At 34.1% G+C, this 72089-nt stretch overlaps 6 protein-coding genes and 2 pseudogenes across 12 annotated transcripts in view; 3 read left to right on the top strand and 5 right to left on the bottom strand.

The window, feature by feature from the left end:
* Positions 1 to 12392: 12392 nt before the first annotated feature.
* Positions 12393 to 15273, bottom strand: LOC102666524 (solute carrier family 40 member 1-like; annotated as a pseudogene).
* Positions 15274 to 18950: 3677 nt separating this feature from the next.
* LOC100802561 (solute carrier family 40 member 2) lies at positions 18951 to 23914 on the bottom strand. The gene is made up of 8 exons (XM_003521972.5): positions 23708 to 23914; positions 23025 to 23175; positions 22300 to 22496; positions 21489 to 21968; positions 20897 to 21068; positions 20569 to 20706; positions 20296 to 20406; positions 18951 to 19284 (listed from the first exon to the last, which is right to left on the bottom strand). Exons 1-8 carry the CDS (start codon positions 23821 to 23823, stop codon positions 19141 to 19143), a joined length of 1509 nt encoding a protein of 502 aa, XP_003522020.1. The 5' UTR covers positions 23824 to 23914; the 3' UTR covers positions 18951 to 19140.
* A 1329-nt stretch (positions 23915 to 25243) lies between these two features.
* LOC102670363 (uncharacterized) lies at positions 25244 to 27654 on the bottom strand. The gene is made up of 2 exons (XM_006577372.2): positions 27327 to 27654; positions 25244 to 25662 (listed from the first exon to the last, which is right to left on the bottom strand). The coding sequence occupies exons 1-2, from the start codon at positions 27652 to 27654 to the stop codon at positions 25244 to 25246; spliced, it is 747 nt and encodes a 248-aa protein (XP_006577435.2).
* A 1422-nt stretch (positions 27655 to 29076) lies between these two features.
* On the top strand, positions 29077 to 31870 carry LOC100802033 (probable jasmonic acid carboxyl methyltransferase 1). Its single transcript, XM_003521971.3, has 4 exons — positions 29077 to 29177; positions 29989 to 30399; positions 30561 to 30818; positions 31505 to 31870. Exons 1-4 carry the CDS (start codon positions 29085 to 29087, stop codon positions 31868 to 31870), a joined length of 1128 nt encoding a protein of 375 aa, XP_003522019.3. The 5' UTR covers positions 29077 to 29084.
* A 5088-nt stretch (positions 31871 to 36958) lies between these two features.
* Positions 36959 to 38095, top strand: LOC102670087 (NAP1-related protein 2). Its single transcript, XM_014774277.3, has 6 exons — positions 36959 to 37006; positions 37203 to 37274; positions 37500 to 37613; positions 37713 to 37776; positions 37895 to 37995; positions 38072 to 38095. Exons 1-6 carry the CDS (start codon positions 36959 to 36961, stop codon positions 38093 to 38095), a joined length of 423 nt encoding a protein of 140 aa, XP_014629763.2.
* A 4577-nt stretch (positions 38096 to 42672) lies between these two features.
* LOC100801499 (phosphoglucomutase, cytoplasmic) lies at positions 42673 to 44771 on the bottom strand. Its single transcript, XM_041013891.1, has 7 exons — positions 44682 to 44771; positions 44205 to 44463; positions 43978 to 44135; positions 43356 to 43419; positions 43181 to 43262; positions 42901 to 43073; positions 42673 to 42816 (listed from the first exon to the last, which is right to left on the bottom strand). The coding sequence occupies exons 3-7, from the start codon at positions 44070 to 44072 to the stop codon at positions 42673 to 42675; spliced, it is 558 nt and encodes a 185-aa protein (XP_040869825.1). The 5' UTR covers positions 44073 to 44135; positions 44205 to 44463; positions 44682 to 44771.
* Positions 44772 to 65479: 20708 nt separating this feature from the next.
* LOC100800960 (probable caffeine synthase MTL3) lies at positions 65480 to 69177 on the top strand (annotated as a pseudogene).
* A 1511-nt stretch (positions 69178 to 70688) lies between these two features.
* The window catches only part of LOC100794599 (uncharacterized), a 4306-nt gene continuing 2905 nt past the window's right edge, over positions 70689 to 72089 (bottom strand). For all 7 annotated transcript variants that reach the window (XM_006576397.4, XM_006576400.4, XM_006576398.4 and 4 more), the window contains one exon: positions 70689 to 70900. The gene's annotated coding sequence lies outside the window, so the exon portion shown is untranslated. The remainder of the gene's footprint in view (positions 70901 to 72089) is intronic.

Raw genomic sequence — 72089 nt, 5'->3', positions numbered from 1 at the left:
TTTTGAGGGTCTCCTTGTTGTTGAGAAGTGATTAGTCGTATCCCGATGCATGATGTTAGTAATTTGGCCAACCATTCTCTAATTAAGTTCAAATCAAGTGAGATTTCTATAAAAATAAATAGAAAAAGATAGATGGTTACATTATCTAATAAGGGTATGCTTATGATTTTTAAAGTAAGAGAAAGTTATTTAAGATCAAACACAAAGAATAACATTAATTCAAGTGTTTGAGGTTCATTCAGTTCAATTTGATTATGATAGTCTAATGGAAAAATATATTTGGACACTCCTTAAGGGTGTAAACACCTTGAGAGATATAAGAAGAAAAGAAAAATAAGTGATAGATAATATGATGTAACAAGAAGAGAGAAAAAAAAATAAAAAGTGTCAATGAGAGGTTTTTTTTACCGTACTACACACTCTCTCTCCAAAATATGCCTGATATACACTAGTTTGAAATTTTTTTCCCAAACTACACCTTTCAAGCTTTTCCCGGAAGCCGGGTTCTGGCACCCGACTTCCCTTCTTCCTTTTTTTTTTTATAAATAAGTTTATATATTATTAAAATTAAATATTATATTATATAAAATTATTTTTAATTGATTTTAAAATTATTTATTTATTAAATTAATTTATGTAATATTATTTTATAATTTTTTTAAAGAGAAATATACATATAAAGAAAAATATAAAAATTGGATAAAATTAGAGTATAATTTTTTTTATGTTATATGTAATTGTGTAGTTAAATTTATGTTTTGTTAATTTTTGTATGTTCTTGTAATTAAAAATAATAAAATTAGTTAGTAGTATTAAAATACAGTAAAAAAAACACCGCAAAAAAATATATGACAAATCTGTCATAGACAAAATACTCAAATTACAGTAACTGAAATGATACTCGACAATAATGAAACATATTAAAAATTACAATTACAACGCAAACATAACAAAACTAATGAGGATCTGAAATATGTTGTGCAGAATACATGTCTTCTTCTATTTAGATTACTGGTTTGCTAAAAATAGCCAAAATTTCTATTGTGCAGAATCGTTTTCAATAGTTGGATTGTGCTAACACCTTTAGCACGTCTTCATCATTTTTCAATTCTGTTATGTCATATTCAATCAAATTTTCGGAATACTTAGAATGACCTGGTTGTCGAAGAACAATCGTCTAACCAATTGTGATCCGTGAATTCCATTAGGGGGAACCCTGTAGGTGCAACTTGCTTGATTAAATCCTTGAGTTTCTCCATGCACATCCCGAAGGAATGCCAAATCTTATTGGATTAGTTCCAGTAAAGGAGTAACCAAAACCACCTTGACGTGTATGTTCCACTTCCCGTTGTAATACATAATTGCATCATGAGTAGGAGTGATGGTTGATTGAAGCAGGTTGAGTATAGCATCCGGTGTTCTAATAATGGTACATAATAATTCTATAGGGCCAACACACGAGTATTGTTCATTGCACATTAATATTGTGTAAACATCATCATCATTTTTCAATTGTAAAGATTGAAAAAAATATTGTTGACCTGCATCTATGAATGGTTGTCGGTAGTAGATTTCATCCAGTAATTGATCGTTGGTTAGTTGAAGGGTGTTGTGCATTCTACGCTTGAGTGTATCAAAAGAACAGTTGTTAGGAACTCGCATTGGTGTTGGAATGAGACTTTGAAAATAAACACCAGTTTGGTTGTAACTGATTGATCCATTTGGAAAAATGAAGCTAATCTGAGTTAGAATGGTCTGACTGCTTGTTTCTCCCAAAAATGACATAGTAATAAGATTGAATTTGGTTTGTGAAATTATGTTGTGTGAGATTGTGTGTTGTATTGTGTCTGTGTTGTGTTATTTATAGTTGTATGAGTATTCTGCCACGTTGATGTGTATTGGAATCCAATGTTTCTTTTTCCCTAGTAAGTGATGTAGCAGACGTCCATTATAATTTCAGAGTGAACAAAGAGATTATGAGTTGTCCATCTCATGTCAGTTTTGCACACGTCTCTAAAAATTAAATGTCTCACCTGTAAAACTGACATGAAATGGACAGCTCATAATGCAGAGTGTTGTAATTTGGACTGTGATTTTTCCATGTAATTAAAGCAGCAGACGTTCATGATGATTTTCAGAGTGAATAAAGAGATTATGAGTTGTCCATTTCATGGCAGTTTTGCAGGTGAGACATTTAATTTTTAGAGACGTATGCAAATTGCAGAGTATTGTCAATTTGGATTGTGATTTTTCCCTTGTAATTAAAGCAAAAAACGTCCATAATTATTTCAGAGTGAATAAAGAGATTATGAGTTGTCCATTTCATGTCAGTTTTATCGATGAGACATTTAATTTTTAAAAACAGTGTAGTGTAAATGACAAAGTATTGTGAATTTTGACAGTTATGTTACCATGTCAACTACTGCAGTAAAAGTGGGTAAACTGAAAATTGCTAATTTAAATTTAAAGGAAAAATTATTTCAATACGTAAAGTGATAACTGAAGACGACATAAGACATTACATGAAAATCTCAAAGAAGAAATAACTTAGACATGAATGATCCGTAGATTACCAATCCCGTTTGAATATAGGTTCGTGGGATGGAGACAGGTTACTTCCTTCGGGCCGGAAGAGGAGTCCGTATCACTATCATGGTTTTTGAGCCAACAAGTCTCGTATTCACCTGATAAGTCCTCAAGATTAGAGGTTGAGCCATGTTGGTTGCCTGGTGGGTTATTATTGTGACAGATTATGGCAAATAACTCCACAAATGGTAGTGATGGGTTGTTGTAAAAAATGTTGAACATTTGTCGAACATCAGCATCATCTCGCAGAATAAAAGATGTGTACATATAACGTTGTCCTGACTCAAATATAGGGCACCGAAAATGGAGATGTTGGATATGTTGTTCTGGGTCAATGTTTAGTTTTTGGTGAACAAGTTCAAGCAATTGTGTAAAGGTTATGACCTTGTCGACCATGAAAGTTTTTGTGTTGTTACTAACAAGGTGGTGCCCTCATTAGTATTGCAAATTTGGCCGTCGTAGTAAACACAAACATATGCAGTTAGGTGACACATTGTGGTAGGGATTGAGATGAAAATTTGAAATTGTTACGAATGTCTTTAGTTGTAGTGGTATTTATAGAATTTGGTTATAGTTGAGTGAGTCACTAGTTAACTGTGCATTTAGATGAACGGGTAAATGAACACTTAAGCATATTTACAAGGGTCCATAATGTGCAAATTGTGAGTGAAAAAAACAACTGAGTGAAAAAAACTGAGTTGTCCACGTCATGTCAGTTTTACTGGTGCGACATTAATTTTTTTAGAGATGTGTGAAATTGCCGAGTGTTGTCAATTTCAACTGTGATTTATCCCTGGTAATTGATGGAGCAAAGTCATTATAATTATCAGAGTGAAAAAAATTGAGTTGTCCATGTCATGTCAGTTTTACTGGTGCGACATTTATTTTTTTAGAGACGTGTGTAAATTGTTGAGTGTTGTCAATTTTGACTGTGATTTATCTCTGGTAATTGATGGAGTATAAGTCCATTATAATTATCAGAGTGAAAAAATTTTTAGTAGTCCATGTCATGTCAGTTTTACTGGTGAGATATTTATTTTTTTAGAGACCTATGCAAATTGCGAGTGTTGTCAATTTCGACTGTGATTTATCCCTGATAATTGATGCAGCAGAAGTCCATTATAATTTCAGAGTAAAAAAAATTGATTTGTGAAAATTGCAGTGTGTCACGAATATTTTTTTTTGGATTTTTGACGTTATTACCATGGAAAAAGTGTCCAAATCATATTTTTTTTGATTTTGTACTTGTATTTTGAGGTGTTATTCCATGGAACTGGTGCACGAAATAATTTTTTTTTGGATTCTTTGACGTTCAAACATAGAAAAATGAGTCACAATATCATTAATGTGTTCGACATAATTTGAAAAAAATGCAGAACATGGGTACTTAACCATAGTTGCAAGGGTCCAAATCATAGTTTTTTTGATTTTGTACTTGTATTTTGAGGTGTTATTCCATGGAACTGGTGCACGAAATAATTTTTTTTGGATTCTTTACGTTCAAAATATAGAAAAATGAGTCACAAATATCATTAATGTGTTCGACATAATTTTAAAAAATGCAGAACATGGGTACTTAAGCATAGTTGCAAGGTCCAAATCATAGTTTTTTTTATTTGTACTTGTATTTTGAGGTGTTATTCCATGGAACTGGTGCACGAAATAATTTTTTTTGGATTCTTTGACGTTCAAACTATAGAAAAAATGAGTCACAAATATCATTAATGTGTTCGACATAATTTTAAAAAAATGCAAAACATGGGCTCTTAAGCATAGTTGCAAGGGCCAAATCATAGTTTTTTTGATTTTGTACTTGTATTTTGAGGTGTAAGTCCATGGAACTAGTGCACGAAATATTTTTTTTTAGATTCTTTGACGTTCAAACTATAGAAAAGATGAGTCACAAATATCATTAATGTGTTCGACATAATTTTAAAGAAATGCAGAACATGGGTACTTAAGCATAGTTGCAAGGGTCCAAATCATAGTTTTTTTGATTTTGTACTTGTATTTTGAGGTGTTATTCCATGGAACTGGTGCACAAAATAATTTTTTTTTGGATTCTTTGACGTTTAAGCTATAGAAAAAATGAGTCACAAATATCATTAATGTGTTCGACATAATTTTAAGAAAATGCAGAACATGGGTACTTAACCATAGTTGCAAGGGTCCAAATCATATTTGATGATGCCGTTACAGGGATACTTAAACATATTTGATCCCATTATCACAACATTTTATACTTCAATGACCAAGGCGATGACCAGTCCCACAAGGTGGTGGACGCCGATTACGTTGCGGATTTCTTCTTTCCAGTATGACTGGTTCTTCCACGTCATGATCATGTTGTTGTTCTATGTTAGTATTTTCAATGTTGATTGTTGCAGCTGAAGAACTTTGACCTTGTTCTCCAAACGAATGCGGTGCATCGAATTGTTGTAAAGTAGCTAAATATGATGCCGCTGAATTTGGTGTATTGAAATCGACGCCAGATAAATCGTTCATCCATTCATGGGTGGTTGTGGTGACTGACTCGCCAGTGTCGCCAAAAGTTTGATAAACAGGTGAAGGAGTAGAATACATTGACTGAGGATGTGGAATTTCAAAATGTGTTTGTTCAACACCTGACCCTGCAATATTTTGTGTAATTGTTGTGCGTGGATCATGTAGTTATTGTTCAACAGACAAAAACAAAGTAGTGTTTTTCCTATACCATTCCATGTACGCTGGTGTATGTGTCATTATTCCTTCAACCCATTGCCCAGCTAAAATATCGTTGTGTTTGTTTTTCCAGGTATTAATCCACTCCGTATGATATTCCATCCAATCAGTGTAATGATTGCCTCGCATGTCAATTTGATGAAGTAGATCAAGATTCATGGGATCAACAGGGATATCTTGTTGTAGTCCAAACTGTAGCTTCACCCGATTTGTTTGATGCCGTTCGACAATCGAGAAACAAATAATTTGCAGTACATGCAGACCAAATCTCCATGTCTCTATATGCATGTCTGGGTAGGTGTTCTTCAAATCCTCTATATGGGACCCAAGAAAACTGAAATATATGCCAACAAGGCAACATGTTAGTATGTATGTTTATATTTAAGGTGTAGATCATGATAGTATTATACCTCATGGCTCTCCATATGATTTATACAAGACCTATATCTGACTAAGTCACCATGCGGTGTGGCTCTATATTCTAATCTACCACCACTCCATCTAAAATGTAAAACATACAAAATTAGTATTCATTGTAATGTTATAATACACGTCATTGAAATAAAAAAATTTACATTTCGCTATATGTAAATAACCTTTTAGCCAGTGGAAAAGTTGTTTCGGGTCGTGGGACTCTTGGTGCAATAAAAGGCATGCGGTACCAAGCCCATGACTACAATAGTATGACACAACCACCCATAGATTTACCAACCTCCAATGATGCTCGACATAGTTCTCTATACAGGTTTGCTAAACAAGCCGAACCCCAACTATATTTTTTGTGTTGTTGAAATCACGTAATAGGTTCAAATACATTAAATGAACTCTATTTCCAGATTTATCAGGAATTAAAGCACCGCCAATCATGTACATTATGTAAGCTCTACACCTGCATTGTAGTTGGTGCGTTGTTGGTTCTTCAGGCAATGATGCACGCAACATGTTTAGCAACCATGTCAGCTTCAGTGCGGCTCCTTTATGTGCATTTTCGGGAGGGACTTCCCCTAGTAATTCGTGGCATAACTCATCCCAATGTAAGAAGCTAGGTCCAGCCACAACACGACCATAAACTCTAATGCCTAGATGAAGTGCAACATCTTCGAGTGTGATGGTGCACTCTCCCCATGGCAGGTGAAAGGTATGTGTTTCAGACCTCCATTGTTCAACCAATGCAGTGATCAATGCAGGATCAATTTTACACTATTTGATTAGGGCAATATGTTGGAACCCGGTAGACGATAATAATGGTATAATTTGTGGTTCTGGTTCAGGTATTGTATGGTAATAGGAAGTGATTAACTCATTAATCGAAGTATGTGAACGATGAACGTGTTGATGACGCAATAGAGGTTTATCATCCATGAGAATGATGTCAAATGGTAAACCGAATACAAATGATATAAAATTTGAAGTTGGGTGATGCAAATGTGTATTGACATGCACCTTTCATCTATTTATCATTTACACTATGTTCGGTTTTGCAAGCACAAATACACTTAAGATAACTGTAATGCCTCGAGATTCCAAAGCACATTTATAGTTTGTCTCGTTCTAAGGCCTCAGATTCCAAAGCACGTTAACATGACTTGGTACTGTGATGCATCGAGATTCTAATTCACGTGAATCAATAAATTTCGTGCATACTATTCACCCGCATGCGTACGTTAACCACATTAACTTGGTTCTCAATAATTCGATGTCTTTAACATTACACTTAAGGTAATTGTAATGTCTCGAGAATCCAAAGCACATTTATAAATTGTCTCGTTGCAAGGCCTCAGATTCCAAAGCACGTTAACATCAACTGTGGTACTGTCACGCATCGAGATTTAATGCACGTGAACCAATGACATTTTGTGCACACTATTCACCCGCATGCGTACGATAACCGCATTAGCTTTGTTCTCAACATTTGCATGGCCTCAACATTACACTTAATGTAATTGTAATGCCTCGAGATTCCAAACCACATTTATATTTTGTCTCGTTGTAAGACCTCAAGATTCCAAAGCACATTAACACGACTGTGGTACTGTGATGCATCGAGATTCTAATTCACGTGAACCATGGACCCGTGATTGATTGCACATATAAACCTACCATGTCACCTAATACTTTGCACGGTTGCATCTAATCAAATTGTGAGAGAAAACAAAGAGGGCTAGCAATGAGGTCAGAGCCTATTTGTGTGTACGTTTATATCAATGGTGAAATCATTCAAAGTTCAAGTGCTAATGCAATTTTCAGAGATGACAACACAAAGTCGTTACTCTTTAATCCAACAATGATGCTGCCAAATATAATCACTGCAATACAGTCATCAATTACAGATAATGGTGTTACGCCTATAATTAATGCCCTTTGGTATCGTTGTCCTGTATATCAATTAAATGGTGAAGTTCAATATAGGGCAATTCGAATTATTGACGAAGAAGGTGTCTCATGCATGTTTCATACATTTCTCAATATGAGAAGTGTAATATGTATGGAACTTAAAGTTGATGTTCATAATTCATTATCACCTACTCAAGTTAATGATAAGTTGGGCCGACATGGAGCAAAAGCTGGAGAATACCATGAAATTAGAATGAATAATTTAACATATTTTGTTGTTGTGTTGCATTGAAGTTTTTCTCCGTCTTTATTATCTAGTTGAAGTTGTTGCATGCTTTGAAGTTGTTATTTTTAATTTACTTCAGTAATAATAGTCTACATATGCATCATTTCAGAGATGCAGAGCAATGTCAGACCTAACCTCACATGCACTGACACCCCATTAAAGTGTGGTGTTGCACACTGTTCACTCACATGCGTATGTTTATCCCATTAACATGTTTCTGAACAATCCATGCGACCTTGGCATGCGATACGGAACACTGCGGTCAACAATCATGATTAAACGAACAGTCTGTCATGTATATTAATGTGTGAGGTTGCATACTGTTCACTCACATGTGTACACTAATTTACTCACATGCACTTAATGTCCTACCTAACCTCCTAACCGTCATAACTAACTTTGCTGCCTAACCCTCCCACCTAACCTTCCGATCTAACTATCTAACCTAACCTTCCAATCTAACACTCCACCTAACCCTCCCACTAACCCTCGTAACTAACTCTCCCACTTAACCTTCCAATCTAACTATCCATCTAACCTTCCAATCTAACACTCCACTAACCCTCGTAACTACTCTCCCACCTAACCTTCCAATCTAACTCCCATCTAACCTCAACTCCTCCCACCTAACCTCCCATCTAACCCTCGTAACTAACTCTCCCAACCTAACCTTCCAATCTAACTCTCCCACCTAACATTCAATCTAACTCTGGTACTAAACTTTCTCAGCCTATATATAATATCACCATTTGACAACATATCACACACAACAATTTCTCACAAAACAAAACTCGATTTGTAACTCTCACACCATTTCCACTCATATCCATAAGCACCACCATGACTCCACCTAAAGAAATTTCGACCCTCATTTACCACAATGGTCACGTTGTAGACAATCCAGTTCAAGGATCGACGTACCATGTACGACCCCAATATTTTTTTACGCTATCGTTCTATTACGTTTACACAATTCATTCGAAAAATTAACAATCGTCTCCCTACTCGAGCAACTGAACAAGTTGCTCAATTGTTATTTGTGTCCTATTTCACTTCATCTCAGTCAGACACGTTTTATTTCAGCTCAACTATTCGACAATGATGATCTTAGAGGCGCGATGCAAACAATTATCCAGAATCCACAATTGAATTCTGCCGAATTCTATGTTGTTACTAAGCTTATTCCTCAACCACAACCATCGTCTCCACAACCCTCATGTCCACAACTACAATTACCGCCTCCACAACAGCTACCGTACAACAACATAGACCTCAATAATCCAGTATTTTCATACAACAACCTTGAATCACAAGACCCCTTTGACATTTATACTTCATACACACAAATATTATCTGAGAACGATTCCTTTTTCCATGGCCAACAAAACTCCTTTAACCAACAAAACCATCCTTCATCCCCCTTTACGCCACCTTCACAGCTACCATAAACGCAAACATCAAACCGAGATGAACATTCTATTGCTAATGAGGATCAACAGTTCTTTGATCACATCAATCACCAAAGCGATGACCAAAGTGATGACCAAACCGATGATGAGGGTGTTGGCAGACCAACGACACCTCCGTTGCAATATCAGCAACCTAGGTGTCCAGTAGACTTGAACTTTGACCACCTACCACACTACATTGATCGACACCATTTTGTTCATCAGCAACACAATGTACAACCACCAATCGATGTACTCGAGGTTGGCACGACCTTCGATGACAAAACACAATGTATTCGAGCAATCAAAGAATACAACATCAGAAATCATTTTGATTGTAGAACAATTTACTCTGACTAAAGAAGGCTAAACTTCGTCTGCAAGTTACATGAAAATGGTTGTACATGGAGCTTGGGTGCATGCAATTCAAAGAGGCACAACAAATGGATTATCAAGAGTATCAGAGGTCATCACACTTGTCTCGTGCCGATGCTCAGACAAGATCATCGCCAACTCGACAAACATGTCATAGCCCAAATCATCCAACCAATTGTCAAAACAAACCCAACTGTCTCCATCAAGACGTTGATTGCAGAGATCAAAACGTTCATGAATTATACCCCATCCTACAAGAAGACATGGTTAGCAAAGTAAAAAGCATTGGAGATGATTCATGGAAACTGGGAAGAATCAGATGCCAAACTGTCAAAACTTTTCGGAGCTTTGCAATCTTGTGTTCCCGGGACTGTGGTCGTTGCTCAAACAGAATCCTTGTATGAAGGGGGAGAAATAGTACCGGGCAAAAGATTGTTTAAGCGTGTCTTTTGGTCATTTGGTCCATGCATTAATGGTTTTGCATATTGCAAACCCATAGTACAAGTAGATGATACATGACTTTACGGAAAGTATACTAGCACACTGTTGATAGCTACCGCACAAGATAGAGCTAACCATATCTTCCCAATTGCTTATGCCATTGTAGAAGGGGAGACAACTTCAACTTAGGGATTTTTTCTAAAGAATTTAAGAAGACATGTTACTCCTCAAATTAACATTTCTCTTATTTCAGACCGACACCCCTCAATTATAAGTGCCTACAACAACTCAAGTAACTTATGGGTCCAGGACACATCCCATTTCTTTTGCCTGCGCCACATTGCACAAAATTTCTTCGTGGTAACTCAAACTGCAAACATTTAAAGAAACCACTTATGTTGGCTGGTGAGAATCTATTTTATTTATTCATTATAATTTTCTTTCAATCAAATTTTATAACATAATACATTGATTAAATATTTACAGGATTACACATACACGGAGAAGATGCATTGGCGACATCTTGGGGATATCGTGCGAATAAGCCAAGTGCAGCTGAATGACTTGATCAATTACCCAAACAAAAATGGGTACAATGCTTGATGAGGGGAAACGTTGGGGACATATGACTACCAATTTGTCGGAGTCTGTTAATTCCATGTTCAAAAACACAAGACACTTGCCGGTGTCATCGTTGGTTGAGGAGACGTATTTCAAGACCGCACAACTCTTTGCTAATAGAGGTCGACAAACTCAGCAATGATCAACTCGGCTCACAGTATTCTGAAGTCGTCTTCGATGCAATGAATAGTGGTCAACAAGAATCTAATAACACATTGTAAATGAATTCGACAGACACAATCACACTTTTATTATAACAGAGACTCAATCCCCACTTCGAAACACCCAGACCACCTGGAAGGTTTAGAGTAATGTTACAATCCCAAAAGTGTGATTGTGGTGAATATCAGGCTAAACATTACCGTGTTCTCACGTCATGGCTGCCTGTAAATCTGTCAATGTTGATCCCATGACCTATGTGCGATGATATTCACTTTACAACACATTTTGCACATCTACGACAACTCCTTTGGTTTACTGCCACACGAATCAATGTGGCAAGAATATGAAGGAGATCAATGGGGTCCTGATCCAAGAGAAAGAGGACTGCAAAGGGTCTCCCGTTTCAACTCGCATTCCTACTGAGATGGACGAAGACGAAAATGAACGAGCAAGTAGAAAAAAATGTGGACTTTGCCGGCAACATGGTCATAGCAGAAACAATTGTCCTATATATCCTCATCTTAAGTTTTTCCTTAGAAAAATGTCATTGTTTAAATATTTTATTGATGACGTAGTATAATGTTCTTATATAAATAAATTGTTAAAAACTTTAGTTTTATCATTTCTAATTAAATCTAATAACATAAACAAACTAATTATATTTAGTAAAATAATTAAATTAAAAATTTTAAAATTCAGATTATTATACAAAATAAATATTTACTAAAATAAATATATTATTATACAAAATTCATATTTTAAAACATATATTCACCCAAAAAATATCTTAAATAATTTAAATAATATAACAAAAATACTTAAATTTAATAATATCATTTTCTTAATAACAAAATTAAATTATAAAATAATATTACATAAATTAATTTAATAAATAAATAATTTTAAAATCAATTAAAAATAATTTTATATAATATAATATTTAATTTTAATAATATATAAACTTAGTTATAAAAAAAAAGGAAGAAGGGAAGTCGGGGTGCCGGAACCCGACTTTCGTGAAAAGCTTGAAACAGGTGTAGTTTGGAAAAATATTCCCAAACTAGTGTATATGACATATTTTGGAGAGAGAGGGTGTAGTATGTTAAAAAAAACCTCAATGCAATGTTTATATTGTTGGTGTGTCCAAATATCAATGCCCTAATCTTTATCTTTGGATTGTTTTTGTTTGACCTCTCACTTGGGTCATGTCAATAGTCTTAAAAGCATCACTCACGTTGCACTTGGCACAGATCAACTTAAAATGTCAACCAAATGAAGTAAGATGATGAAGACGATCTAATGCCATTAAGTAAAAGTCTGATACTAACCACCATGATTTTTGGTTGTTAAAGAGTATGAAAACCCTTTACACAGCTAGTGTATAGAAATCAAACTCTTTCTTCAAATGGTATGAAAAGTGAATACAAAAATTGTACCTAAAAAAAGATTGAACCTCACAGCTTAAGATGATCTTACAAAACATTTACCCCACAATACTTGGTCTAAGTGGCAGAGGTGCTTTCGTACATGGTATGCGTGGATACAGTAGAGGAATGCAGCTAATGTGACTGCTAGAAGATATTGAAGTCAACTTCCAGAAGTCCTGAATCGACAAATAACAAGAAACATGTTTAACACAATTGCAATTCTGTCAAGCATTAGATTCAATGCAATAACTATCTTTTGACAGTAGATGAAATATTTTCATCAATTATAAACTATTAAGGTACTTTTATGAAATAAACTATAGACCAAAGTTATTGGTGGTGCAAATAATATGGCACTGTTGTCTGGAGATATGAATTTTGTTTGGAAGATGGAAAAGTGCTACTACATCAATGCATGAATTGAGAAGGAAAATTTTATTGCTTTTAAAGTAAAAGTACTTTTGAGCTCTCCCAACTTTAATCGGAACATGTACTTAGACCTAGACATGCATTTACTTATGGAACAATGATCAATTATTAAAAAAAAATTCACACAGGATTGAATGTTGTAGGGGGACTCTCAAAATGTGAAATTCTGTGTTTTGGGTTGGACATAAATCCATATATTTTTAAAACTCACCCGTGGATCAGATATTATGATTCCCATTACATAGGCCAATAAACCCATCAAAGACTGAAGCGAACTTTGAACGCCTCCAACAATCAAACGATCGGATTCAGAAACAAGATCCTATTTGAAAAATTGAAAAGAAAAATCAGGCCAAGATGATTGAAAAGAAAAGAACTCTAGTGATTCATCAAAGACATTAAAAGCTAGACATCAAACAAATTAAATAACTTCAGATAATTAAGGTTATTTCTTGCCTGCATTTGTTGAAGCACAGACAAATGAAACATCCACAATCCAAGCCGAGAAATGGCTACACTTCCCATCAGAATATATGATGATAGAAAGCCACTTTGGATCCATATTGCAGCCACACATGGAAGGAGGCAACTCCACTGCATGAACAACATACATCAACAAGGACAACAAAGATTATATATATGCTAAATATTATCAGAAACATGTCTTGCATACTTGTTCAGAAAAGAAGGAAAATAAAACTTGATTATAGCTCATAACATGTCATTCATACCTGAGACCATATAGACCAAAGTCCAGTTCTAATGGTCGATATATGAGACTGTAGCACAGGATATACAGCTGTTGCAGCTATTCCAATCACAACACTTATTCCTCTTGCTATTCCAATAACATATGCAGGTATTCCTTCCCATTTTAAGGTAGCTGTCATCAAAGTTCCAAAGCTGAGGCAAGTAATTGGAATTTCATCAGTGACTCTTCATACCCAACTGACAACAAAGAACTACAAGGCATGTTTCTTAAGGTGTGTTTAGAATGAAATTTTATGAGTGACTTTGTCCAACGACTGCAATATAATCGACAGTCGACAGACATTGGTAACTTGGACTTTATTTTATCATTAATAAAACAGCAATTTCGCAAAACATGGATGCACAGCAGCAACAAATGCTCAGGTTGATGAATCTTAGAAAGCATGAATACAATAATAAGTAGCACAGATATGATAGAAGTTAAAAATTGTAGAGCATGATATCATTATAAAACCACATACAAAGTGAATACAGAATTAACATTTTCACATAAAAAAATTATAAAATGTAGTTAGGACTGAGGAGTTTTTGAAATGTCTATGAAGTACTTGATAAAGAATTAAAGATACATCTACTATTTTGAAATGTTTTTACTTCCTTGGTTGAGTTTGAATTTTAAAGAAGACAAATAAAAATAAAAAGATAAGCTGGTCCTAGAGTACGGCCTCATGGATGAAAATTTTCTCTAGTTAATATGATAACTAATTGCAAAAGGAGAGCATGGTCTTATGGATGAAAAAATTGACCAAGTTTGGATAAACAATACTTGGGGCTCACCTTCACACAAGACAACTTATCAACCCATCTTCCAATTATGGAGCCAAACACTGCAATGGAGGCAGATTCAACTGCACCATATATTGCTGCATACAGCAATGATTCTGACCAAATATTGATCATGTATAAACCAACAGAGAATTTCCACATTCTGCAAACAAAGATCCTCAATGAATTTAATTTAAAAAAAATAAAAATCAAAGCAGCAAAAAAGTGCAACACATTCACTGATGCACCAACGATTTTGAATATCACAAGCCAAATAAATCACATCTATCAAGGGGTCTAATTGAGTTAAACAGGATCCAAGAATCATTGTAAATACCTTTTTATGTCTTCAATTTCCACCAATAAAAAAAAATCACATCTAATGTGGTGTATATTTCATGTCACACTCATAATTTTCTCACGTCATAGTCATTTTAACTCACAATAATGTATAAATTAATCCATTATCTCCTATTTTTGTGACATTGAAATCAAAAGTTTAAACCAACGTTGGGAAGTAAAAGAAGAACCTGGCACCCCATCTTGCTAAGAAGTGGCCAATGTACAAATAAGTGATTAGTTCAGATGGCTTTCCTTGTTGTCCGGTGAACGGAGACTCCTTCAATTTCACGTTTTCTTCCATTTCAGATTCTTAACCCTCACTCAGTCCTTTTGACCATTTCCTTCACGATTGCTATCTTAATCTGCTACGTGCAAATTGCAATTTCTCTCATCAATAATACTGCAACATCAAAAGTCTCGTGTATTAAATGAGGTTACATGAATTACACAATTAATGTTATTCAATTCGGTTTAAAGCTAAATTAAGAATAAGATTTAAATAAATTTTTAAATTCCTAAAAATATGCAATTTTTATTTATTTATATTTAATCCTTAAAAGTGATATCTTTCAGAATCAAGAAAATTCTGATACAAACAGTCTTACTCAAAGTCAAAGCTATATAATAACAGTTTCTGAATCGCAGCTGGAATCTCAGCTAAAATGTGGCGAGTAACGAGTCTACGTGTTGTTGTGTACTGTAGCCACGTGAAAAATGCCAACACGTAACATAATATCAAGCAAAAAGAATTTAATGAATAAATTTTGAATGTAAACATTGATTTATTAAACAACTGTGTCATATCTAATCTCTTTTATTCTTTTATTTTTTTTCTTACTATAGCCGTGTCATATCTAATCTATCTAGCGGATTGAGTGAGCATTATTATTTTTTTTTTGGGTGAATAACATTAGTTTATTTTTAAAAAAAAATAATAAACAGAGAATGAATGAAGTAAAATTTTATGAAAAAAAATATATTTAAAAGTTAAGTGAGTTATAAAATTGACTTGATGATTAAAATAATGGGAAAAAAAGATTAGTTTTAAAATTTCTTTCACTAACAACAGCTAATAAATTAATAACTAATTATTCTTTTAAAAAAAGTTAAGAGACATTATACTCACGTTAAACATGCAAATTGAATGGTTTCGCATGCCTCAATGTGTTAGTTACTTATTAATGCGTTAAATTGTTCATCTTTAGTGAAGCTTCCGCGGATGATTTTGTCTAGAGTAAAATCTTCATTTTATTTATCATGTCGTGGGGATCGAGGGAAAAACGCTCAGAAACTAATGCCCACTACCACTAGGAAATGAAGTACATGCTTTATCAGCATTAATATATTGTTGGTGTTCATTACAAAAAACTAAATAATAAAAGGGAAATTAATTTTAATCATATCTCAACCAAAAGAGAATCAAATAGGAATTTAGGAGATAATATAATAAAGGTGGTTTAGGTCAAATGCTTTAGATTTCTATAAAATAATTTTTTTATATATTGTTAAATAAAAGATATTTCTGAAATATTAAATAAATCTGAATCCAATATAATATTTATTTAAAAAATGTTTTATGTTGATTATTTTATTTACTTTTAAGATTTCTAACTCGTCGCAACTCATAAATCCTAATAATAAAATTAAGACTAAAATATAATTTTTGTCTTTTTATTTTTCTAAATCTTTAATTTTAGTCTCTTAATTTTTAATTGAGATATTTTATCTCCTATTTTTAAAAGATTTATGATTTTAATTTTCTTGATCAATTCCAGCTGACTTGTTAACAGTGTATTTCTTTAGTTTTTTTAATAAATTAAGCTTGTTAGCAGTTAAATAAACACATAATAAACAAACATATGTCACTTGATCAGCATTTTCATAATAAATAGATCAACGTTTGATATTGATTACAAAGATTAAAATTGTTGATTTTTTAAAGGTGAGAGACAAATTGTTTCAAATGAATGAAGGACTAAAATTATAATTTTTTTAAAAATAAAAAATAAAATATTTCAATTAAAATATGGAGGACTAAAAATACAGATTTTAAAAAATAAGAAAACAAAAATTATATTTTAACCTAAAATTTATAAAAGTGTCATATCAATCTTAACAAATTATACTTGTACTTTTCCTTTTATCTCAGTTTTTTTTTTAGTTATCGAGAAAATGAATCAACTAATAACTGATACGAGATGTTTGAGATTTTTCTGACTTATAAGAAGTTTCAAATTCAAGCCGGTAAACACGTAATTGTATTGTGTTAAATACTTGAACATATAATTTTGTCAATTCCAGTAGAATTATTTGGTGTAAAAGATACATGTGATTTGTAGTAAGTAAGAAGAGAAGATTTTCAATACATCTAGGTGTAATAACTAATAACTTGTGCCCCAAGGGATGGAGGAGGAGAGGGGGCACTGTTGTGGGCGGCCAGGGATGACAAGCTATAGAAGAGACGGAGAAGCCGCCCACTCTTGTGGCGGCCGTGGACAGCGCGATGCGGCAGCAACCAATGGAGTACGGTGGTTTGCAGCAAGGGGAGAGAGTAAAAGACCGATGAGGAAAGAATGAGAAGAAGAAGAAGAAAAAAGAGCTACAGCGCCATGCTTGATGCTTGTGTGCCTTTTGGTCACTTAATTTCTATTCAAGACTCTGATGTATATGTTCTATACATTTATGTGCTCAATGTGTTGCTGTCAAGAATGGTTTAGTGCCAGCCAGAATAGAGGCATTTATAACATAACATCACAATGAGAGAGAACAAACAAGGAAAAAGAATTCTTACAAGATTTTTTCAACTGACCTCTTACTCCACCTTCAATGATTGTCACTCTTTTGATTTGTTCTTTCTGATTTGATCTTTTTAATGCACTCTTTTTTTCCCACGTCCTGAATCCAATTTTGTGTGGTATTTAACTATTTAATTATATGCCAATAATTTGTCTGCAACACCCAGTGTCCAGTAAATTGGCTGATGGAATAGCAAAAGTTGTTAACACAAATGATTCAATACTGAAGTTCCTTAATTAAAATTTTGGATTTGATCTTCAACTTGAGCATTTAGTCATAACTAGATGTATCACATTACTCTAAAAATGGGCTGATTTGGTGGGAGAAAATTAGTTGAGCCTAAAATAAAAATCCATATACCTCTTTGTTAAAAATAGTGGTTTTTGGCTTTTTTCTAGCCTGTCAGAATTGCCGTTGATGATGTGGTGCAATAGAGAGTTACCACTGTTGATGGAGAAATTAATTTATTGATAAAGAACCAAAACTTAGCTAGCTCTCGATTGCTCACCATTCATTAAGGTATCCAACCACATCATTCTACTACTTTTTAATAGAATTAGAACAGTTCACTCGTGCTTTTGAACGGTCATTCCATAGGTGAAAAAGTGACCCAATTTTATAGAAAATAAAGATGTACATAGAGAAAGAGTGTAAGGTGGAGAAATCTGACACAAAATGTTGATATATGTCCAACCTATGGATAGCTTTAATATAACTAGACAAGATATGATGATTGATGACATCTCCATACTTTTAATTATACTTAAGTTACTTCTTTCAGAGTGGTTACCTTTTGAAACGATTGTGACAACAATATATTTTTGTGCATGAATCAGTTTAGCTGTATTGTTTCACGACAAGTATGTTTATTTATTAATTCCTTAATTGTTAGGGGATCGCTTGCAATTCAATGTGATTGGATTACCGCTAGGGAAGTTTTCTATTAACATTGGCAGAAAATAGTTTGTTATTTACTGGTCGGCATGTGGTAATACATATGCATTTTACATCATCATAGTTGAGTTTAACGTAAGAGGTTAATCTTTTAATGATCTATGGTTCGAATCCTAAAAATGGTGCTCATATTTAGTACGTGATGCAGAACTTGGTCCAAGTATGGCCTACAAGGCTACCTAAGAAGGCAAGTCAAAGTTCTATAGTTTTGAAAATGCTTCCTAGAACTCAACTCATAGACTTCCATAAATACCTCAGTTTCAACATGATAGGTACATAATCATTTCAATTTTTACCTTTTGACACTACCTTTCTGCTGACTTGAAGAGCTGAGTCCTTGCAGTTGACACTACCTGCCATTTTTCTAAGCATATATCAAAGGAAGCATTTGATTGTAGCATTGTTCATAATAGATCCAAGAGCCACTATGTCAATTATGTCGCACTTGAGATGAGATTCGCTTAAAAAAGGAAGCAACTGAAGTAATTGAGATGATGGCAATGACAATGATCTTATTCCATTAAGTGCAAATATCTTAAAGACATTAGTTACCAACAGAGAAGTCTGTTTCTTTAGATTTAAAACCTTCAATTATGTGATAAAATCTTGTGTCTCATTTATGTTCATATCTTCCAACGGTACAAAACTTTTTCCAAGCAGATAGACCCTCGCATGTTGCTACTTAAGATGCTCCTAGAAAACATTTGCTCCACATAACACGATCGAAGTGAAAGATGTGTTTTCGCACACGGTATACATGGATGCAGTAGAGGAATGCAGCTAATGTGACTGCTAGAAATGATAACAAAGTCAACTTCCAGAAGTCCTGAACAGCAAAAAGATAAAAAGAAATATTATCAACACAATTGTGTATATTTTGTTTTAGCATCAGATTCAAAGTAAGAGCCATCTTTTGACGACAACAACAACGAAAACCTTATCTCACTAGGTGAAGTTTGCTGCATGGATCCCACAATGCTATTTTGTTGGGTCAAAGACCAAATCTTCAAATGTACTATTCAGAGGTTGGCTACAATAGCCATCTTTTGACAATAGATGGATTTTTTTTCATTAAGTATACACCATGGATGTACTATAAAGAAATAAATTATAGCCAAAGTAATATATTCTGAACAGTTTTTGTAATATTGGGGGAGATAATGTTGCTGGAAGCTGGGAAATGATAGAAATGTGCTACTACTTGGCATGAATTTTCAACCAAAAGCATTGATGTGAATGAACTTGACATCTGTCTGTTGTTTTAGCCTTGCCGTAGCTAAGCATGCATTTATCTATGGATCAGTGAGCGATTATTAAATAATTCACTGACGATTGAATGTTGTAAGGGGGAAACTCAGGAGAGAAGAGATCATGTGTGTTGGGTTGTGGTTTCTCCATCAGAAAAAGGAATGTATTCTTCTGCATTTTATGTGGTGCAAAGGAAACTTAAGAGTAGTCAAATGGAGATGCAACTGACAAATTTGTAGTCTAAAGGGTAAATTTTCAACTGTAATAATTAGATTTATTTTTAACAGCCAATGTTTAGTTGTTAGTTTGTTAGTGGGAGGGATTCAAACCCACAACCTCTCTCTCCTCCCTCTCCTCCTATCTCTCTTCAACCACCAAGCCAACTTTATAACTCTAGTGGTAATAATTAGATTAACAAGGGATGCCTTTGTTAGGTCTAATTTGATGGCTGTGAAATTAGAGATTTCTCTCTCAGAAGTTGAAAACTGAAGTATTTATAAAAAACTAAAGGAAGACTTATAAGTAGCAGGAATTAAAAAGAAAAATACATATTTGGGTTGGATATGAATGTTATAGTTTTAAAACTCACCCCTGGATCAGATAATATGATTCCCATAACATAGGCCAATAAGTCCATCAATGACTGAAGTGAGTTCTGAACACCTCCAACAATCAAACGATCAGATTCAGGAACAAGATCCTATTTCAGAAAATAAAATAAAAGTCAGACCAAGATGATTATTAAGAAAGAGAACTTCAGTGATTGATCATAGACATCAAAATCTAGATTTTACATTTGTTAAAAGAATTATTTAGGAAAAAATAAAATAACTTCAGATAATAAGGGTTATATATTTCTTGCCTGCATTTGTTGAAGCACAGACAAATCAAACATCCACAATCCAAGCCGAGATATGGCTACACTTCCCATCAGAATATATGATGATAGAAAGCCATTTTGGATCCAAATTGCAGCTATACATGGAAGAAGGCAAGTCCACTACGTGCACAACATACATAAATAAGGACAACAACAAAGATTAGGATGATATGGGAATAAAGTGTAAAGAAACACTACCTATATGCTATAACAATAATACATCTGTTACAGTTTACAAAGAAAAATGAATATTTGAATAGCAATCATGTCATTTATACAGAAAACTTTAGATCAATTACTAATTTTATACCTGAGACCATATAGACCACAGTCCAGTTCTAATACTTGATATATGAGACTGTAGCAGAGGATATACAATTGTTGCAGCTATTCCAATCAGAGCGCTTATTCCTCTTGCTAATCCAATAACGTATGCAGGTATCCCTTCCCATTCTAAGGTGGCTGTCATCAAAGTTCCAAAGCTGAGACAAGTAATTGGAATTCATCAATTGACTCTTCATGCCCAATTGACAGCAAAAAAAGAAAAGAAAATGCAAGACATGTTTCTTAACGTGTGTTCAGAATAAAATTTTCTGAATGACTTTGTCCAACTACAATTTAATCCACTGACATTGCTAATTTTAATCCTTTTTTTTGGGTTTTGTTCGGGAATAAATCATTAGTTTCACAAAACTTGTATGTGCAAAGAATAGTACTGATTAATGAACCAGCTTCTAAAGATATAAAAATGAAAATTTCAAGGAATATCCTCTATAAATATGCCATGTCTTGGCCTTCTTATTTGTTCATGAATAGACTGAATATATTTTAAACATTAGTGGAAAAGGCTAATTCAGATTTCATCCAATATTTAGTTTCTATAGTTGTTTGTAAGTTTTAACCTGAGTACAGTAAAAAATAGCAAAGCCAGAGCTAGTCCAGGAAGGACAACTTCTTGCTGTAAATATACTCTCCATGCAGCAATATAAGGAATCTCTGAAATCTTCTCATAAAGTTTTTTACTGCATTTTCTATCTACCAATTCTGAGCTACCATCAGTAACAGGAAGCAATCTATCTCCCTCCAATGTTGGATTGCTCCTTTCTTGATCACTTTCTAAAAGTCTTGCCATTCTCCTCTGGCTACTTTGACCCAAAGCTGGAATCCCTTTATATACAGATGTGAAAAGCCAATACTCCACCCAAACAGACACAGTATTCCATAGTGCTAAAGTTATAGCAGATGCTTTCAGTGATACAAAGCTTATTATGAACCCAGTAACAACAGGAGCAAGAAGCTTGCAGGTTAGATCAATGCGTCTCGTTACTGAATTCATCTTTGTAAGAAATTCTGGGGGTTGACCTTCAGATATAACTAACAACCTGTATAATAGAAACTAGAATTAAAACATATTTTTTACAAAATATTCTTCTATGATTAACTAAACTTTCAAATAATTCAGTTTCCTTTAAGACGTGATGTTATGAAATTTCAGCATAGATATTACATTCTGGAGCAAATAGAAGTAATAATCATAATTTGAAATACCATTTTTGCTTTTCTGTCCATAATTAAACTACTAGAAAACCAAGCTAAACTTAGTACAATTAACATTTATTGAAGTTATAAACCTTGAGTGATTTTAAAGACAACATGATGAAAGCACACCAATCAAATATAGATCTATCCTCATTAAAACCTCAAGAATATTACCACTCTCTTTCAATCAATATTGTACCAGCAAGAGTTGAAAGTACACCAATGCCACCACAGATATTGATTGTCAACACCATCAATATGAAAGCTGAGAAATTTGTCAACTTCAAAGATGAGTTGAGTAGTAAAGCAACTACAGTGGCCCCAGCAACAACAAAAGAGAGATTCTGTGTCACCAACCACAACTGCAAAACCTGCCATAAAAGAAAGCAGACACAGTTACTTCTGGAAAGACACCTTGAACTTTGTAATCAAGGAATTATGAATCTCTTAGAGTTCAAGCGTAAAGATGAAGTTCCACATTGGATAGACATGGACAAGTTGAGTAACATATAAGTGAGAAAGACACACAAACCTAATGCCTTATGATTTTAGGTTGAAGTGTGATATCAAGTTCACTTGTGTGACTTAGTCGTGATTCATTGGTGAAAATGTTTCTGGAGTTTTATTCCCCTTATTTCATTGTCACTGTTTGAGGAACTTTTTACTTCAGTTAAAATATGAAAGATCTATTTTGACCTACACTGGTGTAAGCTGATTGAGTCAAGAAATATTTCTGTATTATCCTATTATCTTATATAAAATTTACTGTGTTGTTCCCAAGTGAGAGATAATATGATAACTAATAGCAAAAGGATTGCATAGCTTTAGAGGTCATCAAATTGAAGTACTAGTAGTCCTTGCATAAAAAAACTGATATAGTAATAATAATTGAGGCTCACCTTCACATAACACAACTTGTCAACCCATCTTCCAATTATGGAACCAAACAGTGCAATGGAGGCAGATTCTACAGCACCATATATTGCTGCATACAGCAATGAGTCTGGCCAAATGTTGATCATATATAAACCAACAGAGAATTCCCACATCCTGCAAACAAAAATGTTAAGTGAATTTAACTAGTAAAAAAACAAACCAAATCGAACAAGATAGTGCACCATTCACTGATAGAACAGTAATTTTGAAAATCTCAATTCTCAAGCTAAGACAATTTGAACCTAAGTCCGAATTCCAAACCACCTTTCCGTGCAAGTATATCATTCATATCTAAGGTGAATTATTTTTCTGCTTGGTATAGTTCAGTGTAATAATTGATTGATACATTTTAAGGGGTCATAGACTTATAGTAACATATTGAGAGATTTTATATTCCACTCATAAATTTCTGATTTCATAGGACAAGCAATCATTTTAACTCATCTGTTTTGGTAATATGGCATAAACCCTTTTCCTATTCAAGGAGACTTTTAAAAATTATAAAAGAAAGGGTAAAGTTTTTTAAAATTTTGTAAAAATGAAATCAATTAAGAACCAGAACCAATAGTGATTAGTGACATATCAATAATATTTACGAGTTTAAATAATTAAATCAATGGTGATAAGTGAGAAGTGAAAGAAGAACCTGGCACCCCATCTAGCTAAGAAGTGACCAATATACAAATGATTGATTAAAGAAGATGGGGTTTCTTGATGTTGGGCAAGAAGAGGCTCTCTCCTCAATATGAAGGTTTCTTCCATATCAGATTCTTCCCCTCACTCACTCCTTTTGACCATTAATTAGTTTTACAAAGATTATCTAAAGCAAGCAACATGCAGTTTCTGTCCTTTGTCCATATATACGATGATGAGTCAATGATACAAACAAATTAAACAAATAAAATAATAATAATTGGAGGCCGAAACAGACAGTTTTCCTCTTATCAAAGCTATAGAATAATATACTTTCGTTGAATAGCACCTGGAATCTAAGTTGTGTTACCTAACCAAGTTATAACTGAGTAATGCTAACAAGAAATGCACAAAAGATCATGGATCGTTCCACAAACATCACGTCGCGGTACAATTTTTAAATGAAAATCTATTGAATATCAATAGTTCATGATTTGTTGTTTGTACATTTTTTTTATATATAAGATGAGCCTAGAAAGTTTACCGGCAACAAGGATATGAATTTAATTAATTTTAATATGTATATAATAGATTTTTTTATCTTATTAATCCATCAAAATTAATCCTAATTTTTTAAAATAATTATTATAAAAGTGAACAATCTTATTATCAATAAAAATGAAAATTAAAATGAGACAATAATGTAAATATATTTAATTATTAAATATTTCAAAATTCATAGAATTCTTACAAAGTATCACCCAGTTAATAAAGTCTTTACATGGATATCCTAAAAAAAGTCTCTACATTGATAATAAAATTTAGAAAAATATATATCAATGAACACTCATGTCCTCTTTAACACCTAAAAAGAGAGGGAAAAAAAGAAATATAAGCATAATAAATATTATAATGTGATAGAAAGACAAAAGAATGAGTGTTATTGATTGTGTTTATTAAATAGTGATATTTATATATCACTACTATAAATTTAAAAAATACAGAGAAAAAGAGAGAGAAATGGCTGGTATCATATTTACTATGAGATGCAATTCATGATAATTAATTATTATTTGTGAGAATATACTTGTTGAAGATGCTTTTGGCTTGCTTGCATTCAATACACTCTTTGCACACCTCTGTGGGACTAAGACCTGAAGTAGTCCTTCAACCATTTTGTGTCAGGTAAGAAGATGTAGGTCCTTGAAGTTGAGATGACCAAATCTATGATGCCATAACCACTCCATCTTGTTTTCTGAGGTTGCAAGACACTTATGTTTCAAAATATTCATCCCAATCCTAAAGGTCTTGTTTTGAGACAAGTCTGCCTTAATCACAAGTTTCTGGACTTTATCAAACACTTTGAGACAATTGTCATTCATCCTCATAACAAACCCCTTTTCAAGTAGTTGGCCTAGGCTTAACAGATTAGTCTTCATGCCAGGTACAAACAACACCTCCTCAATGACAGTGTCTTTTCCATTCTTCTTCTGAATGCTACTTTTTCAATACCTTCAGCAATCAATGTACTATCATCTGCAAAGCAAACTCAGCTCTTGGATGATTTATTTAGATTGATGAACCAATCCCTCTTCCTTGTCATATGAGTGGAGCAACCAGAATCTAAGTACCATGAGAAGTCGCTTGATGATTCACTGCTAATGGTAGCCATAAGCAATACAAGTTCAGAATCTGAGCCTTCATCTTGAGCCAGATTTGCATGATTTTTGAGTTTGTTCTTGGCACCTTCTCCTTGCCAAAATTCTTTTGCATAATGACCAAGTTTTTGACAGTTGTAGCATTTCACCTTTCTTTTGTCGAGCTTCCACTCCTTGTTGTTGTTGCAGTTTGATTTCTGAGAAGTTTGGCATGTTGTTTTTCCTTTGGAGGATTCACTACCTTCAACTATCACTTGTTCCTGGTTCTTTGTGGTGGTGTTTGACTTGTTTCCCTTCCATGGTTCTTTCCCTTTGTAATTGGAATGTACATGAAGTACTTGTTCTTGATGGGATCTTCACTTATTGATTGTCATCTCAAGTGCCTCAAGAGAATGTTGTAATTCTTCAATCTGCATTGTGTCTAAGTCTTTTGACTTCTCAAATGCAACAACTACATGATCAAACCGTGGTGCAAAGTTCTCAATATTATTTCTACCACTTGTTGATATGAGATTATCTCCTTGCAAGCCCTCATTGCAATGACCATTTCTTGAATTCTATCAAAGTAATTTGCTATGGATTCTTTGTCCTCCCACAATGAGAAGTTGATATTGTCTTCTCAATGTTTGTAGCTTAATCTTCTTATTCTCCTTTCCATCTCCGTATGTTTTCTCTAGAATATCCCATGCTTCCTTTGATGTGGAGGCTTTGGAGATTTTATTGAATATCTTTGAATTCACACATTGGTAAATGAGAAAATGTGCCTTGCTATCAAGTTTCCACTACTGTTTGAAGGTCAATTTTTTGCTTCTCAGTGGCATTCTTGTTTAGTTTTGTAAAACCAATTGTCACTACTTATGCCACATCTTGGCAGCCAAAAATCGCCAACATTTTGATTCACCAATTATCAAATAACTAGCCATCAAAGTCTCTGTAAAACCAACTGTCACCATCTTCTTTCTTCAATCACAATGCGAGTACACGATTGGTTCTTCGTTAGTTATTCTTCTAACCAAGAACTCTCACTCAACCACCACACCTCACGAAAAAATGGTGCAGAAGAAGACTCAATACACAAAACTTGCAAGAAAACAGAAAGAATCTCACAGGAAGAAGACACACTTCATTGAAAACAATCAAGACTCTCTAACTAACATTCCTCACAGGTGTAGGATCTCACAACTCTTGATACCATGTTAAACTCACTCAAATGCATCAAAAAAATAAAACACACAATTAAATGAATGAAAACTGTATCGATAGAAAACTTCAGAATACACTACATACAATATTATGAAACTTGCTTATGCAGCAGGTAACAAACATTGGTTGGGAGTAACTAACTTAACTAACTCCCTGAATAGGTAACTAACTAAAGATTTGTTATTTAACTAACTTTGAATCTTTGAATTATTATGATAGAACTGGAATAGAAATAGAGGAAGAGAATGTATATTATTATTATTTTGCTGCCTTCAACACCCAAGACAGAATACAGATAAGTTTCGAGGTCTCACCACCCTCCTCTTCCTAATCCCTCATTCTAACTTCCCTATAATTGACTCTTTATAGTTTCTTAACTAACTAATAGTTTATCCTAGTTATCCTAACTAACTGACAACTAACATACACCTTTCCCCATCTATCAATACCCCCCTTTCAAGATAGACCTTGTCCTCAAGGTCAAGTGTAGGAAAACAACCAGCATTTCATAAGCAAGGGTCTTTTTCATCCTCTCCTTCCATAATCATCAATCTGAACTAATTATTCTTACACACATGAGCAAGATTATACTTTTCTTCATAGGTGAAACATTATTCTTTCCTCATCTTCTTTCCTCATCTACCTTACTATTTGTTGGTTGTCATTCTCTTACAAATCTCTGACCCAAATAACTGGGTTTCTAAAAATTATACCCCTTAGTATTACTCACGGGTAATTTTCCTAAGACCTAATTCTTATCTTCTACCTTACAAGCCTTGACCATAGATTCCATCAAGTTTTTTGGTTCATAGAGCCTTACCTTAGTGTTGATATCTTCTTTTAGCCCTTTAAGAAACACCTTCACCATAAACGGTTCCTCCAACCCCTTCACCATTCCGACATGCTTCTCGAATTGGCCTATGAATTCTTGCACTGCTTTTTCCTGTTCTAGCGCCAACAATGCCTGAAAAGGATTCCCTAGGTTAGAAGCTTGAAACCTTTGGGAGATTGCGATCTTGAACCCTTCCCAAGAATGGTTTGGGTTCCAAGATTCCCACCATTGGAACCACCCTAAAGCTTCTTCATCCATGGCAACCATCATTGGTTCAAGCTTATCTTCTTCTCTTACAACTTACAACCGAAAATAATTTTTTTTATCTTCGTTAACCAACCCATCGGATCTTCTCCCTCAAATATTGACATTTCAAGAGTTCTCCACTGATTGCTGCTAGACATGGCAAGAAAACCCGTACCCGTGGGTACCCGTCTGAATCCGTCCCGACTTTGACGGGTAATACCTGAGTTGACCGGATATGGGTTCAGGTTCGAGTTTTCTCCGATAAGCAAAAGTTGGATACGACTACGGGTACGAGTATGGGATTACTACATCCGCCCGACCCCGAACCCGGACTCGTTCTAGAATTTTTGCATAATTTAATCAAAAAGCCTAGAATTTTTATTACTAGTTAATTTTATTTTAGAATTTTTACATAATTTAATATTATTTTCTTAACAATTTTTGTAGACATATGCATTATAATAAATTTATTGATATATAAGTAGTTAAAAATAAATGTTTAACAATCAAATTATTTTTTCTAAAATCAAATTTTTAATATTTTCTTTACAAAAAAATTATTCTTCTAATTTGAATCGGGTACGGGACGGGTCGGGAATACTCGATACCCAATAGGTACAGGAATGGGATAATAAATTTTAACCCGTCGGATATTGGGTACGGGTATGGGGATATGTTGGAGAGTCGAGGTCGGAAATTGGGGAGACAATACCCGTCCCCGCCTCGCCCCATTGTCATGTCTAATTTCTGCCCTACACAGTGTTCCCCTTATTCCCTCTTATCAAATTGTCCACGTGAGCGTTCAATTCGGGAGGCTTTCTCTCCCATGGTGTTGCTAATCGCGGCATAATCCCTTCTATCAAACTTAGTCGTGCCTCCATCGCTTCGCGATTCTCCTCTATCGCCTTCTCCATGGCTTCCATGTGTGTCTCCATTCTCGTGTTCACCTTTGTCACCATTAACTATTCCCACGCTCCTAGATTGAAGCTCTAATACCAGTTGATAGAACTGGACTAGAAACAGAGGAAGAGAATGTGCATTATTATTATTTTGTTACCTCCAACACCCAAGATAGAATACAAATGAGTTTCGATGTCTCACCATCCTCCATTTCCTAATTCCCCATTCTAACTTTCCTCTAATTGATTATTTGTAGTTTCTTAAGTAACAATTAGTTATCCTAGCTATCTAACTAATTGACTACTAACATACACATTTTCTCATCTATCATATCCCTAACATGACTAATAAAGAGGCGTGTTAAATTTAGTTAAAGAAAAAAAAAGAAACGTGCTATGCTTTCTAATCCTCCCAACGCCACTCGTACATTTTTTAGGTGAGACAGAAAGTGAGAACGATTCAAACTCATCCTAAACATTGGAGTGCTTTATATAAATGTTGACGCTAGCTTCCTTAAACTAACATAATATTGTTTGCATTGTATAGTGTCCATGTCAACTAATTATTTAATGGCAACAGAGCGAGTGCTTCACATGAAGGATGGCTTGAGAGAAACAAGCTATGCAAAAAACTCCTTACTTCAGGTATAATCTCTTTTTGTCTTAATTTTATCAAAAAAAATATCATGTCTTTTTTTTCTTACAACCTAAATGAGAGGGATTTCTTTTATAGCGAATTCGCTAAACAAGATTTTGCGGCAAACCTTTTGATGTTGTTGGAAAAATGCTCTCATAATTGAAAAAAATATTAATACTTGATTAATGCAGTTGAATTTTCTTTAATATTTTTATTATTTTTCAAAATTCATCTAATAATATTTTTTTTTAAAATTATCATTCTATTGTTAGTAAGATTCGTGATCTTACTCAACATAATTGGTACTTGCGTTTTCGGCATATATATCGAGAAGAAACCAAGGTGGCCCTTTGTGTCTTGTTAATTAGTTGAGGGGATGTTGTAGGTACTACTTAACTATTATAAATCAGAATGCCCCAATTCAGAGAATGTGATTATCGGTACTCTCCCAACTTTCTAAATTAAGTATACTCTTAATATTATTTTTATTTTCTTTATTTTAAATGTGCATTTTACATATTATTCATGTAACTAGTGAAAAATTTGTTTCAGCCATCTCAAAAATTTATAAGTTTTGGAAAGTTGATTATCTAATTAATTAAATTATAAATATATGATAAAATTATCTATTAAATTATTTAATAACTGTAAAATGACATAACAAAAGTTAAAAAAAAAAGAATTATAGCATTATGAAGATAAAAATGTGGAGAAAACTAGTAGGAAGTTAATTATAAGCTCAACTAATTTCATTTTCATTTTCATTTTATTCCTATATTCAACATTATACAATACTGACCCAAATTAAATTCCATGCAGAGAAAAGTGGCAATGAAAGTGAAAATCATACTTGAAGAGAATGTGAAGCGGATGATGTCCAACATAAATATTGAAAGCTGCTGTAAGATAGCAGATTTAGGTTGTTCTTCAGGACCCAATGCACTGATAACTATGTCAAATATCTTGAACATCATGTATAATGCTAGCCTGAGCTTAAACAAGCGTGTGCCACGTGTATTCCAAATTTACCTCAATGATCTATTCGGAAATGATTTCAATTCCATCATCAAATTAATTCCAGACTTCTACCAAAGTATACATCAAGAAAAAAGAGGCAATTTTGGAACATGCTTTATTCATGCAACACCGGGGAGCTTTTATGGGAGGCTTTTTCCTGATAATTACATCCACTTCTTTCATTCTTCTTACAGTCTCCATTGGCTATCTCAGGTTAGTTAAATCATTATATGATACATAGTTATTTCATTTGAAATCTTAACCATACATGTACACAAAAAGTGCTATCTCTCAAGCATTTAAGGACAGATATATGTGGCTTTACAAACACTAAGTTAATTGCTTTGATTCAACCTAGCTTCCTATGTTATCAGGCACCAAAAACTTCGAGCAACATAGCTATACCACTCAACAAGGGAAATGTTTATATAACAAGTACAAGCTCTTCTTTAGTCTATGAAGCATACTTCAAGCAATTTGAAAAGGATTTCAAACTTTTTCTAAAGTCACGCTCGGAGGAACTAAGATCGGGTGGTATTATGGTACTTACTTTCATTGGCAGAGATAAAACTCGAAAAATTAATAATCCTGCAGAGGTAATTGGTATGGTACTCAACGGTATGGTCCAAGAGGTAAGCAATTAATGAGGGTTGATGAAGTTAAGCCAAAAAATGCACTAACACTTCAAATTAAAATAGTATTAATTTTTATGTGTATTGGACACGTATCCAAGCCAAGAACTTCACAAACCACACTAACTGTACTTTATAATTATTTTCCTTTTATTTTCATATCATACATATTAGAATTCCACAATAACTAGATAAATTATAGTAACATTTTATTATATCTAAAATGATTTGTGTTGAGTTTTAAAACTCTGATTTCTCAATTTGATTTAAGACTAGAATTTTATTATAATAACTTATATGTTGGTTTATAGCTGTGGTATTTTAATCCATAGGAGTTGACACAAAGTTGAAATATCCTGCTTCATTTACACATGACAAAATAACTTATTTAGTAGAAACACTCATATTTGATATTTTTTTAGTGTATACAAAATTTTCTTATACTAGCGATAATCATGTATTACAAAAAGTAATTATGTGACTCAAAATAAAAAATAACTGTCATATTTTAAATTTTTTAAATTTATTATTTATGCATATTGTGTTGTATTGGATATTGTTCCTGACTTCTTGAGGTATATATTTATGTTTTCAAAAACCAGCAATATAAGAGACTCTAGACAGCAATGGGAAAATAAAGTTGCATTGTTTTATTTGATTGAATAAAGATTTGTTATGATTGGTAGGGTCTGGTTGAAGAGGAAAAATTGGACTTCTTTGATTTACCTATATATGGTCCTACAGCAGAAGAAGTTGGACAAGTGATTGAAAGAGAAGGATCTTTTACCCTTCAAACATTAAAAACTATCAAAATAGGTTGGGATGCAAACCTTGAAGAGGAAGTTGATGATGGTATTCTTGATAGCAAAATAAGAGGGGAGTTTATAGCTAAGTCTATCAGAGCTGTTTTGGAACCTATCTTGTCAGCTGAGTTTAGCGAAGATATCATGGATGAGTTGTTCTCAAGATACGCAACTCTGGTTGCCCAACTCATTGAGGTGGAGACGTTGGAGTATACTAATGTAGTAGTCACCTTGACCAAACATTCTTGAAGATATATATATATATATATATATATATATATCTATATATATATATATATATATATATATATATATATATATATATATATTTGTTCAGTTAAGCATGACCAAAGTTTATGAATAAGTTATTATTTATTTTGTATTCTTACATATGATATTTCAATTCACAATATCAAGTTCAGTTCTCTTTTAAGGAGAAAAATTCATTTTGTTCATCTTTTTTAACAAGCGATGTGATTTGAATTTTTTTCATTTTTAACTATATATTGTGTTCTATAGCACTACTTCCGGTCATTTTTATAAGAAACAAGTTTCAATATAACATACATTAACACTTGTTTCTTGTAGAAAACAACAAACGTTAAATAAATAGTTTAAGACAAAGAAAAATAATGTTTAGTACACTTTTTATTGATGTATTGATCATATATATAGAGAGATTGTATTTATTTGTCATTTGAATAGAATTTTACTTATTAAAAAATTCTTTAAAATCTTTAAAATGAAGTAGAAGGGGAAAACTCAATAAATGTTACTAATTTGGCATGTTAAGTTTATAATAAGAGATGACTTAGATTTGATTCTCTCAACATATTTTTGGAGAATAATTTTAAATGTGAGTCATTGAATGAAGATTAGTCTCAAATGGTCTAAAGGAACACAACTTTTGAGGCCTTAGGATCCTACTAGAGAGTCCATGACCTCAATTACATGGTTTAAAAAAATATGGAAAAAAAGTCAAAATTGGTTAGTTAAGAAAAATACAATAAAATGTGGGCTTAATTTTTTTTATCCCAACAATAAGACTATAGGAGTAAAGTATCAAAATAAAACTATAGAGTCAAATTTCACTTGGATGAAAGTTTTAAACAGTATAAAATTTAGGGGGGGAAATTAAAATGAAGAAGATATTCATTTACATTGTGTTTGATAGAGTGGAATGAAAAAGAATGAAAATGTGAGGAGGGAAAGAAAATGAAAAGAGTTGAAAAAAGTAAAAAGTAAGGTAACACTTAGTTTGAGTGTTTTTTTTTCCAAGAAAATAAAAAATAAGAGTAAAAATACGTTAATTTAAAATTTTAAAAATATTTTCTTTGGAGATAATTTCAAAAATAAACCCAAAATTGAAAACAACAAATCAATTTTTTAGTCTTTTTTTTTTTGAAGTAAAAATACAGTGGTCTCTTAAAATATTTTCTTCTCTATACATGTTTTATAAATCTTGAAAATGAAAACTATGTTTAGAAAATAAACACTCAAATCAAGAAACACCAAAGGTTGTTTGGTTTAGATTAAAGAGAGTAGAAAAGAGATAAAAAAATATGAATTAAAATGGTTAGGTATGTAAAAAAAAAGAACTATTTTAAAAGTTTTATTATAAATATTATACTTATTTATTTATTTACTTATTTATTTATTTATTTATTATTATTATTATTATTATTATTATTATACAAGAAAACATGAGGCAAAAGAAGAAGAAAACACATGAGTGGCAGCAAAGTGACCTTCAGTGTGTTGAGAGGCATAGATCGTTTAATTACTGTAGTTTTCTCGCCATCTTCATCTCATTTTTTAGAAGGAATATTATTTTGTGGGATTTACTTTTTTTTTTTTTTAAAAAAAAAGAAGATATATCACCCACTTTCGTACGTATCAAACACACTTCACTCCACTTTTGACTCCTTATTTTTCACTTCTCTCCTTTCATGCCTACCACATATAGGCTTAGAAATTTTTTTCTTTTTTGAGGAAATAGGGTTAGTAATTTAAGAATTGAAATTTATATAAAACGTCTTAATAAATCTATATAAATTTGGTAATATAAGAATTGAAATTCTAAAATTAATAACGCATAGTTTTTATTAAATTATGAATCCCTTTAGTTCAACTTGAGTGATTGAACAATCTCCCAATTTGGTGGCATTGGTAGTTATATTTGAATTTACCAAAGTGGTCCCTCAAAAGCCCTTCATCACAATTGTCTTTTATCCATCGCACACTAGGTTTTTTTCAGCTAATGTGATCCATGTCAATTTATGCAGCGGCTTATATATGGAAGAAGCCAAAATGGAAATCCCTACAACCTAATTTCTTGACCGTATTCAACAACTCATGTGCTAATATATTTCATTCATTGTAATTTGTTTTTAATATCACTACTAAAAAAGTTATTTTTAACGTCGTAGATTCTACATCGGTTATAGAGAACCGTCTTAGAAAGGTTCGCGGTGGCATTTTTGTAATAAACTCAAACGTAACGACGACGTTTGCGTAAAACCGCCTTTGATGAGTTTACGGGATGGCAGATTGGTAATTTTCTATTAGGGTACAAAGACAATTTTCTCCTAAAGATCGTCTTTGTTTGCTTATTCGCGTATTAACAAGAGAAGCCTTAGCATTTTCGCACTCCCGTGACTTTCGTGCCAACCTAGCTACCTCCCTCATTTTCTTTCGTCCCAACCTAGCTCCCTCATCCCCACTGTTATCTAGCTTTTGTGTCGCCGTCTCCCGTGCCCGTTGTTTGAGTTCGATCGAAGGTCCGACGTGTCTCCACATTGTCTCTGGATTCCACATCTTCCCGTCCTTCATGACGGTCCTCTTCCTTCGACCTCTTCAGATTTTTCCTTTTTTCTTCCTTTTTCTCTTCCTTCGTTTCAGATCCGATCTGATCTCATTTGCAATCTTGTCTCTTTCGATTTTGTTATTATAATTTTGCACTTTGTTGAGTATTCTTGAATTTTACGAGATATTTTTTTTAATTCAAAATCCCTATTTATCGATTGTGGAATGGTTGTCGTTTCATGATTTGGGATTTGATTTCGCTGTTGTAGGATTTTTGCAAAGGAGGTTGGGATTTGTTTTCTTGATGCTCTTTAATTAAGGGTTAATTAGGGTTTGGATTTGAGATTGGTTTTTTTTTTATTGTGCTTTTGACTGAGTCTGAATGTTATTATTAGATGTTTTCAACTTCAACTTTTGAGAAAATTATCTCGAGAAATATGTTAAAAAATTTGTGTAAATTATGGTTAAAAATATCTTGTTTTAATAAAATTATGGTTGTATCATTCTCGGTAAATTCAAGGAACCTAGTAGTATCTGTAAATTTTGATTAAGAAGGGATTTAGTAATTCTCTGAAGGTTGTAGTTCAGAATTTTGAAATTTTGGCTGTCTGTTTGTGTTATCAATGGTGATCTACCTTGTATGCTAGTTTATTGATTTCATTTGATGTAAATGGATGGTCCAAAAATAGTCCTATTTGTTACACATAACTCTTATTTGTTTTATGATACTTATTTTGTTTTCTATTTACAAACTGCTTCATCTTTAGCATATGCTGCGGTTTCCAGAAGTGCTCAAGAAAATCTCCTTCAAGCTCCCTTATTGTCTAGATCAAATAGCATGGAGGCTTCCTTGGCAAAGGATACTTCCTCTAATGATGTGAAAAATGGTCAAGGGTATATGGGTCTTCTATGATAACTTCTTACCACCTTCTGATCATGTGTGCTTTTGTGTATTGATAGTAGCTCTGTCTTGCATGTCTCTTAATTGGTATAGTGCCTTTAAACTCAATATCACAATCATTGCTTTCTATAATAAAATATGGTGCTGAATATTGTCGCTTTGCTTTTTCTTTTGAGATTTCAAGCTAATTGTATTAAACTGGAGGTATGAATAGCCTTTTATTATCCAAAGGGAGAAGTGAGTGACTAGGACATCTCTCTAGTCAGTATGTATGATTTTGATGCAATCAAGAGTATGTTGAATGCATTATCTAACACCTCTCTTTTCTCTTTAGATTCCTATTTTGAGTTCATTGGCAGTTATGATAACTATAAATTGAAAAGATATTCATTTGGAGAGTCCATGTATGAACTCTATTCTTTTTTTTGTTTAACAAAACAATGAAAAATCAGTTTGAAGTTATAGAAAAGTCAGTAAAATTGTTGAATTGCTTCAATTTTGTCAGGTCCATAGGCCATAGCATGCTTGCTCTTTTCACAGCTGGGTGGCAGACTACTGATTTGCATCCTCTGGTCATAGAAAAGTCAGAGGTGAACTTTGTTGCTGTTTTTGTGATTTTTTAGATATTACTTTAATGTGATATATTTAGGAAATCACAGTTTCCTTTGTTTTCATTTTTTATCTTGAGGGAATATGAGGTCCTAGTAAAAATTTTAGGAGATAAAAATTATTAACAGTATTTTCTTAACTTTTATTTTATTTTCACCTTTAGGACAACAACATTTAGGAGATAAAATTCTTTTTAACTACTTATTTCTTATTTTATTTAAGAAAACGAATATTATACTATGGTGCTTTCTCACGCTTTTGATCCATGGAAAGACATTTTAGTGAAGAGACATTTTAGACTAAGTTAGAACTAAGATGGCTGTCACTTTTAAACTTAAGTTAAGACTAAGATGTCTGTGACTTTTAAACTTCACTTTGCATCATAAATTGTACGTGACTACGTATTTGTTGTAATAGTATACTGCCTCAATTCCCTGCCACAACCTTTTTAAATATTTTAATTTGTATAAATCTATCAATTAATTCTTTGTTTTTAAATATTTTAATTTGTATAAATCTATCAACCTTTTTAGAGGTGTATATATCTTCTCATGTCTCTTGATTTATAAAATTTGTTGTATATGTTTCGTGTTTCATGTTTCGAGTTTCATGTATGAGTATCGTTACCCATTTAATAATAGGTTGTGAGATTGGCCTGTGGTTTACGGCCAACTTGAGCAGTGAAATGGAGGGGTTATTATTTGGTAGAATCTGTTGGGGGTGTGAAGGTTTGGGATTCTGGTTTTTATTGTTTCAAAGCGGTGGAAATTTTGATATTATTATTATTATAAGATAGGACACAATTATTATATCATATTATGTTATATATGTCATAACTGACGATTAATTTTATTTTTTAGGAGTTTCAGTCTTTAAGTTCGTATGTGTGAAAAAAAAATATTAAAAGGAGTTTCAGTCTTTAATAAGTCCAATTCCTAGTACTCCTTGGTGCATATACACAACTCACACACCAACAAGGTTGAAAAATTATTTATATTTTTTTTTGCTTGTGTAGTTTAATTATGAGTCATCCTGCCCTTTGTGAACTTCTGAACGTAGAGGATCAAAAGGTTTGGCTTCTTTCCTCACATTTGCTGAAGTTTTGCAATTATGTTAAATTTAGTTATATTCGGTTTATTTATTTACTTATGGTGTTTTGTGAGGTTTACATGAGAGAGTGCATGCATTCAATGTTTTTATTCCTTTGATTACTGATAATACCTATTGATGAAGTTTAATTCATTGTCGACATCCACTGTTTGGTAGATATTTAAGTATTTGGGTTCTCATGATGTTGAAGATAATAAAGATGTCAAATCAGGCTACTCAATCACCTTTGTAAGTTTTCCTTGCTCTCTTTCTCACCCTCCCCGAAAATAAAAATTCCCTTGTCTTTACTTAAGTGGTGCTTTTCTTTGTAGAAGTGATTTAGAAATCACTTTTAGATCATCTTGAAAATTTATGGTCTGTGTGAAGTCAATGCTTGTTTTATTCATTGAAGAATAACCAGATGTTAATTTTCTACTGACAAATGACCAGTTTTTTTAATTATTTCTTGTTTAGAATTTCAATCCCAATCCCTATTTTCAGAATACAAAGCTTACAAAGACTTTTACCTTCCTTGAAGAAGGAACAACAAAGATAACTGCTACCCCCATAAAATGGAAAGAGGGCAAGGTAAGGCTATGCATTCACTTTTTCTCCCCTGTCAGCATCTACAACTTTTATTTTGCTTTTTTTTTTTTTAACTTTGAAACATCATCCTTAAATGTACAGGGATTACCCAATGGACTTGATCATGACAAGAATGGGAACAAGCGGGTCGTATTGATATCAGGTTGCCTAAATTTTTATTTTCAATTTTTTAGCACATTAATATTATAAACAAAGAAAGCCATGTCATGCATACATTGTAGTTTTGTAAATGAGGCCACTTGAGCCTTTTCTTTTTGACATAGTTGATGAAAGTCATGGTCATGCTGCATTAGGTTTCCTTCTATTTGACATAGTTGATGTGCCATTGTCTTGTCTTCTGCCCTCATGTTTGCTTTGTGGTATGGTAACTTTTAACAATAAATAATTACATTTCCATGAAGCAAATTCTTAAAGTTTCTTACTGTTATATTTACTGTTAGTGGTTCATGAGGGATGGGCATTGATAGTGGTATATATGGGTTTCTTATATTTATGAAAATATTCTTTAATAATTGAATAATAAAAGTAGCTTTAACTAAAAAAATAAAAAAATAAATTTTACATCGGTTCTGAGAAGACCGATGTAGAATGATAACGATTCTAAGACGATCTTTGGAACATGATATCAATACGACCGTCTTAGGAGTTTTAGTCTTTAAGTTCGTATGTGTGAAAAAAATATATATTAAAAGGAGTTTCAGTCTTTAAGTCCAATTCCTAGTTGCTAAAAAATTGAAAATAAAAATTTAGGCAACCTGATATCGATACGACCCGCTTGTTCCCATTCTTGTCATGATCAAGTCCATTCGGTAATCCCTGTACATTTAAGGATGATGTTTCAAAGTTAAGAAAAAAAAAGCAAAATAAAAGTTGTAGATGCTAACAGGGGAGAAAAAGTGAATGCATAGTCTTACCTTGCCCTCTTTCCATTTTATGAGGGTAGCAGATATCTTTGTTGTTCCTTCTTCAAGGAAGGTAAAAGTCTTTGTAAGCTTTGTATTTTGAAAATAGGGATTGGGATTGAAATTCTAAACAAGAAATAATTAAAAAAACTAGTCATTTGTCAATAGAAAATTAACATCTAGTTATTCTTCAATGAATAAACCAAGCATTGACTTCACACAGACCATAAATTTTCAGGATGATCTAAAAGTGATTTCTAAATCACTTCTACAAAGAAAAGCACCACTTAAGTATAGACAAGGGAATTTTTATTTTCGGGGAGGGTGAGAAAGAGAGCAAGGAAAACTTACAAAGGTGATTGAGTAGCCTGATTTGACATCTTTATTATCTTCAACATCAAGAGAACCCAAATATTTAAATATCTACCAAACAATGGATGTCGACAATGAATTAAACTTCATCAATAGGTATTATCAGTAATCAAAGGAATAAAAACATTGAATGCATGCACTCTCTCATGTAAACCTCACAAAACACCATAAGTAAATAAATAAACCGAATATAACTAAATTTAACATAATTGCAAAACTTCAGCAAGTGTGAGGAAAGAAGCCAAACCTTTTGATCCTCTACGTTCAGAAGTTCACAAAGGGCAAGATGACTCATAATTAAACTACACATGCAAAAAAAATATAAATAATTTTTCAACCTTGTTGGTGTGTGAGTTGTGTATATGCACCAAGGAGTACTAGGAATTGGACTTAAAGACTGAAACTCCTTTTAATATATATTTTTTTCACACATACGAACTTAAAGACTGAAACTCCTAAGACTCAAAACCAATGTAGAATGTTCAACATTCTAAGATGGTCGTTCACGACCGTCGTAGAAAAGATTTCCCCTTTTTACATCATCCGCTACGACAATGGTTGAAAACGGATGTAAAATGGCTTGAATAACCGATGTAGAAAGCATTTTTTGTAGTAGTGTATGTTTAATACAGTTGTTAGTTAGTTTCAAGTACAGTTGTTAACATAGCTATCAAATGACTTGTATATATACTTATCCAATTCATATTGTGACAACCAATCAGTCATCAAAATAGCTTAAAATCCAATGTTTTATGAGCGCACTAATCATATAGGAATTGACTGTCATCTAATTCACGATAAAGTACACAATGGAACCACTCATCTCATGCCCATTGCATCCAAGGATCGACTGGTTGATTTACACACCAAAGCCCTCTCTATTGCTGTTTTTTCTTCCCTGTTGTCCAAGCTAAACATGACTGATATTCATGGTCCAGCTTGAGGGAGGTTGTTAATATATTTCATCAAGTACAACTGTTAGCATATCTGTCAAATGACTTGTATATATACTTATCTAATTAATGAATACAATTGAGAAATTCATTTTACCAATTCAATCTGTTAACATCATGCAAACCCATCCTTTTCTATCAGGAAAAAGAAAAAACACAAACACTTTGGTTCCGGACATTCCAGATAGCATCTAACCCCAAACCAAATATTAGCTTCCAGTTGGAGTTATCTTTGCTCATAGGATTAATATTGGCAAAGAGCCAATACTCTTAGTACATAGCATAATAGCAATCGCTTTGGCAATTGAGACTTTTCCAAATTGTTAGAATAAAAAATGTTTTTTTATCTGTAGAAATTGAACATGATATCGAAGGTTATAACACTAATACTCTATTCAATCGACTGAGTTAGACTTTCTTAATTATAATAAAGAACTTTAATGTTTATATAGTTTTTTTTGTTCATCGTTAAAGGTTGGTTATGTTAAAAAAAATATCATATTTTTCTTCTAATTTTTATAATATTTTTAAAAGTTGCTCATGTCAATGCATGAAATGTTTGCTTTTACAAAGATGATCCCAACCTACCTCTGAAAAATGTCAGCCAGGTATGCTGCATGAAACATCGGTTATCGGCACCTTTCTACATCGATTATCAAGTGTCGTTGTAGCTCGGTATCAAGCGTCGTTATAACCGATGTAGAAATCTGCCCATTTTAAGACAGGTTGGTATCCAAACCCGTCTTAGAATACCAGATTTCTATATCGGTTGTCTTGAAAATCGATGTAAAAAGTCATCATTCTACATCGGTGTATCCTGAACCGTTGTAGATTCCTACCCCACGATGAAGCATTCAACATCGGTCGTTTTGATAATCGATGTAGAATGCTAGACATTCTACATCGGTTGTGGCTTGAACCGATGTAGAATTATTAATTATTTTTAATATTTTTTCTTTTTGGAAGCAAGAATTATGATGACATAAAAATTGGTGCCATGGTCATTTCATTAAAAAATATTTCTACAAACTAACTAGTAATTACTAAACTAAATTGTTCATACGAAGAAAGAACAAAAGAATAAAATTAATCAAATTTGAACACGGATACTAGCAACAAAATTATAATTTTAACATTATTTGTAATAAGAGAAAATCAGTCTACACACTCACCATGTAATAAGCAGTCATCCAATCACAAACTCTTAAATTTGTTGACTTTTACAACAATTAACTTAAAAAATATATATATCAAGTCAACCATGATTTCTGATTGGTTGATAGAGTGATTTTTTTTTTTACATCAATATAGAAATTATATATAAACTCTTGTAACAATGGGGTGTGTGTGAACAAATCTTGGTTTTAATTAGAAGTCAACAAGTTTCTTGAGTTATAGGAGCTAACTAATCTTAAATGCATGTATGATGAAATGACAGTAATATTAAAATTGAATGGTGAAGAGGGGTGCAAAATGCATGCATAAGAGAAGGTGTGAGGCTGAATTGTTAATGCTATTTGTGTCTTCACACGTGCTATTTTCCATTCTCTGATGACGTAATAACGTGCTATCATGTTACACTTGTAATAATCAATAACAATTGAAAGTGACATGATAGTGATTTAAATTAATAAAAAGAAAAGAAAAAAAATAGTTTATTTCACAAGAAAAATTGCATTGAACTACTCTTAATTAATAGTAGTATTTTATATACTAAAAAGTATAACTTCAAGTATCCAATTATTCTAGGGCCCAAAATTTTTCTTATAAAATGGGTTATCAATATCATGACTTACATCATATAATAGTTCTTTTTTCTCTAAAGCTTATAAATTTTGTTAAGTGGGGGTGTATTCAATCCTGAATTTTAAAGTTTTTTATTAAAAAAATTACAATTTATAATCGAACTTTTAAATAATAAAAATAAGTCTTATTGTTACAAAGTCATAACTTTTAAGTGACAAATATTTCAAAAATAAATATTTGTGAAGATTTAAGACTTATTTGTTAAAGCTTTAGAGAATAATGGTTCTAGTTTCTCTTTTTTTTTTTTTCAGAATAAACCATTTTCACCTCATAAAAATATATATTGAAATAGGAGGAAAACCTGTAAGAAATTAAATTCACAGAATACTTACATACAACCTTTATCGTGATTTACTAAAATATATAATACTAAATATTTCATGCAAAATTAATTCCACAAGAAAATCTGCAGAAAATAAAAGAAATTCATAAGGGACATTTCTTCGTATATTCACAAAAATAGCCATATATTTGGAAAACTCTTGCACAATTTTTTTGCAGGAAAATCATATATTTCTAACAATAAAATACTTCTCCTATTTTATAAAAAGTATCAAAAAATAGATATATTTAACGAGGAGGGATGAAATTATTTTAAGAATAATATTTACTCTTCATTTCAACCATTCATTTTTTGAAATTCAATAATCTTATATAACGATATGATATAATAGATTTAGAAACAAACTACCTAAGTTACCCTTGAACCTAGAGAACCCAAATATTTTCACTTGTTCCGTGAATAAAAATTACGTAAACTCTTTTTCTTGTACATTTATTTTTAGTAGTAATTTTTATTGTTACCATTGTTTATTGCTTAACTTGTTAAACATTCTTTAATTATTTTTATTTCTATTGTTTTCTAGTACACCAGTTCACCCGTTTCTCCTTCACGAGGATTGAAAATATTATTTGTCTTAAATATTAATATAGATTTCTGTTTTATGTTAACAAAATAAAAGCAAAACTCAGTATGTACTGAGTTTTAAAGAATGGGAAATTAACTTGTTAAGATTCTTTTCTTAATTGAGTGAACCAAATAGCTTCTATTGTTAGTGTACTAAAATTAACATACTGATCGACTTCTGAAAGTGAGGACTGCAGCTTGACCAAATATGCCATTAGTTCCTTTGCTGCACCTGCATCCACGTTCTTTAAGGAAAAAAAATTGAGGTGATTAACTGATTCTCAAAACAGATTATAACAAAGTAGGAGGAAAATGTGATTGTATCATACTTCATAGTCATATTGATTATAATAATGGCGCCCATAAGTAGCCCAATGCTGACGAACTATGTCTTCAACAGTGACAAGCTTGTCTTCAAGTTTATCTTTATTTTTATATGCAAGTATAGATAGCCAGGCCAAAACTTCCCAGATTCCATCTTTCTCACGAATACGGCCAGAACCTATCCACAAACACAAGGAATAATCACAAGATAAAAAGTTTAAAACTAGGTTTTAATAAAGTTGAAAGTTGTACTTTGCTCCTTTTAATGCAATAGCAAACACATACCAGTCCCAAAACTTTCTTCACCACAGACTGAACATAATCTAGCATCCATTAAATTACCAAAGAACTTCCAACCCGTGGGGACCTGGTTTTGAATAACAATTAAATAAAATAATTACATGTCTAATAGCCACCAACAAGTATTTTCATACTTAAAAGACATTGAAGAGCAATATACCTCAAAAAATTTCAAATTCAGATGTTTGGCAACAACATCCAGGGCAGCAGAGGTTGGCATGCTCCTACACAAATATTTATAATTTAAAATTGGTATATTGGTAAAACTGGTGGAGAGAAATGAAGTTACACAAAAGATCCAGTTCCTATGAAATAAGCTCAAGAACTAACCAGAGATCAACAATTATGAATATTAAAATCTGTGTTTAACTCAATATGAATTCTTCCTATTTCATAGTCCAACTATAAACAAATCTAATCACACCTTTTGCGGCAACTAGCTAGATAATTACAAGAATATAATTACCAAGCATATGCAAGTATAAGCCTGGCATTACTACATGACACACAAATGCACATTGACACACGTGCTTCTTTACGTTCAAACACACACTACTGATGAAATTAAGAGAGAGAAGCTTAAAACTTAAAAACATGATGAAAACCTAGCAACACCCTTTAAACCAGCAGAAAAGTATGGTATAGCTTCAACAGGATTTGCAGCGATAATGGCCACGGAATCTAAAGGAGTGACAAAAAACCTAACAAACAAGGGATACACAGATATTACACAAAAAAGTTAGAGAATATTTAAATTCATCACAAATTAAGGACAACACTACCTTTTACCAAGAACCATATTGCGATCTGCATCACCATCAGAAGCAGCACCAAACTCTGGGGGCTCATCTTGGGGTTCAGATTTGCCCAATCCCATACGAGCAACCAACTCTTTTGCATATGTCAAATTGGGGTCTGGGTGTCCTCCTCCGAAGTCTTCCTGTATCCAACAAGTCATCCACAAATCAAGGCAAATCACGACTGACATTAATCAACAAGAGAATAAGACCTTTGGTGTACAGTTCAGTAAAGAGCTTTCTTGTGCTCCAAGCTCATCCACAAAAATACTCTTTGCATATGCTCCACCAACCCCATGTAGTGCATCATAAATTCAATAATGTCAAAGAAATTTGCCATTAGGCTTTGGGATGAAGAAACGAACTAAGAATATTCTATATCACAATTTAAAAGAACATCCATAAATATACCAAAATGTGAATTTAGGAGATGACAACAGTTTCCTGATAGATTCAAAATCAAAAATTGACCTGCAAAATTTCAATCATGGGGTAAGAGAGGATTGAATCAGTAGAAGCGCATAAGAATATAGAACATTTGATCATCTAATTAAAATCAAGATTGCTTGTTGTAAGAATACTGCATCATATGAAACACAAAAATTGATTCTCAAAATGGAAAAGGAATGAAAATCTATTAAAACAAACTTTTACGGCTTGACAACAATAATTAAGAATGTGGTACCAACAATTTTGATTTAGCTTGTAGTGGATCAAGTGGTAGACGATGTCCAAGCAAATTTCGAACTGCAAGAGCCTCAATGGTACTCTGATCAGACAACCTCAGGCACCTAGAACGTATGTCTCCAACAGCAGGACCACCTGCAACGCACGCCCGCACCCAATCAATCAAAATCCCTAATTCCTCGCCCCCGAAATTTGGTTCCACAAAAATTCCCAAATGTAGAAACACTAGTAATCATAATTATTAATTTAACATAACGCAGTACCGAGAACACTAACAATCTTAGTAGTGCTTCCTCCATCTTCGGAAACGAGGAGAACGTGAGCGAAGCGGGTGGTAAAATTCTTGAGCTCCTCGACGACGCCGTTGAAGGCGATCCCACCAGAAAAGACGAGCAAAGCAGGCTGAGGGTGAGGGTGAGGAGGGTTAGGGTTTGAATAACAACGGCGATGGTGATGGTGGTGTTGTTGCGCTCGTCTCTAGGAATGTCACCATTCTTTCTCTCTCTTCGAGGAGGTTCTTCAGCCGTCGCACTCGTCTCTGACTCATGCAGCTCCACCGTCGGACACCGGAGCGAATCGATCGCCTTCTTCAGCCTCTGGATCTCGTCCTTCTTCAGCCTTGCAACACTCATCGCCATCGGAGCTCGAAGATGAGAGGGCAGAGAGTGTTTCTTCTCTCTCCCCCACTCTCTATGACGACAATGAAGAGTCACGATACAAGAAAAAGCAAGATATAGGGTTGTTAAAGCTAACCCAGTTATAACGTGTCACGTCAGCATAAAAATTGAAAAGCGCATGTCTTCAAAGACGGTTTAAAAACAATGTCGTAGAATATCTCTTTTTTAGTAGTGTCTTGACTAGTTGAATGATAAATGATGTCTTAAAAATATTTATTTTTATTGTACATCACATGGTTTCATTATAGTTACAAGGGGAACAAAAGTATTTGTTTTTAATGGATGGATTATTCAGCTTAAGTAGGTAAAAGATCGATCTGTCCTTTTTGGATTGGTATTTTAATCGAATGAGTTGCATTACTATGAATTCTTCTTAAATTCTCATGTGTCTTAAATTCCCATTTGTATTCATGGTATTAGCCGTATAGAAAAAAGCACAATTGCTCGTGCTGTGCATAACTTGATTTTTAGTCATTTTGAAGGGATGTGTTTTCTCCCTGACATTAGAGATAAGGCAATTATAAACATGGCTTTGTCCAACTCCAAGAAATGCTACTTTCTGAAATACTCAAGGAGAAAGATATCAAAGTGGGAGATGCATGTCACAGAAGAATTCCAATAATAAAAAGGAGAATTCAACAAAAGAAGGTCCTTTTGGGTCTAGATGATGTTGACAAATTAGAACAGTATGAAGAAACTTGCATTAATTATTACTTTGCTGATTAAAAAAAAAGTATGAAGATACTTGCAGGAGAGAGAATACGATGGCTCTGGAAGTATAATCATCATCACCACAAGAGACAAACACTTGCTAGCTACTCATGGGGTGGTAAAATTATATGAGGTTAAACCATTAAATGTTGAAAAATCTTTTGAATTGTTTAACTGGCACGCATTTAAAAATAAAATTAAAGTTGATCGATGTTATCTGAATATTTCAAACCGTGCAGTTCTTTATATGTGATTGGTTCTCACTTACTTGGAAAAAGTTTAAATGAATGTAATTCTGCATTGGATAAACATAAAAGAATTCCTCATGAAATGATCCATTGAATATTTAAAGTAAGCTATGTCACACAAATGCTACACGCTCATGGTTTTCATCCAGAAGATAGTTTGAGAGTGTTGGTTGACAGATCTCTGATAAAGATTAATGCTTCTAGTTTTGTGAGAATGCATGACTTTATTCAAGACACGGGCAGAGAAATTGTAACGCAAGAATCAAAAGTTGAGCCTGCATGGCAGACGTAGTAGGTTATGGTTTGATGAGGACATTGTTCATGTTTTGGAAGAAAATAATTATAAACATCTCTACCCTATTCCTTCTCATTTCGTTCCTTTATTTACCAATTTTGATGAATATGTGCTAGATTTTGCGATTCTTAATCCTTTTCTCAATTTAACATGTTTGATAAAATTTATTAGCTGAGAGAGTTAACATTTTGAGTATTTGTAAATGTATCCAAATGTATAGATGAATTTGCTAATGTGCATATTTTTTGTATGGTTAAATTGTGCTTCTGGGCATGGAATGGAAAAGCCTTCAAGAAGATGAAGAAACTTGAGAATTTTGATTATTGAAAATACAATCTTTTCTACATGCCCCAAGCATCTACCAAATAGTTTGAGAGTACTAGGTTGGAGTTGCTATCCTTCACCAACAATGTCATCCAAGTATGCAGTTCAAATTTGCTCATGCTTTCTGATTTCCATTTATTGTTCAAAGAGCTTGGAAGGGACAGGAACTGGTGGTATTGCAGATGCAGGAAATCATCAATGCATTTCTGGTTTCGAAACAAATTTCCTAAGATAGCACTATGTTGTTCCATAATGCCTGGTTTGAAAAATAAAAAATCTCACGGTATTGATTTTCAAGTTAAGCTTCCTCATCAATGGTTATGCCACTAAGCAATTCACTCCTTCATTTAACTACATATTTAAAACATGGGATCCAATACGTTAGTGTGATCTACAATGTTGCAGAGATTTTTTTTTGAGAAGAAGTACCCTACACAAAGTTCCAGAACAGTAATGACGACCCATAACTTTGCCAGGGTATGTCTACACTGTACCCTAATTGGTGTCTATGAGGAAGGAAACAATAAGGAGGATATTGAATTCAAAAATCAGATGTCAACTTTTTCATTCCCTAGCAGAGAACATCTCTCTGTTTTACCTAGTTCTTTGTACTACGTTGTTAGTGATGGGGCTGAATGAAAAACTTATTTGCTCTGCAAAATATTAAATATGTTTTTTTTTATATCTTTTTTATAAATCATTTTCGATTAGCAGCATATCCATCTATTTCCTATTTACAATATGTAAATTCTGAGACGTGGCATTGCCATTTCTGATTTTCAGAAAACAAAAATTCACTCATTTCCGCCTTTTTGCTTATTTGTCGTACTCTTCTTAGTTCATCATTTGCTATACACTCTTTAACATCTTAAACAAATTCATTAGTCTATTACTAAACTGCCATTAAAACTATTTTCCACTAAACTGTGATTAAAACTAATTTCCACATCATTCTCGTAAGGAGTTTAAAGTTTGTAACAAATTATAGTTATCGTTACTTGTCATTATTTTAAAGAAAAAAGATTAATTAATGGGTGGATCATTGTTGCTCACTGATAAACCAATAATTAATTGTATTTTGATGTTAGTTTGCATGTCATATTCATGCATTTCATATATTTTATTTGGTAAAATTTGGTTTGGTACAAGTTTGTAAAAATAAGTGACCACTTGCATCACCTCTTACTTAAAACTTGAAATGATCACATGGGCCTCCACAAAATATTATAAATAATGAATTGTGTTTTCTTGTGGATATCTTATGCTTTATTTTACTGGGTATGAATCGGTAAGGATTTTCAATTTTTTTTATTTCTAATGCAATATTGTATGTTGTTTAGTTATCATGGTTGGTTAAACCTCTTAAAACTTGGATTGTGATGTAGCTATACCTATGTACTCTAGTTCCTCTTTTTAATAAAGTTGTATTTGATGTTATTCAGTTAATTGTATCTTTCTATCGCTTTCACTTTTATATTTGAATTGATCACTCTGATTATTAGTTAATTGTGTGTTTGTGACCATTTTCTTGTAATTAACTAATTACATGAATTTCCTTTTTACAAACCTCTCTATTATTCATCATTAATCTTAAATTAAATCTCAAATGACCAATGCAGGATTGATTTAGGAGGAAGATTATTCTCAGACCTTGATCATAGGCTAATAATTAAAATAAGAGGTATTAGACAATTAATTGATAAATGAGTGTTCTTAATTAAAATATGTATTAGGGGGGAAATGGTATTTGAAAAATCATAATTTGAGTCACTTCTCTTCATAAATATTTTTATTTTTATTTTCTTAAACGCAAACACAAACAATTTCAAACTCTAGATAAAAATCTAAAATTATTTAGTTTATGCGATTTAGATTATATATTTAGGAACACAACTAATTTCTAAGGTATGATATCTATACTGTCGAGTCCACTATTGCTACCGCCGAGGGTCAATTGGCCTTAGCAAGCACATATTTTACACATCAAGTTTTCAATGCCATTGTCGAGAACTGGTTGCGAAGTTCCGAGATAATTTTAATTTGCATCAATTAAATAATTTTTGTTCATATACATTTTTTTCACTCTCTTTATTTTTTTCTCTTTCTATTTTTTTCTATTTAATCTTTGTTTATATTTTGAAATTTTATTGCAATTTTATTTTTTTTTTCTCTCCTTTTTTTGCTAGTTGCATTTTAATCCATTTTCTTTGTTAGATAAGTTATGCTAACTCGATCTCAAAGGGGTGAAATTGTTGAGTGTGACCCTAAGATCGAAAAAGTCTATCGCAAGAATAACATTGAAACAAGGAGAAGGAAAATGGTTCTTGGTGGAGAATAAGAGTGCACCCTGCAAGATTACCTCATCCCTTGTGTAGGAATCATTGCAGCCATACAACTCCCCAATATGGGAGATCAAAACCGCGAGTTGAGGCATGGGTTGATCAACATGATTGAAAGGATATAGTTTCATGGACTACCATCAGAAGACCTTATGGTCCATCTAAGGAAGTTCATGAGACTCACAAACACGCCGGAAAATCCATACAATGCTCCTAATTACATTAGATTGGCTGCCTCTCATTCTCATTAAGGGGAAAGGCTGAAGATTCGCTCGGTGACTTGCCTAGTAGAAGCATTACCTTCTAGGATCAGTCCTCACTAGCATTCTTGAAGAAATTCTTTCTTATAGCAAAGTCTGAGTAGCTGATCTAAGAGAACGGGAAATTTGTCCAGTTTGAGCAATAGTCACTTTCTAAAGCCTAAGAACGGTTTAAGGGACTACAAAGAAGTTGTCCACATCATGGCTACCCACCACAGAGGCTAGTCCACATCTCTTATGGAGGACTATCATGACCCAACCAATCATGCTTGGATGTTGCAACAAGGGGAAACCTCATGCATAAACTGACTGATGCAGTAGTGGAAATTATTAAGGTTATGGCCTCTAATGCTTACAATGGCGTGGGTTACAAAAGAAGTCTCGGGAGATCCTCTAGGGTTCATCAAGTGGAAGCTAATTCATATCATTCTTCTCTTAAACAACAGATGGATATGTTGGCCAAGCAGATGAAGATTATGATTAAGGCTCAGGAGTAGATGATGACACCCACTCCCTCACCTTCTGTCTATAAGGAGTGTGGGGAGACAGGTTATGTGGTTAAAGACTGCCTATACACCCAAGCCCTGGAGGAAGTGAACTATGCTAGTGGAAAGAATATTGATACTTTAATACCTACAACCAAGGGTGGAGAGATCTCCCAAACTTCTCTTGGAAAAAGTAGAGAGATCAAAGGCAAAGTTAGAGTCAGAACCAGAATGTGTACAGGCCCCCTTTCCTTAAAAATCAAAATCTGAACATGTACAAAGACCCTCAATACCATGATCAGAGGTCTAAGCAGGAGGAGAGGAGACCAACCTTGAAAGACATAGTGATGGATGATAACTGCTAATTATGAGTATATTTTGTGGTTAAATTATAGAAGAATTTGTAATTTTTTTCTTCTAATTTTTCCTTTTTTTAAGAAAATAATTGTTAAATTAATATCATTTAAGTTTATGTGCAAAGAATATTAAAAGTGATGAATTTATGAAACTTAGTGAGTAAAATAAAACCAAGAAATGCAGGAATAGTTAAGGAAAGCAAGCTAATTGAGGAAAGAATGACTAATTAAGGAAAGCAAACTAATTGAGGAAAGCAAACTAATTAAGGAAAGAAGACTAATTGGGGATAGCAGGAAAGAAGAATAATTAAGGAAATTACACTAATTCATAATCAGGCTAATCTACACCTATAAAAGAAGAAGAGAGAAGAAGGAGAAGATACACAAAAATTCCAACTGAATACAATATCTTATAGAAGGCAAAGGCTAGAAGAAGAAGAAGTAAGCAATGAGAGTCATTCCTTCCCTCTATTCCATTTCTTATCTTTTCTCCCTTTACTAAATATCCCCCTCTTGCAATTGTAAAGTCTCCATGACAATGAGAGGCTAAACCCCCTTTGTCGGGAACTTGACAACCAACTACTTTTGATGTAATTTCTCTTCCTATCTATTTATGAATATTACTTTTGTATTATTCTTTCTTGTGCTTAATATTATTGCTCGTGGCTTGATCACCCATTTGCATGGAAAGTTTTAGAGGTAGCGCTGGGAAACATTATTTTCTAATAGAACTAGGAAATGGTATCTAAATAAAGTCATCACTAGGGATAGACTGACATTTGTTTAGCCTGTTATACATCTCTATTCTTAATGTAATTTACTATTTTAGCTCTGTAAGGGGATTTGAGAGAGAAAATAGATAAATTAGGCTCTTTCGTGTAGGGGACCAAAGTTAGAGTATACTAGTAGATTCAGGTGTAAATTGGAATAATTATAAATAGAGAAAATTATTAACATTACAGGAAGGAGTGGCTCTGGTAGGCTAAGTTACCAACATTCTCATCTTTTGAATTTCCTTCTACAATATTATTGGATTTTCTCATCTTTTTTGTCTTTAATTAATTAATTTAAATTCATGTTTAATTCTTTTTCTTGTTTGATTTAATTTTCAACAATTTAATTTACTATTTTCTACTATCTTTTCCAAATATTTTTCTTAATTAAATATTCATCTACCTAAATAAATAAAAAAGTCTCTGTGGATATGATATTCGGACTTCCCATTTTAATTTTACTACTTGGGACGCATTGGTGCACTTGTCAATCCATCAACAAGTTTTTGGCGTCGTTGCCGGAGACTTTGTTCTTTGTACTTGGTGTTTTGGATATTATATTATTTTTCTTAATTTTTCCAAAAAAAATTCAATTTTCAAATTTTCTTTTTCACTCTTAATCTTAATCTTTATTTTTCTGTGATAACGTGCACGAGTTTTTCTTTCTTGTATACAAGGAAACTATCTTGTTCCATTGGATCTAGAGATTGAAATAATGTGTAGAAGAAACAACGTTGCAAGAAGAAAGAAGGAACAACAAGGGGATCAAGAACCATCATCCTCTATATTATCTTTTTCTTTTCCACATCCCAACTTTGAAGAACACATCATGGCAGAAGACCGGCCATGCAGGATCACCTTGGAGGACTACTCTAGTACCTCTACACCTCAGTATTTCATAAGCATAGCCCTGCTCAAAGTTCCAAGCTGCCAATATCTCTTATCCACATTCTCTCATCTAGTTGATTCAAGGCAATCTCTTTCATGGACTACCCAATGAAGATCTGTATGCCCACCTTGCTACATAGATAGAGATTTGCAACACAATGAAAATAGTCGGAGTTCCTGAAGATGCCATCCACCTCAACCTATTCTCCTTCTCTTTGGCTGGTGAAGCAAAAAGATGGTTGCACTCGTTCAAAGGAAATAGCTTGCGGACATGGGAGGAGGTGGTGGAGAAATTTTTGAAGAAATATTTTCCAAAGTCCAAGACTGCCAAGGGAAAGGTGGAAATCTCTTCATTCCACCTATTCCCCGATGAATCACTAAGTGAATCTCTTGACTGTTTCCATGGTTTACTCTGGAAGACTCCCCCTCCCACAGGTTCAGCGAGCCGATTCAACTCAATATCTTCATTGATGGCTTGCGAACCCATTCAAAGTAGTTACTTGATGCCTCCACTGGTGGGAAGATCAAACTAAAGACACCTAATGAAGTTATGGAGTTGATTGAAAATATAGCAGCCAGTGACTATGCCATCCTTTGTGATCGAGCCTACACACCTACAAAGAAGAGTCTTCTCAAGCTCGCATCACAAGACGCACTACTAGTCCAAAACAAGCTCCTAGCCAAGCAACTAGAGACCCTCATAGAGATGTTGAGCAAGCTTCCTCAATAGTTGCAGACAGTGCAACCTACCCATTCTTCAATCATGCACATTGGGGGATGCAACATTATGGTGGGGCCTATGAGTCAAGCATGTGCATGGTCCAAGACGATGTATCCAAAGAAGTCAACTATATGACTAATCCACACCATTAAGGGTTCCATCAAGGAGGACCTCCAGGATACAATCAGGGGGGAAGTTTCTCTCAAGACCAAGGTTGGAGATCTCACCTCAGGAATAACTTCAACAGAAATCAAGGAGTTTCATCTAATCAGCCTCCCAATCAAGGGCTTGATTTATATGAGAAAATCATCAAGCTAGAAGGCACTTTGAATCAGTTTATGCAGGTTTCTCTATCAAACCACAAGAGGATTGAGTCTGCCATCAGGAATCTAGAGGTACAAGTGGGCCAATTAGCTAAGCAATTGGCTGAAACATCCACGAACAGTTTTAGGGCCAACACGGAGAAGAATCCCAAGGAGAAGTGCAAGGTAATTTTCACTAGGAGTCAGAGGAAGGAGAATGCAGAGAGAAAAAAGAGAGCTGAGGGGGTATTGGAGGATGTGAGTAATGAGGAAGGAGAGAATAATAAGAGAGAAAAGGGTGATGAAGAGAAAGAAAAAAGCAAAGAGAAGGGTGAAAAGGTCTTACCCACTAAGACTAAGAGTCAGTTAGCAAGGGAGGCTAGAAAAGAGATACCCTTAGTCCCAATGAAGGGCATCCCATATCCCTTGGTGTCATCAAAGAAAGATAAGGAGCGATATTTTGCTCGGTTTCTTGACATCTTTAATAAGCTGGAGATCACTATTCCCTTTAGAGAGACCTTATAACATATGCCTTTGAATACCAAATTTCTGAAGGATCTTCTCACGAAGAAAGGGAAATATATAAATAATGAAAGCATCATGGTGGAAGGAAATTGCAGTGTTGTGATCCAGAAGAACTCACCACGGAAATTCAAAGACCCAGGAAGTGTAATCATCCCATGCTCTATTGGGGATATGTTAGTGGGTAAAGCTCTCCTTGATTTGGGGGAATGCATCAATCTAATTCCCTTATCTATGTGCTAGAGAATTGGGAATCTTAAGATTGCTTCCACCATAATGACGCTTCAGCTAGCAGATCGTTCGATCAGCAAACCCCATTTGTTAGAAACTTGGCAGCCAACTACTCTTGATGTAATTTCTCTTCCTATTTATTTATTAATATTACTTTAAGTTTTTAAAGCATTTTCCAATACTAAAAAGCCTAACTACACATACAAATGGGTGATCAAGCCACAAGCATGTAAAATAAGCATAGATACAAGTAATGAACACAGAGAAATAACATTAAATAGATAGTAAGAGTATTACATAAGAGGTTCAGTAGTAACTCCCTGAAATTCTGATACTGAGGACAGATGTCGTACAGGATGTCACGACATCCCGCTTCAGAACATGCAGATTATATATGACAGTATGAACAGATTAAACAAGTAAATAACACAAGAGAATTGTTAACCCAGTTCGGTGCAACGTCACCTACATCTGGGGGCTACCAAGCCAGGGAGGAAATCCACTAGAATAGTATTAGTTCGAAGATCTAACAGCCACTGTATACAACCTTCTCACCTAATCACTACCCATGCAACTTCTACCTAAGAGCCACTCTTAGATATGAGAACCCCTCTCACTCCCTCTCAATCACTCACCCGTGTTTACAAACAAATCAAAGACACACCAGAGATTGCTCTCTGAACAATAGAGATCAACTCTTCACACTCAGGTCCAACACTTGATGTTAGGGTAACATCAAGGTGGCTCACAAAACACTCAAGTCCCAAAACTCACAAAATAACTCTTCAATCTCGGACTTGGTAGAAAACTCGTGCAGCCTTCATGTTTATATAGCAGTGTACGTATCTGGGCTGCAACAACTTGCGCTGGATAAGATCTATCATTCTCCTGAAAAATCTGCACTTAAAGATCTAAAAGATAAAGTTTGATCTTTTAGTTTTTATCTTTAATCTTTAATCCCTGAACGAACTATTCAAGTTTGTAATTCGAACTTTAATTATCTTTTAATTCGTTCCTAAAGATAGATCGCCTAATCTGTTGCTGACTGCACATTAATCTGTTAAAGGTATAACAGATTTATGTGTCCAGTATTTTCGGGCAGGATGTCCTGGACATTGTATCCGACATCGTGGATCCTGCAGCTTCAATTCTTCATTTGACATTTTATCTTGCCTTGTGCATTGTGCAGCCCGATCTGATTCCTTGACATAATGTTAGACATCATGTGCAGCAACTCCAGCTTTCCTTCATTGTCTAAGTGCTTATGTTTTAACAAAATTTTAGCCAATCTTTTAAAACTCAGTAAAGCTAAGCACTAACAATCTCCCCCTTTGGCAAATTTTGTCTAAAACATACTTAGACACTTCCTGAGCAGGTACGAGCAGTCATGCAAGTGGGATCAGCAACTTTCATTATCAGAGTAATCAAGCACAGCAGTCTCTGTAATGGTGACAGCAAAATTCTGCAAGTTGCAAATCTACAAGTCTTTTCCAGGATGTCAAGACATCTCACGTGACATCAGCTTTCTGCTCCCCCTGTCTCCATGCTCTTACTGCAGCATCTTCTATCAGCTACTAGTTTCAATCATCATCAGCAGCAGCAGTATAAATACTACTCCCCCTCAAAATCATAAATCATGCATAATATCCTACATGCATAATCTACTGCATAATCTACATGCATAATATCCTATCCTACTACTCCCCCTTTTTAGACAGAATTTGGCAAAAGTAGAATGCATGAAATTAAGGTGCAAATATTACAGACCAATAGCAATCCATTGTTCAAAGGGACATGCCCCAATAGCTAGTAACAGTAAAAAAATAAAGGTCTGATGGTCATGGGGTGGCATCAGAATCATCATCATCTGATTCTGTATCCTCTGCTGCATCTTCTTCTTCCTCAGCTGCTTCTCCATCATCAATGCCATTGTCTGAGAGTCTTTTGATCAGGCGTTCCAGCTCCATTTTCTTCTCTGTGTTGGCTTTGATGGTTGCCTCCAGCACCTTGCATGTGTCCTTGAGTTCAGCAATCAAATCATCCTTGGACACAGCACCTGAAGCAGCAGCTTTCCCTGATGTCGAGACAATGTCTGGGACATGTGTCCCCTCAAACAGTTTGTAATGCAGGGATAGAGGAGATTCTCTCTTCTTCACAGAGTCAATGTTGTTTAAGATATTGGGATGTTGACTCAACATAATGCCACACAATACAGTTGGGAAGGCAATGGGTAATTTGACAGCAAATGATTCTGAATGCTTAATAGTTTGATCAAAAATATAGTTTCCAAAATTAAATTTGGACTCGGTTCCAACAGCATACAGAAATTTACCCAAACCTGTGGCGACAGTGGAAGTATGATTGGTGGGTACCCAGTTGGCAGTGCCAATCCTATGCAAGATTGCATACTTCACACTTAGCTTCCCTGCAGAAAGCTTCCCTTTCTTTGGCCAATGCTGGACTTGCTTGGCAGTGATTTCCTTGGCAATTTGATGCTCAGAAACAGCAATATCCACCACTCCTTCAGTTGGTCTGCCCAGGTATTTGTTGATTACAGCAGGGGAGAATCTAATACATTTTCCTCTGACAAACACTTTCTGATACTCATCACTCTTTCTGTTTGTTATGTCAGAGGGAATGTTGACAATGAATTCCCTGACTAGGCTTTCATAACAATCTCCCAACTTGGTGACTGTTTTCAGCAGTCCAGCAGCCTTGATGAGGTCCATGATCTCCTTGCAATCCAAGGCATCTCTTCCCAGTTCTCTTTCTACAGCAAGTCTGCGTTGATATACAAATTTCCACCTTTCAACATTGCCAATGGAGTGGAATGAAATGTTGTCCAATGGGGCATCAGGGACATTTCCAGGCACCTTTTTCCCTGATTTCTTGGCTCTCTTGATGTCGGGAACATCTAGTTCGACATCATCATCAGAATCAGATGAGGAAATTTCTTTCCTCTTCTTGGAAGGGATTGCAACTTTGCTCCATCTGGATGTGGTAGGAGTGATTGGTGTGCTCTTCTTCTATGCAATAGTTTTGATTCGTCCAGACCTAGTAATGGGGGTTTTTCCCTTTCTGCTTTGTAATCTTTCTGCAATGCCAAGTGCCAACTTTTTGACAATGGGTTCCTCATCAGATTCTACCTCTTCTAGATTAATGAGGTCACTTGGAGCAGGTTCTGGTGCCCTTGGTGCAGGGGTCTCCTCTGTGGCTTGATCCTCTTCCTCTGTTGATTTCTCTTTACTGGATGAAGAGAGGACTTCAGCATTTGGGGTGGAAGATGTTGGGACATCTTTATCAGCATCAGGGACAGAAGCATTTTTCAAAATGCTATTCACAAGACTGCGGATCTTCTTATCCATCTCAGTGTCTACTTCCCTAGGGCTTGTTGCAAAGCTAGGGTTTTCAGAAATCTTCACTCCCTGTTGTCTTTTAGGGATCAGTTTCTCAGGAACAGGGCCTGGACCAGGAATCATTTGTATGGGTTGGATATTGAATTCGGGTTGTTCCTGGTTTGATGGAGTTTTGGAGGATGATGGAGATGATGGTACAGAGGGTGAAACAGGGGATGAGGTTTCTTTTGGTGAGGTAGCCATGGAGAAGCAGAGCTTTTGGAGTGGTTTCGTGAATATCTGAGAAGTGTTGGGGAATGAAAACGAGATTGCCACGAAAATGTAAGTTTGAATGAGGAAGGTAGGGGGACGGAGTTTGAATTTGTTTTGGCTCAGTAGTGAACGTGCTATTAATGTTGAGTGAGACGTTTGAGCACGTTCAGATAGAAGTAGCTGCTATAATTCCTCTAGCAGACAAATGCCCAGCTTGCCCCTTAGTTTTTCAAACTGATTTGCATCCAATGCCTTTGTGAAAATATCTGCTACTTGTTCCTCTGTGGCAACATGCTCTAGTGTGATAACTTTATCATCAACAAGATCTCTAATATAGTGATGTCTAATGTCAATGTGCTTGGTTCTGCTGTGTTGAACAGGATTTTTAGAGATATTAATAGCACTCATGTTGTCACAGTACAATGTCATGACATCTTGTTCGACATTGTACTCCTTCAGCATCTGCTTCATCCAAACTAGTTGTGAACAGCTGCTTCCTGCTGCAATATACTCTGCTTCTGCAGTAGATAGGGACACACAGTTCTGCTTCTTGCTGAACCATGCAATAAGATTGTTTCCCAAATAGAAACCTCCACCAGAAGTGCTTTTTCTGTCATCTGCACTACCAGCCCAATCAGCATCACAATATCCAACCAGCATTGAATCTGAACAATGACAGTACATAATCCCATAGTCACTGGTGCCATTTACATATTTCAGAATTCTCTTTACTTGATTCAAGTGACTTATCTTGGGATTGGCTTGATATCTTGCACAAACACCTACTGCAAAGGTGATGTCAGGTCTGCTTGCTGTTAAATATAGTAAGCTCCCAATCATGCTTCTGTACAAACTTTGATCAACACTGGTGCCAGCTTCATCCTTTGACAGCTTCAAGTGAGTAGGTGCAGGTGTTCTTTTATGGCTGGCATTTTCCATCCCAAACTTCTTGACAATGTTCTTTGCATACTTGCTTTGTGAGAGGAATATGGAATCTTCCATCTGCTTCACTTGGAGTCCCAGAAAATAAGTCAGCTCTCCAACAAGACTCATCTCAAATTCAGATTGCATCTGTTGGACAAAATGTCGAAGCATCTCATTCGACATCCCTCCAAACACAATGTCATCAACATATATCTGTGCTATCATCAAGTTTTCAGCATCTTGTTTAACAAAGAGAGTCTTGTCAATTCCTCCCTTCCTATACCCTTGCTGAGTAAGGAACTTTGTTAGCCTTTCATACCAAGCTCTTGGAGCTTGCTTCAATCCATAGAGAGCCTTCTTGAGCTTGTATACATGATCTGGATGAGTTGGATCTGCAAATCCCTTTGGCTGCTCCACATAGACTTCTTCATTCAGGTATCCATTCAGAAACGCGCTCTTCACATCCATCTGATACAGCTTGAATTTGAGGATGCAAGCTACACCAAGTAATAGTCTGATGGACTCAAGTCTAGCAACAGGGGCGAAAGTTTCATCAAAGTCTACACCTTCAATCTGAGTGTAGCCTTGAGCAACAAGTCTGGCCTTGTTTCTGGTTATAACACCTTCTTCATTGGTTTTGTTCTTGAAGATCCACTTGGTGCCAATCACATTAGTTCCCTTGGGTCTAGGAACTAGCTCCCAGACTTCATTCCTTTTGAATTGCTCCAATTCTTCTTGCATAGCATTGATCCAGAACTCATCAGTCAGTGCCTCTTTCACATTCTTTGGCTCAGTTTTGGAGACAAAACATGAATTGGAGACAATCTCAAACTCCCTTGATCTTGTAGTGACTCCTCTGTTTGGATCTCCTATAATCAGCTCCTTGGGGTGCATCTTCTGGATTCTAATGGAAGGACTCTTGTCAGGTTGATTGATGTTTGGTTCATCTGTAGCAGAATCAGAGTTTTCTGCATTTTCTGCATTTTCTGCACTTTTAGCTGTATCTGCTACATTGTCTCCCGATGTTCTGACATCGTCTTCGACATCCTTCTTTCTTGCTGGAGTTAGATCATCAACAACCACATTGATGGATTCCATCACAGTTCTGGTTCTGGAATTGAATACTCTATATGCTCTGCTGTTTGTAGAGTATCCCAAGAATATTCCTGCATCACTCTTGGGATCCATCTTTCTCCTTTGCTCTCTATCTGCCAAAATGTAACATGGACTTCCAAAGATGTGGAAGTGCTTGACAGTTGGCTTCCTCCCTTTCCAGATTTCATACAGTGTGGTTGGAGTCCCTCTTCTAAGTGTGACTCTGTTGTGGATATAGCATGCTGTGTTCATGGCTTCAGCCCAGAAATTATAGGGAAGTTCTTTGGCATGAAGCATGACCCTAGCAGCTTCTTGCAAAGTCCTGTTTTTCCTTTCAACTATGCCATTTTGTTGTGGTGTGATGGCTGCAGAGAACTCATGAGTGATGCCTTCAGATGTGCAGAATTCAGTAAACTTGCTGTTTTCAAACTCTCTGCCATGGTCACTCCTAATTCTCTTGATGACACAGTCTTTTTCTCTTTGAAGTCTTAGACTCAACTCTTTGAATACTTCAAAGGTGTCTGATTTCTCTCTGATAAAGTTGACCCAGGTAAATCTGGAGAAATCATCCACAACAACATAGGCATACCTCTTTCCTCCAAGGCTTTCAACTTGCATAGGCCCCATCAAGTCCATGTGAAGTAGTTCCAGCACCCTGGAAGTGGTCTGATGTTGAAGCTTATGGTGGGACATCTTGACTTGCTTTCCAATCTGACATTCACCACAGATTCTGCCTTCTTCTATTTTCAGATTGGGAATGCCTCTAACAGCACCTTTGTCAATGATATTCTTCATGCCTCTTAAGTGCAGATGTCCAAATCTTTGATGCCATATTTTGACTTCATCTTCTTTGGAGGATGGACATGTGGAGGAGTAACTGGTTTCTTGAGGTGTCCATAGGTAGCAGTTGTCCTTTGATCTGCTGCCCTTCATTAGAACTTCATTCTTCTCATTTGTCACCAAGCATTCTGACTTTGTGAAGTTTACATTGAATCCTTCATCACACAACTGACTGATGCTGATCAAGTTTGCAGTCAGTCCCTTCACCAGCAGTACTTTGTTCAGACTAGGAAGTCCATCATGGACTAGCTTTCCCATTCCAGTGATCTTTCCTTTAGAGCCATCTCCAAATGTCACATAGCTAGTGGAGCAAGGTTCAATGTTCACCAGGAATTCTTTAACTCCTGTCATGTGTCTGGAACAGCCGCTATCTAGGTACCAATCTTCCTTAGCTGATGCTCTAAGTGAAGTATGAACAACAAGACTAACAATCTTGTGTTTTGGAACCCACACCATCTTTCTTCCGCTGCTGCTATTTTGAGTTCCATGACGTGGATGGCCATGTAGATGATAACAAAAAGGCTTTATGTGACCATACTTGCCACAGTAGTGACACCTCCACTTCTTTCTGTTGCTCTTTTTCTGCTGCGTTCCATGATGTCGAGACCGATGTTGTGACATCGAGGCTCCAGTGCTGTTTTTGGCAGGAACAAATTCTGTCATGGTTGATCTGCCAGCAGATTTATGATTAAATCCAAGTCCTCTCTGGTTTCCAACATTCTTTCCAAGCTGTAGCACCTCATCAAGCATATCTGAGCCTTTATTCAGCATCTTTATTGATTTTGTCATGTTTTCCAGTTTAGAGTTCAGAAAACCAATTTCTCCTTTAAGCTCAGAGATTTCCTCTTCATGTGCCTCCTTCTCAGCCTCCAGATTTGCAATGATCTTCTTCAGTTGTGCTTCATGCTGAAGAATCTTCTCACTTTTGATGCATAGTTCTCTATAGGATATAGCAAGCTCATCAAAAGTGATTTCAACATCAATATCACTTGAATCTTCATCAGATTCAAATATCCCAGTGAGTGCATTCACATCTCTGTCAGAATCACTTTCTTGTTCACTCTCTGTATCATCAGACCAACAGAAAGTCCTTTCCTCTGCTTCTTGAGATGGGTGGGACATTCAGCTTTGATGTGTCCGTAGCCTTCACACCCATGGCATTGAATTCCTTTGCTGGGCTTTCATCTGACATCTCTGGTCTTCTGGTGTTCACTACCTTTCCTGATGTCGAAAGGGATGTTCCGGACATGTGGTTTCTGCCTCCTGTCCATTCTTTTCAGCACTTTGTTGAACTGTTTTCCAAGGAGCACAACTGCGTTAGTCAGACCTTCATCAGTATCCAGGTCATACTCATCTTCTTCTCCTTCATCATTGGACACGAACGCCAGGCTCTTGCTCTTCTTTTCAGTCCTATCCGAGAGTCCCAGCTCAAAGGTTTGAAGGGAACCAATGAGTTCATCTACTCTCATGTTGCAAATGTCTTGGGCCTCCTCTATTGCAGTGACTTTCATGTCAAATCTCTTAGGCAAAGATCTGAGGATCTTTCTCACCAGCTTTTCATCTGTCATCCTTTCTCCCAAGGCAGTGCAAGCATTGGCAATTTCAAGAATGTTCATGTGGAAGTCATGAATGCATTCTTCCTCCTTCATCTTCAGATTTTCGAATTTTGTAGCCAATAGTTGCAATCTGGACATCTTCACTTTGGAGGTTCCTTCATGAGTGATTTTCAGAATCTCCCATGCATCCTTGGCAACTGTGCATGTGTTGATCAATCTGAAGATATTCTTGTCAACTCCATTGAATAGGGCATTCAAGGCTTTGGAGTTTCCAAGTGCCAATTCGTCTTCTTCTTTTGTCCAGTCTTCTTCTGGCTTCAATTCATCAGTGGGCTTTCCTTCTGTGTCCAGCATCTTGGGATGTTCCCAGCCTTTGATGACAGCTTTCCAGGTTCTGCTATCCAGTGATTTGAGGAAGGCCACCATCCTTGCTTTCCAGTATTCATAGTTGGTTCCATCCAGAATTGGTGGTCTGTTCACTGGTCCTCCTTCTTTCTCCATGTTCATCAGAATTTATCTCCCTAGATCTCACTCAGTGATTTAGAGTGCCCGCTCTGATACCAATTGAAATTCTGATACTGAGGACAGATGTCGTACAGGATGTCACGACATCCCGCTTCAGAACATGCAGATTATATATGACAGTATGAACAGATTAAACAAGTAAATAACACAAGAGAATTGTTAACCCAGTTCGGTGCAACGTCACCTACATCTGGGGGCTACCAAGCCAGGGAGGAAATCCATTAGAATAGTATTAGTTCGAAGATCTAACAGCCACTGTATACAACCTTCTCACCTAATCACTACCCATGCAACTTCTACCTAAGAGCCACTCTTAGATATGAGAACCCCTCTCACTCCCTCTCAATCACTCACCCGTGTTTACAAACAAATCAAAGACACACCAGAGATTGCTCTCTAAACAATAGAGATCAACTCTTCACACTCAGGTCCAACACTTGATGTTAGGGTAACATCAAGGTGGCTCACAAAACACTCAAGTCCCAAAACTCACAAAATAACTCTTCAATCTCGGACTTGGTAGAAAACTCGTGCAGCCTTCATGTTTATATAGCAGTGTACGTATCTGGGCTGCAACAACTTGCGCTGGATAAGATCTATCATTCTCCTGAAAAATCTGCACTTAAAGATCTAAAAGATAAAGTTTGATCTTTTAGTTTTTATCTTTAATCTTTAATCCCTGAACGAACTATTCAAGTTTGTAATTCGAACTTTAATTATCTTTTAATTCGTTCCTAAAGATAGATCGCCTAATCTGTTGCTGACTGCACATTAATCTGTTAAAGGTATAACAGATTTATGTGTCCAGTATTTTCGGGCAGGATGTCCTGGACATTGTATCCGACATCGTGGATCCTGCAGCTTCAATTCTTCATTTGACATTTTATCTTGCCTTGTGCATTGTGCAGCCCGATCTGATTCCTTGACATAATGTTAGACATCATGTGCAGCAACTCCAGCTTTCCTTCATTGTCTAAGTGCTTATGTTTTAACAAAATTTTAGCCAATCTTTTAAAACTCAGTAAAGCTAAGCACTAACACTCCCCAACAAAGAGGCTTAGCCTTCCATTACAAGCAAAGCTTCTAAACTACAAGAAAGAAACTATTTTTGGTGAAATAAATTGGAAGAAGATGATGGCAAATGTCTTCTCCAGCCTCTAAACCCTAAATCTCTCTGTTTTTCCTGAGCTAAGCTCTCTTTGCTGCTCAAAACTCGTTCTCTACCAGCTCTCCTTTTAAATTCTGCCAACTTCAGTGTTTTAAAGGCTCTTGGACTCTTCAACTTTCGAAGGCTCGCTCAGCGAGCATGTCTCACTAAGCAAGAGTAAGTGAAAATCTGCTAATCAAGCATCGGCGCGCTAAGCGCGAGAAGAGGCAACATCATCACTAGGCGGGCCGGCTGTGTGTTGAGCGCACAGATCTCTGACTTATCCTCTTCTAGGGTTTCCCATCCGCTAAGTGAGCTGGATGCCTCGCCATGTGGATGCATCTCGCTTAGCCAATCTGCCTCGCTAAGCGAGTCATCGGCAGTTTTAGCCTTCTCTTCTTTGGCCTGAAAATGAGTTGGATTCAACATTAGGTCACAAAAATGGAGCTTCTACCCTATAAAATCACACAATAAAGAAAATATGCACAATTTCTACAAAAAAAGAACCATAAATTGGAGGCACAATGCTATTTCCTTGCAAATTTTAAATACCAAACTAACTTATGAATAGCAACTAACAACTCTGCAAAAGGATTTGGGAGAGAAAATAGATAAATTAGGCTCTTTCGTGTGGGAGACCAAAGTTAGAGTATACTAGTAGATGCAGGTGTAAATTGGAATAATTATAAATAAAGAAAAATCATTAACATTACATGAAGGAGTAGCTCTGGTAGGCTAAGTTTCCAACATTCTCATCTTCTGAATTTCCTTCTACAATACTATTGGATTTTATCATCTTTTCTGTCTTTAATTAATTAATTTAAATTCATGTTTAATTCTTTTTTTTTGTTTGATTTAATTTTTCAGCAATTTAATTTATTGTTTTCTACTACCTTTTTCAAATATTTTTCTTAATTAAATATTCATCTACCTAAATACAAACAAAGTCCATATTGATATGATACTCGGGCTTCTGTTTTAACTTTACTTCTTGGGACGCATTGGTGCACTTGCCAATCCATCAACAATGGAGCACATAACTACAAGTGATGAGAGGTTCAAATCCTTGGAATCCACTATGTCAAACATTGTCACTCTTATGTCTCAAAGAACTCTTGACACACTTCCTTCCCAAACTAAAGTTAATCCTCAGAATGAGGAGATAAATGTTGTTAGCACCAGGAGTGGAAAGTCTGTGGTAGAATTGAAGAAGAAAGAGTCACTCGAACACTAGAAAAAGGCTCTCACTAAGAAGAGTCATGAGAGAGAAAAAAAGTAGGTGAGAATGAGGTATTGACACCTCCTAAGATAAGTGTTCTTTTTCCTAGAAGAGTAAAAGATGAACAAGAGGATAAACATTTTTCTAAGTTTGTTGAAATGTTTAAGAAATTTCATGTTAACATTCCTTTTGCTGAGGCAATTGCTAAAATGCCAAAGTATGCTAAGTTTTTAAAGGAGATTATTTCAAATAAAAAGAAATTGTAAGACTTTGCAATAGTTCTAAAGAAACTACCTCCTAAGCTTAAAGACCTAGGGAGTTTTTCAGTCCCTTGTTCCATTGGCAACTTGTCCTTTGATAGAGCATTGTCTGACTTAGGTGCTAGCATTAATTTGATGTCTTACTCTATTTATAAGAAGTTGGGGTTGCAAGAACCTCAACCTACTAACATTTTTATTCAGCTTGCAGACAAGACTTTCACCTACTCATGAGGGATAGTGGAAGACTTACTGGTCAAGGTCAGCAAATTCAATTTTCCTACAAACTTTATGATTCCGGATATAAAGGAGGATGAAGACATACCAATTATTTTGGGATGATCCTTCCTCAACACAAGAGGAACATTGATTGATCTCAGTGAAGGGAAATTGACTTGGCGGCTAGGTGATGAGGAGGAAGAATTTAAGGTGTTTGGTACTACAAAGAGCTTTATCTCTCTCCACTTTCCTACAATTTTGTGCAAGTCACTAACAAGATGAAAGTCATTGTGGCTAAGCCTCACCCAAGTGTAGGGAAGAAAAACCCTTCCAAGAATAAGGTCATTCCAAAAGATCCTGGATGGAGTAAGAAAAAGGGAGATGACATCATCATTCAAGCTCTTGGGTATGGAGTGGATGATTATACTAGAGTATTAGTGAAAAAAACCATGTTCAAGGTTGATCGATTTTTTCCCTTTTTCATCCGTGAGGCTTATGATGTTAAACAAGCGCTATTTGGGAGGCAACCCATGACTTGTATCCATATATTTATGTTTTTCACATAATTTCCTTTCATTTGTTAAGTCAAATTGTCTCTCAATTCAAGGACCATGGTCATTTGACCATGACCCATGCATTTATCGTCAGAATCGAGTATGGTTGTGGTAAAATGACTATGGCCCAAGTAGTTAGCATTAGTGTTAAGCACGGTCGTGGTAAAAAAAATTATGTTTCATTTTTTCCATTATCTTTATGCATTGGGACATTGCATTTGAGTCGTTGTAGTATAATGGGTGTTCATGATATCACTTCACCCACAACTTGATGTTATTGTAGCACTCATGTTGATGACTTTCCTGTGATTTTTTGTTCTTGACTACACATTGACTTTCTATTTATTTTGGAGGAATTCATTTTTTGTAGAACCCCTCTTAATATATATATATATATATATATATATATATATATATATATATATATATATATATAATAATAATAATAATAATAATAATAAATCTTGTGTTGGAACTCACTGTTTCACTATAAGATTTTTCCACAGACGCATAACATTAACAGAGAAACCCATGCTTGAGAAGTTCCTTGAGCCTAATCCACTTACATTAGATTTGGAGCCTAATCTCATTGTGTGTGTTGTATTCCACTTGAGTTGTTATGCATTTGGTTTATCTTGAGATACATATCCTTGAGTAAATTTCATGTGTGTATTGAGTTGATTGAGGCAATTTGTAGGCTTGGTTCCTAAACCTATATTATTTGCTTAAATGATCCCCTAGTTGTACTCTTTGAGCTGAATTGATATTTTCTTTATTACCTAATTGTGTTAAAAGGTTAATGCTTGCTACTTGGTGACTTGAAAATTAGGAGGACATCATTGAATATTGGTTTAAGTAGAGCAATCATTTCTCCTATGATGTTTCTCCTTTTGTAATAAGTAAATAAAAACTTACAAAGAAAAATAAGGCAATCAAAAAGGCCTTAAAAAATGTACTGAAAAGTTTTGTTGAATAATGAGAAGGAGAAGCATGGTCCCCAAAAGAATAAATTTTGGATGTGTAAGTGCAAAAAATAACAATTGTCCCCCTTAGGTAGTGTCACTGAGTACAGGTTGTTTCTTAAAGTCTTTCTTTATCTTGTTGCTTTTAGTAACCACCTTTCACTGCACCCTAACCCCATTATGCCTCAAGAATTTTACTTAGGTTGAGTTGATTGATAAATAAACTGAATGCATGCTTCTTGAGCTATAGTATGAATGGTTTATCTCTTTTCCTAAAATAGAGAGTGGTGAGATGATTGATCTATTGCTCTTTGTGGAACTAAACATGTTGGCTACCACTTGAAAACCTAATGGAATTATGTGAGATTTATCTTCTGAATGTGATTGTTTGTTTTTGTCAACTCTCTGTTTCTATCTTTCTGTCTATAATAAATTGAGGGATTCTCCATAAATAATTTCTTGATTTCATAAAAAGTCGTGTTAGTCTCTAATTTATAATAATTGTTTGAGGGAAAACAATGTTTAAGTGTGGGTGGTTGATAAATCCATAATTGATTGTATTTCAATGTGAGTTTTCATGTCATATTTTACATTTTGATATATTTTATTTGGCAAAACTCACGGTTTGGTATAAGTTTGTAAAAGAAGAGATTTTATGTAGAAAAAAAAAACTAAAAATCTTTGATTTTTGGAACCAATCAAATGTCCAAATTTACCTCAATGATCTTTTTGCAAATGATTTCAATACCATCTTCTAGTTAATCTGTGACTTCTACCAAAGCATACATCAAGAAAAAACAGACAATTTTGGAACATGCTTTATTCATGCAACACCGGGGAACTTTTATGGGAGGCTTTTTCGAGATAATTACATCCACTTCTTTCATTCTTCTTATAGTCTCCATTGGCTATCTCAGTTTAATGGCACATCAATTCCAATTTGAAATTATAATGATATAGATTTTGATATCATTAACATGGCTATTTCATATATAGTTTTAACTTATACACAAAAAGCGGTATCTCAAGCATTTAAAGACAGATTATATTTGGCTTAATTTACAAAAAAAACTAAGTTAATTGCTTTGATTCAACCTTCCAATGTCAGGCACCAAAAACTTCAAGCAACATAGCCAAACCACTCAACAAGAGAAATGTTTATATCACAAGAACAAGCCCTCCTTCAGTCTATGAAGCATACTTCGAGCATTTTGAAAAAGGATTTCAAACTTTTTCTAAAATCACGCTCAGAGTAACTAAGGTTGCGTGGTATTATGGTACTTACTTTCATTTGTAAAGATAAAACTCAAAAAAATTGTAATCTTGAAGAGGTAATTAGTATGGTACTCAACGACAAGGTCCAAGAGGTAAGCAATAAGATTTGATGATTAGCCAAGAACGCACTAACACTTCAAAATAGTAGTTGTTTATGTATCCAAGAAAAGAACTTCATTACACTTTAATTATAATTATTTTAAATTTCCTGTTATTTTTATATCATACATATTAGCACTCAGCAATAACTAGATAAATTATAACATTTTATTATATTTAAAATGATTTATGTTCATTTTTAAAACTTGATTCCTCAATTTGGTTTAAGACTAGAATTTAATGTTAAATTTTATAATAATTTAGATGTTTTATTATAATTAAATCGTATTTTATATTTTATTAATTTATCATATTCTCATATTGTGTTAAATTGGATAATATTGTCCTGGGTAGAAAAAAAACTTAAATATATTTTTTATACCAATAATATATACATTTTTAGTTTATTATCTAAATTCTTTTATTTTATTACATGATATTTTTAAAATTTTGTTTTGACACTTATTAGTCTTTACTTAATGATGTGATAAACTAATACTGCATGATATGTTAAGCAATAATATGACAGACTAACAAAGTTTCACAACTTCATTTAACGAATTTAGGCTATGATATGTATTAAAAGAAAAAGTTTAAAAATGTTAGATAGAAGGAAAAAAAGTTAATAAACTAAAATAGGAGTATATTATAGGTATGAAAAGCATATTTAAAAAGGAAAAAAAATATTGTTCCTGTGGTATATATTTGTCTTTGCAAAAATAGTAATATAAGAGACTCTAGTTATTTGACTTTCGAATAAAGATTCTTTATGATTTGTACTTTTGTGGGGTCTGATTGAAGAGGCAAGATTGGACTTCTTTAATCTACGTAGATATCGTCATAGTGCTGAAGAAGTTAGACAAGTGGTTGAAGCAGAAGGATGCAAACCTTCAAGAGGATGTTGATGATTTTATACTTAATAGTAAAATGAGAGGAGAGTTAATAACTAAGACCATTAGAGCTGTTTTTGAACCTCTCTTGTCAGCTGAGTTTGGTGAAGGTATCATAGATGAATTATTCTTAAGATATGCAAAATTGGTTGCCCAACTCATTGAGGTGGAGACATTGGAGCATACTAATGGATGAGTTGGTTATTTTGAATTCTTACCTTTCGGTTATTTATATCAAGTTCACTTTTCTTACGTGGAGAAGAAAGTTTCATCCTGTTTGTCATTTTTTTTTTTGTGGTATTTAAGGTTATTTTGGATTCTTACCTGTTGTGCTCTATGGTATTTATTTTGACTTCAACAGTGAATTAGACTTAATAAAGGTCAAATAATGTTTAATAGTTTTATTTAATTCATGTATTGATCATATAGTTTGTCTTTATTTATTCTTTTAACTTGACTTTATAAAATTACTGCATTCAAGTTTGAGTACCCCCTTATACTCTACTTTTTAATAAAATTTTACTTATAAAAAGTATTCTTAAAAATGGTCATATGCAAGATATATATATACATCAAGGAAATTGTTAATATGAATTAGAAGGGACAAACTCAATAGACATACATAAGTCGACAAAACATGTACATATTAAACTAGTAGATGACTTTAGTTTGATTACCTTCAAAATATAAATCAATTTCATAATTTGTACACAGAAAAGAAACTTATAAAGATATCTGAAGGATCTTACTGAATGTTAATGATCTTAAGATGATTAAAAAAAGAAGACAAAGTTGTATGAAGAAAAGTACCTTTGCAAATTTTGAATCGCATGATTGTTATTGCATTTCACTTATTTACTTAAAAAATATCTCTTAGAAATATTAAATTTTTAGATGAAATTGAAGAGAGTAAAATATCAAATATATAAACAAGACTATGTTTGATAAAAAAAAATTTATCAAAATAAACTTATTTGATATACAAACTTATTTTAGTAACTTATTATCAATAACCTACTTGAAGTAGATTATTTTGATAAGTTATTTGAAGTAACTTATCAAAAATAAACTAACTTATATAAGCTACTAACTTTTTTTCTTCTCAATTTTATTCTTACTATTTATTTGAAATTTCATTTTATCTTTTTATTCAATTTAAAAATCCTTTCGTCATCTAAAAAAAAATCTGTATCTAATTTTTCGTACTCATGCAAGTGAAAAACATATGCATCCAAGGTCTTGTTGTACAAATAAAAAAATGAATGTTCAAATAAAATTATAAAGAAAAAAAAATTCATTTTTTTATTTTAAAATAATATTATTAATAGAGTATTTAAATGTTAAAAAATAATTTTAAACAATATATTCTAATAAAGTTTATTCAATTTAGTTTTATCATTTTTTTATAATATAAAATTAAAAATTATTATCCTACTTTTCAAGATGATAAGTTATTAGAAATAAAATTCAAATATTAAAAATATTAAATATCTGTTTACGTCATTTGATGTTTATCGATTAACTTATCGACTAGTCATTCCAAACACTTTAATTTAAATAAATCAATTAACTTATAAGCTTTATCCTAGCTTCTAACTTTTTAGTTTCTATCTTATAGTTTATAAGCTTTTAGCTTTTCACCTTATAACTTATAAGTTTTCCACCAACTTATCAACTAATTTTGAACATTATCTAAGACAAATTATATTCAAGTATTTAACATGATAGTAACGATACCCAAAATAATTTTATACATGTCCTCCAAACTATGAGCATTAACTCATTTTTCCTTCCCTCTATAGAACCCAAAAAAATAAAATTAGAATAGAAAATCATACACAAATCAAAAACTAGATTTTAAACTGCAAGTTACACAAACATCCACGATGGCTATTGCATAGGTAAGGTGCCGGGCAGACCTACAAAACAAAAAAGTACAACATAATAAGGACATGTTTGGTTTAGCATTTGGCACGTGTGAAAGGTTGAGGTTATAATAAGGACATGTTTCGTTTCGTTTAGTTTAGTTAGAATAGAAGTTTTTTTTTTTTGTTTTTATATTCTTATTCTACAAATAATTGCTACATTTTTTTTTCACTTTTAACACTTATTTTGATCTAACTCTTTCTTTCTCCATTTCCTATGCAAATCACAAGAAATTTTTATGGTCAATTTATGAAAATAGAAAACATTTTCTCAAATTAGACAGACCCTAAGAAACTTAATTCACTTCACATCATTCAAAACCCCAATGGCGGTTCACTACAACTATCTCAGATTCTCAGTATGTGCCCAAACTATATAGTTTTAAATAAAAAAAATGATAACATCTATAAATAAAATTCATCAGAAAATGCCATGGCCTTCTTTTGTGAAAGCCTGGTATGCTATGAATGTGTAGTAGCACAACAATGCAATGGTCAACAACCACATCGGTATCAGATAATACCATTCATAACATGACTCAAACAGCAGCACATGAATTACCAAAGCAAATTCAGAAGGACCTATGAAGAGCTTTTATTGGTATGCTCCTCTTTCGATTTAGAAGTGTCACCAGCACACATATGAAACCATGTCTATTTGGAAAAAAAATGCCCTCTGAAACAATGATCTGGGGTAGTTAACAGTTAACACAGTTTGTTGTACCTCCATCAATATCCAAAAATTATCCACCTAAAGAATCACTGTATTTTACTTTATAGCTTCTTATTAGGACTCAAGATATCCCATTTTCAAATTGTAGAATCATTATTTGCTCTTTTCATTTTTCTTGCAATCTGAGGATTCATAGAAAGAAGATATCATTATCTATACTCTTGCTTTGCTACTTCACAGTTGACAGACCTTATGACAGCACATATTTGTCAGGACAAGGTAAGGTGTCTTGATTTATTTCTGTCAAGTCATATGCATATTTAAGTCACAAAGATACTACATTGTAATTCAATATAGTCATTATGGTTGTATTATCCATTCAAATGGAATCTCAAATCGAGTGCATAATTCCAAACTAAAGACACAAGTTCTATTCTTAATCTAGAATTTCTTCCCTAATCCCAATACTAACCAATCTCTTATGTTGCTCCACCTTAGTGTCTGAAGAAG

The sequence above is a fragment of the Glycine max genome, chromosome 3 (assembly GCF_000004515.6).
Source record: "Glycine max cultivar Williams 82 chromosome 3, Glycine_max_v4.0, whole genome shotgun sequence".
NCBI classification, from domain to species: domain Eukaryota; kingdom Viridiplantae; phylum Streptophyta; class Magnoliopsida; order Fabales; family Fabaceae; genus Glycine; species Glycine max.
Note: the sequence above shows the minus strand (reverse complement) of the source record. Positions and strands in the feature narration are given on the sequence as shown.

Coding starts and splice junctions, on each gene's coding strand:
- LOC102670363 (XM_006577372.2), bottom strand. CDS start 27,654: ATGGTTGCCATGGATGAAGAAGCTTTAGGGTGGTTCCAATGGTGGGAA. Junction 25,663..27,326: donor GGAATCTATGGTCAAGGCTT/GTAAGGTAGAAG, acceptor CCAATTACAAAG/GGAAAGAACCATGGAAGGGA.
- LOC102670087 (XM_014774277.3), top strand. CDS start 36,959: ATGAGTCATCCTGCCCTTTGTGAACTTCTGAACGTAGAGGATCAAAAG. Junction 37,777..37,894: donor GGTCGTATTGATATCAGGTT/GCCTAAATTTTT, acceptor TTTTTGACATAG/TTGATGAAAGTCATGGTCAT. Junction 37,996..38,071: donor CATGTTTGCTTTGTGGTATG/GTAACTTTTAAC, acceptor ATTTACTGTTAG/TGGTTCATGAGGGATGGGCA.
- LOC100802033 (XM_003521971.3), top strand. CDS start 29,085: ATGTCAACTAATTATTTAATGGCAACAGAGCGAGTGCTTCACATGAAG. Junction 29,178..29,988: donor CAAAAAACTCCTTACTTCAG/GTATAATCTCTT, acceptor AATTCCATGCAG/AGAAAAGTGGCAATGAAAGT. Junction 30,819..31,504: donor TCAACGGTATGGTCCAAGAG/GTAAGCAATTAA, acceptor TATGATTGGTAG/GGTCTGGTTGAAGAGGAAAA.
- LOC100801499 (XM_041013891.1), bottom strand. CDS start 44,072: ATGGGATTGGGCAAATCTGAACCCCAAGATGAGCCCCCAGAGTTTGGT. Junction 43,420..43,977: donor AATATGGTTCTTGGTAAAAG/GTAGTGTTGTCC, acceptor ATATTTGTGTAG/GAGCATGCCAACCTCTGCTG. Junction 43,263..43,355: donor TGAATTTGAAATTTTTTGAG/GTATATTGCTCT, acceptor ATTCAAAACCAG/GTCCCCACGGGTTGGAAGTT.
- LOC100802561 (XM_003521972.5), bottom strand. CDS start 23,823: ATGGAAGAAACCTTCATATTGAGGAGAGAGCCTCTTCTTGCCCAACAT. Junction 23,176..23,707: donor TTAGCTAGATGGGGTGCCAG/GTTCTTCTTTCA, acceptor TTTTGTTTGCAG/GATGTGGGAATTCTCTGTTG. Junction 22,497..23,024: donor ACAAGTTGTGTTATGTGAAG/GTGAGCCTCAAT, acceptor CTTTTATGGCAG/GTTTTGCAGTTGTGGTTGGT.